The 72089-nt window shown below is 36.4% G+C and overlaps 2 protein-coding genes across 3 annotated transcripts; both read left to right on the top strand.

Moving 5' to 3' along the window:
• The first annotated feature begins 20333 nt into the window (after nt 1–20333).
• Nucleotides 20334–49743, top strand: LOC104896611 (sulfhydryl oxidase 2). Of its 2 annotated transcripts, none has more exons than XM_010683378.3 (12): nt 20334–20787; nt 25642–25666; nt 25753–25845; nt 26601–26779; nt 41871–41949; nt 42092–42160; nt 42250–42323; nt 42469–42625; nt 45983–46023; nt 48478–48624; nt 48708–49154; nt 49344–49743. In XM_010683378.3, exons 1-12 carry the CDS (start codon nt 20546–20548, stop codon nt 49363–49365), a joined length of 1575 nt encoding a protein of 524 aa, XP_010681680.2. In that variant the 5' UTR covers nt 20334–20545; the 3' UTR covers nt 49366–49743. The 2 variants fall into 2 exon arrangements, with proteins under 2 accessions (XP_010681680.2, XP_010681679.2); XM_010683377.4 differs by having other exon boundaries at nt 48708–49199.
• A 3871-nt stretch (nt 49744–53614) lies between these two features.
• LOC125498670 (uncharacterized) lies at nt 53615–54265 on the top strand. Its single transcript, XM_048646922.1, has one exon. It carries the CDS (start codon nt 53615–53617, stop codon nt 54263–54265), a length of 651 nt encoding a protein of 216 aa, XP_048502879.1.
• The last annotated feature ends 17824 nt before the right edge of the window (nt 54266–72089 follow it).

Genomic DNA, 72089 nt, shown 5'->3' with positions numbered 1-72089 from the left:
ATGCCAAACGAGGCTCAAAGTATGCAAATGAGTACACACATTAAGAAAAACTAACCTAAAATCAAATAAAATCTCTCAAAATATAGAAAATTAAAAGAAAGAAATAAAATTAAAGCAATAAATATGGTTATCTCCCGAGAATGCTCTTTTTAAGGTAGATAATCGACCATGTACATTAATATGGTTATCAAATGTGGACTAATTTTTGTGTGAGAAAAATTGTGAAGAGAGCACAAACTTTTCCTCTCCTTTTTTCTTTGTGATAGGCGTGTGAAATGATGACTAAGGCCAAGAAATTTCTGATTTTATTTTCAGAAAATGAAGGTGAAAAGTTGAGATTAAGAGGTGCATTAAGGGGGCATACGAAGGGGTAGTCTTTTGATTATCGCAACGTTACAAAGGTTCATCATGGCTGGCCAAACTCTTCGCCTACCATGGCATAATATCAAATATTTGGACCTCCACATACACATAATACAATGTACAAAAGCGCTAGTACAATGTACGTTTCAGACACCAAATAAAACGTTCAAAAATCAAATGTATAGGTATATATTTTCAAAATTTAAAATTTATAAATACTAACGTAATACAAATACGCACGCAATACTCTACCACATTTTACACTCGGCACACACAAGAGTACTACATTGTCTATTTCATATAAACAACGCAGATAACTACATTATACGACTAACAACAATGCCACGCAATAAAACACATTATAAACACATTGAACATTAACGATTAAAATAATGTAGCCGTAAAAATATTTATACTTTCTGAAAATATATTAGTAAAATAAATTTTGGCACTCAAATAATAATAATTAACACGCGAAAATTTCAGAGAAATTTCGGGGTGTTACAATCTCCCCTCCTTAAGAAAAAGTTCGTCCTCGAACTTAAAATAACAAGGAATTACCTGAGACAAAAAGCTCGGGATACTTGAGCCTCATCGACTCCTCCGTCTCCCAAGTGGCTTCCTCGTACTTTTGACTTCTCCAAAGTACCTTAACCAAGGGTATCACCTTTCTTCTCAGGGCACGATTCTAACGGTCCAAGATCTGGACAGGTCGCTCCTCAAAAGTCATATTCGGCTCAATAGAGACCGACTCTATAGGAATGACATGAGACGGATCGCTGCGATACCTCCGCAACTGCGACACATGGAACACATCGTGCACCCTCGACAACTCAGGGGCATAGCCAATCTGTAAGCCACCTCCCCAATTCTCTCGAGAATCTCATAAGGGCCAACATACTTCGGGCTTAACTTGCCTTTTTGCCCAAATCTCGCCACTCCCTTCATCGGAGATACTTTCAACAACACCCTATCTCCAACAGCGAAAGAAATAGGCTTCCGACGCAAGTCTGCATAAGACCTCTGTCTATCTTGAGCAGCCTTCATTCTAGCCTGGATCACCTTTACTTGCTCAACAGTATCTTGGATCAAGTCTGGTCCTATCACTAACGAGTCACTTATGTCGCTCCAACAAGTAGGATTGCGACACTTTCGCCCATACAAGGCCTCATAAGGAGCCATCTGAATGCTAGCATGGTAACTGTTGTTGTAAGAGAACTCCACCAAGTTCAATGACTTCAACCAAGACTCTTGAAATTCCAAAGCACAGGCACGGAGCATATCCTCCAGAGTCTGAATAGTCCTCTCAGTTTGCCCATCGGTAGCAGCATGGAAAGCGGTACTCAATTTCAACTTAGTACCAAAAGCTTCTTGCAAAGCAACCCAAAAATGAGACAAAAATCTAGGGTCTCGATCAGATACTATATCCTTCGGAACACCATGCAGCCGAATGATTTCATTAGCGTCAGCTTCCGCTAACTCCTCCATAGACCAAGTATTCTTCATCGGAATAAACCGAGCCACCTTAGTCAACCGGTCTTCAATCACCCACACGACATTTTTACCACCAGCTGCTCTCGGAAGACCCATTACAAAGTCCATTGAGATAGAATCAAACTTCCATGCGGGAATTGGTAATGGTTGTAGCAAACCACCTGTTCTTTGATGCTCGATCTTGACCTTTTGACACACCAGACACCTAGCCACAAATTCGGCCACTTCCCTCTTCATACAAGGCCACCAGAAATTAGCCTTAAGATCCTTGTAAAGCTTATCACCCCCAGGATAAACAGAATAGGGAGTACAATGAGCTTCTTCGAGAATCTTCTTCTTAAGCTCTAAGTCATCAGGCACACACCAACGACCCATGAATTTTAGACCTCCCTCGGAATCGACTTCGAAATTTTCGGCTCGACCCTGAACCTTAGCTTCACAGATCTTCTCCAACTTAGGATCATTTTTCTGCTTCTCTCGCAATTCTTGGAACAAGACAGGCTCCAACCATCTCCTTTGCCTCAAATTCAAATCTCTTTGAGTGAAGATGTACTTAAGTCTTTTGTGGTCGGTAAACACCCTACATGAAACTCCATACAGATAGTGCCGCCAGATTTTAAGAGCAAACACCACAGCAGCCAACTCCAGATCATGAGTAGGGTAATTCTTTTCATGCACCTTCAACTGCCTGGAGGCATACGCCACCACTTTTCCTTGTTGCATAAGGACACAACCTAACCCGAGCTTTGATGCGTCACTATATACTTCAAACCCAACCCCTTCGGTAGGCAAGGTCAGAACAGGAGCGGTAGTGAGGCACCTCTTCAATTCTTGGAATGCTTTTTCACACTCTTCGGACCACAGGAACTTGCTCTCCTTCTTCATCAATTTAGTTAACGGCTGAGCTATCTTAGAGAAATCCTTAACAAACCTCCGATAGTAGCCAGCAAGACCTAGGAAACTCCGGATATCGGAAACATTTTTAGGACTCTCCCAATCCACCACAGCTTTAACCTTAGAAGGATCCACCATAACTCTATCCTTGCTGATGACGTGGCCTAGGAACGACACCTCCTTCAGCCAGAACTCGCACTTGGAGAACTTCGCAAACCATTTATGTTGCCTCAGAATACCCAAGATGAACCTCAGATGTCTCTCATGCTCTTCTTCATTCTTAGAGTACACCAGGATATCGTCAATGAAAACAACCACACACGTATCCAGGAACTCGTGGAAAGAGCGGTTCATCTGGTCCATGAATACAGTAGGGGCATTTCTAAGACCAAAGGGCATGACCATAAACTCATAATCCCCAATATCTTGTTCGGAAGGCGGTCTTAGGAATATCCTCCTTCTTCACCGGAATCTGGTGATAACCTGACCTCAAATCTATCTTTGAGAATACTCCAGCACCCTTTAGTTGATCAAACAAATCCTCAATGCGAGACAAGGGATACCTATTCTTGATAGTCACCTTGTTCAATTCACGATAATCGATGCAAAGCCGCATACTCCCATCTTTCTTCTTGTCAAACAGAACAGGAGCACCCCAGGGCGAGACACACGGCCTAATAAATCCCTTATCAATCAGTTCTTGTAACTGAGTCTTCAACTCTTGCAACTCAGCAGGCGCCATCCTATATGGGGCCTTTGATAGAGGAGCAGTACCAGGAGTCAGGTCAATGCTGAACTCGACCTTTCTCTCAGGAGGGATACCTGGTAGCTCATCAGGAAAGACGTCCGGATACTCACGGACAATGGGAATGTCCTCCAACTTCACCTCTTGAGTCAAATCTTTAACCATGCAGAGGAGCACTTGCTCCCCTTTTTGACGCATCTTCTGCATTTTGAGAGCAGATACGATCTTTACCCCTTTCTTCAACACCACTCCACTATAGGAGGTGCGCTTGCCACACGGACTACGAAGAGTCACTTTTTGATCGCGGCAATGAATCTGAGCACGATACTTAAACAACCAATCCATACCCAAAATAACATCAAACTCAACCATGGAGAATGCCTTGATATCGGCCAGAAGATCAATACCCAACACAGAGATAGGCACTCCACGATACTCGGCATAACAAGGGTAGTTATCACCAGAGGGCAAAGATATAAGAATTCGAAGAGGGGAACTCGAAGATAGATTAGCTTTCTTGGCAAAAGAATTAGACACACATGACACAGAAGCACAAGAATCAAACAACACAGAGGCAGGGACAGAATTAACAAGAAAAGTACTAGAGATGACGTCGGGATGAACATCGGCGTCGGAATGAGTCATGTTGTAAACTCGATTCTTCGGCGGAGCAGAAAGACTAGGAGGAACAGGAGGCTTAGCTTTAGCCCTCAGATTCTTGGGACACTCATAACTCTTGTGACCCGCTTCCCTATAGTAGAAGCAAACAATAGCAGCTCCATCACAGTCCTTCCCCGGATGCACATGCTTCTCACACCTCCAACACTTGGACGGATTAACACTCTGTCTAGAACTGGAGCCTTGATACCCACCACGGAAACTTGGTTCAAACCTCGGCTTCTTAGCCGGACCCGGAACAACAGACGGAAAAGGCTTCCTCACAGGAGCAGCCTTAACAACTTCTTCCTCTTTGACTGATGCATGGACACTCAGGGCCATCTCATAAGCAGCTTGAAAAGTGGTCACCCCCGAACACAGCACCAGAGTCCTTACCCTCGGATTCATCTTCTTTATATATCTCTTAACCCTCTCAGCTTCGGTGGGAATGACAGTACCAGCAAACTTAGATAGCTCTGTGAAGCGGTTGGTGTACTTTTGGATGTCCATACTCCCCTGGGTCAGAGATAGAAACTCTTCCTGCTTTTACCAGCGCAACTCGTCAAGATAGAACCTCTCCTTCAGCTTGGCGAAGAACTGAGTCCACCCAAAACCAGCCGTAGCCATACACGCAGCCTTCACCGTACCCCACCAATTACCCGCCTCTCTCTTCAAATAGTACGTCCCAATAGGTACCATTTCGGCAGCAGAGCAGTTTGTTGCCGTGAAGAGCTTCTCCATCTCCCTTAACCAATTTTCCAGAGCCACAGGATCTGCAGCACCATCATAAGTAGGGGGCCTATGACGATCAAATCGATCGAAAGCAGACTGCCCACTACCAGAAGAAACAGCCCTATTAGCCAATGATATGAAAGCATTTTCCAGGCTTACGCGACGACGACGCGCGGCTTCCTTTCTAGCAGCTAACTGTTGTCGTGGAGGCATACTACAAAACAGAAGCTTTCACATTAGTTTATCAAATTCACACAAGGAAGCATTGAATCAATAAATACAGTCTACAAAATGTTTTTCCCCACGTCTACTTTCCTACCCAGGTAACTCTCATACACTCTAGACTTGAAGCCTAAGACACTAGTAATCCTAGCCACAAGTCTACTCATTCTCCGGGAAATAGTAGCAACTTAAATAGAGCTTCTGGAACGTTTTGCTCTGATACCAACTGTAACATCCCGTCCAAAACCAAGAAGAGCGAAGACTTAAAATAAGGAAAATGATATGAATAATGGCAGCGGAAAATACCAAAGAGACGGAGATGCTACTCTATGGAGTAGAATATGAAACTATAAATAGATAAAGCCTTCATAAGCATAAGTCAACTCCAAGATATATATATATATATATATATATATATATATATATATATATAAAGGGAAAATGAGGTCCCATACCCTCATCTCCAACCAGTCTCAAAAGTCATAAGACCACCATAAGAACCTCAAAATAGAGTAAATATAACTAAAACAACTGAAATTCGTAGTTCCAAAACATAAGTCAAAACTAGAGGTAGCTACTTATAACCAACTAAGTAACTAGTCCTAATTCCAACTTCAGTGTGCTCATCCACTATAACAAGTACCACTTCCTTGCTCACATGGTTATAACGCACAACCCCGGTCCAAACTGTGACAACTCTAAACAGCATCACCATCTGCACAATAATTCAACAACTTCCACAATCAGTGGGGAGTAACTAGTAGTTGTCCCAGCTCAAATAGAAACAGATAAGAACTTAAATAATTAGAAACAACATCAGAAAAATACAATGTCAAACACCATACTCACCACGAGGTACAACGATCATAACATCAATCTAGACACTCTACTAACACAACCGATCCCCGTCAACCATGCAACAAATGCGGTCAACGAGCTCAAACACAACAGACCATGCCGTATGTGAGTAGACTCATTGGACCATGCCGCCCAAGGCCTACGTTGCATATTCGAGGAACCATACCGCCCTTTTCGAATAGCCAGCATATTCGAGGAACCATACCTCCCTTTTCGAATAGCTAAATTTCTACGGATCATACCACCCGTAGGGAACCAATGGCCCATACCGCCCAAGGTCTAGTAACCAGATCCTAGGACCATACCGCCCTTAGGATAATCAAACACAAATTCCCTAGGACCATGCCGCCCTTAGGATCATCATACGAATTCCTAGAACCATACCGTTCTTAGATTTCCTAGTAGAGACCTCTACTAGGGTCACACCATTCAACAACGTGCAAGCATATATGTCAAGTATAGGCCAAAATCCACATCCAACTTTCAATATAAACAAGTTATAAGAGTAACTCAACCAATCTTACCCATCAAGGTTCTACCATGAGTTTGTATAGCCAAACACTAACAACCGGCACATTTCAAGACGCATAACCAAAAGCTACCCGTCGCATTTAGGCACATACCCTTAATGTAACACTTAAGTCGACCAAACAATACTCAAACACCCTTAGTATATATATCTAAGACCACTCAAGCAAAGGTACACAAGCTGTAGACCAAAAGGAAACAAAAACGCAAGAGCACGACTCGGGGGACAGACCCCTCGTCGCGAGGTGTGACGAGCGTCGCGGGTCGCGACAGCCAGCCGTCGCGAGTCGCGACGAGGCTCGCGAGTCGGGAGCAGCCCACTACCGTGGCCTGCGAGCTTCGCTCGTTTGCCCACGAAGATTCCCTCGAGGCTAGCACCAGCCACCCACGCCTACTCTAACCTCAATCCACATCGACTCACACACCAAGCACCTTCATGAATATCCATACTTTACCAATAACAACAACGACAACTAAGATTCCAAGACATAATCCAAGGAAATCAACCGAATGAACTCAACCACACCACCAAGAGAAAACAACAATTTGACAAGTACTATCAATGAGATCATAGAAGAAATTCTACACACGAAACCAACACAAACAACTATAAAATCCACATGAAACTTTAACCATACAATCCTCTAAGTTCCACCTAACATGATACTACGTTCTCTAACGCATTTCTAATAACCTAAGTTCAAAATCTATACTCTACTGAACTAGAATAATGCTAGTTACCTTTTTCTTGGGAAGATACGCAGTACAAAGCTTCAAAGTACTCTAAATGTCTTGTGGAATATCACCACCTTCTTCTCCTAAGATCCCAAAAACAACGATCTCAACGCGTGCTTGAAAACCGGTGCGAAAATAGCTTGAAACCAATAAATGTGGACTGATTTTTGTGTGAGAAAAATTGTGAAGAGAGCACAAACTTTTCCTCTCCTTTTTCCTTTATGATAGGCGTGTGAAATGATGACTAAGGCCAAGAAATTTCTGATTTTATTTTCAGAAAATGAAGGTGAAAAGTTGAGATTGAGAGGTGCATTAAGGGGGCATACGAAGGGATAGTCTTTTGATTATCGCAACGTTACAAAGGTTCATCATGGCTGGCCAAAACTCTTCGCCTACCATGGCATAATATCAGAAATTTGGACCTCCACACACACATAATACAATGTACAAAAGCGCTAGTACAATGTACGTTTCAGACACCAAATAAAACGTTCAAAAATCAAATGTATAGGTATATATTTTCAAAATTTAAAATTTATAAATACTAACGTAATACAAATACGCACGCAATACTCTACCACATCTTACACTCGGCACACACAAGAGTACTACATTGTCCGTTTCATATAAACAACGCAGATAACTACATTATACGACTAACAACAATGCCACGCAATAAAACACATTATAAACACATTGAACACTAACGATTAAAATTATGTAGCCGTAAAAATATTTATACTTTCTGAAAATATATTAGTAAAATAAATTTTGGCACTCAAATAATAATAATTAACACGCGAAAATTTCAAAAAAATTTCGGGGTGTTACAGGGACAATAACCTTATAGTGGTTGTGAAGAATAGCCATGCATATGTGTAACACCCCGATAATTCTCTCTTTTCATAAATACCTTTATAATATAAAAGTAGAGAATTACCCAAGTATTATCGCCTGTGTGATAACGTATCGACTTATTCAAAATTTCACAACGGAAAACATATAACTAAACTTTAACCTTTTACTATAAATAAATAAATCAACAAGTATTTAGAAATCAACAAATCTAAACGAGTCTTATTCAAACCAACTTAATAATGTATATTCCTACTAATGCAGAAAAAAAACATATACTAGCTAGTTACACATTCTCTCCATTCCAGATTCCCAATGATGCACATCTGCGAACCTGTAATGTCAATGCTTTACTAAATCTGCTCACCAAAGTGGGTCATCACAGGATCAATAAGGCAAAGCCATGATCACAATCACAAACAAAGCACGTAATCAGCAAAGCTGAGTAATACATACTAAAACATAAGCATTCCTAACATGATAATACTAGATAGTTAATACGCAGAGATAAATAATAATATAATCATATAATATTCTACAGACAACTTTTACTGAACTAAACTCTAAACATCTTTTTAATACTCAAATGGAATACTTATTGGACCCAAGTTATCCTACCACCAATGCCTTCATTAAGAAGACGAAATACGGGAGCTACCACGTATTCCAGAATGACCTACGATATCGAAGAACCTTTTAAAATAATAATAGGGATGGTGATCAATCCATCTGCCAGAAAAAACCATGGGCAACCTCCATGTACTCCAACTCCTAATGTCCAACTCTAGACGTGCACAAGTCTAAAGTCTACAACTATCCTCGTTACACTTTACATTAATTACAAATTATTACTTGTTATGACACACATACAAGCAACACAAAAATAAAATCCAACAGTCACAACTAAACTTCTTTTATCTTAGGATTTAATAAGTGATCACAACTTACAACCCAAGATTATTTTCCTTAAATCTCAATCCTTCTTATTTGTTGAACCTAACCAACAATCCAACTTACCTTTAAAAAGACATTATTTATTAACTTACCAAATAAGGCCCACAGTCCTCATAAAGTAATGAAAATAATATTGCAAGGCAACACATGAATAACATGAACCAATCTCAATAATATATATTAATTCCCTCATGTGAATTAATAATAAAGTTCCCATCTACATGCTTGCATCAAAATTCCATACAAACATGACAATCTTTACTCATAATAAATCTCTAAATCACATGCTTGCACATAGGCATAAAACATGTAGAAATCAATAATACCATAAATCACATATGAACTTATAAAGTTCCTATACATGATACTACACGTTTTCTTCCTTAAATCATGATACTAGTCACATAGAACACAAGTATGTACGAACCTTGTGTAAACTAGTTGGCAGGCCACTTTTAATTCTTTAAAAGTCTCCTACATAGTATTCTCCGCCTAGAAATCAATATAAACTAAAATCAATACTCTTAAATAAAAAAAAATAACTCTAAAATATTTAAAATCCCCTTTAAACATATTCAAAAGCTGATTTTACTAGCCAAATTTTCAAATACTTTTAATTCTTAGCATGGTACTACCATACTAGAAATTAAAACTCTTAAACTCCATTAATAAAATCTTTTATGAAATTCTAGCAACTTATAAAATCATAAAACCTTCTTTAAACATATGTAAACATGTTTAAATACATAATCTAAACCAATCTCATAGTATACAACATGCTACTATGGTTTTCTAGTAATTAAAACCCGAAAAATCCATGCTTTAGTGATTAAAACTTCAACCTAACAATAATAACAAATGTGAATTTTTATTCTTATAATATATAATATATATGAATCAAGATTATTTATTAAAACAGTAAATTAAACCAATAATCATGATTAACATTAAAAGAAAGCATAAAAACATAGTCTTTAATGAAATCTTAAGGAAGAAGAAAAGAAATTAACCAACACCAAGAAGAACCATGAACACGCCGTAAACATGGACTCACAGCAGCAGCACAGTACATGAAACTTGGTGGTTATGGAAAGTTTTGTGACGTTTCTTGTTGAGGAAGAAACGTTACTTGAAGAAGAAGAAAGAAAGAACTTGAAAGAGAAAAAAAAAGAGAAAGCCGTGGGAGAGGAGAGAGGGTGCCGTGAGATTTGAGTGTGAGGAGAGAGAAAATAATTCTTGTGTATGTGGGGTAAAATAATTGGGTATTAGGATATTTATAAGGATGCTTCCTTTTTGGACTTAGAAAAAGATATTGGGGTCAATTAAAATTAATGATGAATAGGATAAATAAATTAGAACTTCTATCATCAATATGACTCCTCTTTCCTAATATACTTAGAATTTAAGTCCACTTAGAGTTCTTTTCCAAATCAAATTAGTATTTAAAATATTTTTCAAAGCATGCTTAATTAAACTATTTTTACTTTCTTAAATCCTTGAAATAATTTCATTTGACTTTTAAAATAGTCAACCCTTTTTAAATAATCAAATCATTTAAAACTAAATTATGTTTAAATATAAATATATAAATACTAAAATATATTTGTAAAATCCTTTAAAATTATGGGGATTACAGTCTACCCCCTTTAAAAGAAGTTTCGTCCCGAAACTTGACACGAAAACTCACATACTTTCAAGAGTTTGAACTCATCTTTTCAAAAGTTTAAAGAGAATTGTGCCACTTGTGCACTCTTTTTCTAATCTTAAAACACTTGTGTTACTTATGAACACATTTTCATATGCGGAGAATCTAGTTCTTTTGCACTAACATGTGCAAATTCCACAACATATGCATACAAATGCATAAAAATCTCATAAAAATAGACAAAAAGCGCGAAAGAACGCATTCTATATCCCCCTTAAAGAAAACGAGTTACGCCCTTGTAACTCACCTCAAGGAATAAGTCTGGATACTTCTTTCTCATATCATCTTCGGCTTCCCACATTGCCTCTTCAGACTCGTGGTGAGACCAAAGGACTTTCACGATGTGGACATCCTTATTGCGTGTACTACGCACTTTCCTGTCGATCGAGAATCTTGACAGGTCTTTCCTCATATGTGAGGCTACTATGCTCTAGGACATAACGCTCATCACGGATATAGCGCTTAAGTTGGGAAATATAGAATACATCATGCATCTTCTCAAACTCCATTGGCAATGCCAATCCATAGGCTACCTTTTCAATGCGCTCTAAAATTTCATATGGGCCTACATACTTAGCACTTAACTTGCCCTTTTTCCCAAATCTCATGTCGCACTTAGTGGGTGAGACTCTCAAAATACCTTATCACCTATAACAAACTCATCTTTTCGTCGTTTCAAGTCAACATAACTTTTTGCCTATCTTGCGCAGCTTGAATTCGAGCCTGAATTAATCTGACATTTTTTATGGTTTCCTCAATGAATTATGTCCCCAAGACTATATTTTCACTAAAGTCATTCCAGCAAATGAGACTTCTACATTTCCGTCCATATAACGCCTCAAAAGGTGCCATCTTTATGCTCGCATGATAACTATTATTATAGGAAAACTCAATCAAATGTAATTGGTCCTCCCAACTACTTTGAAAGTCAATCTCACATGCTCTCAACATGTCCTCCAGAGTCTGGTTAGTCCTCTCAGTCTGACCATCAGTTGCAGGGTGAAAGGTTCTACTCATCTTCAATGTTGTCCCAAGATTTAATTGGACCTTTTTCCAAAATTTCGAAAGAAACCTAGAGTCACGATCAGAAATAATATCCTTTGGAACTCCATGTAGTCTCACCACATGCCTAATGTAAGTCTTAGCGAGTTACTTCTTTTTCCATGTCTCCTTAATGGGTATAAATACAGCAGACTTGGTCAATCTATCCACAATAACCCAAATAGTGTCATTTTCACTTCTCGTTTTAGGTAAGGCAGTCACAAAGTCCATAGAAATCGAATCCCACTTCCATCCAGGAACCTCTAAGGGTTGAACCTTCCCCATGGGCCTCTTATGATCTATCTTCACCTTCTGACAGGTTAGGCACTTAGACACATACTCAACTACCTCTCGCTTCATATTTGGCCACTAATAGATAACCTTAAGGTATTTATACAATTTATCACCCCCAGGGTGCACAAAATATGGAGTGTTATGCCCCTCATCCATAAGGCGTCTCTTACGGTCATTATACGTATGTGGTACACACCACTTCCCTTTAAACCTTAGACTCCCATCATTATGAATCTTAAAATTAGCTTAATTACCTTGCTTCATTTTCTCCTTGATTTTATCTAGGTACTCATCCCAACTTGCCCCTCTATGATCTCATCGAAAACTGACAAACCCAAAGAAAGAGTACTAAGTCTTGGCTCACTTTCCCCAGGATTTGAGATTTCTAAGCTCAGCCTTTGCATATATCGACACAACTCCTCAGGGACTATCAAGACACTCAAGCTATGACTCGATTTCCTACTTAGGGCATCAGCAACCACATTGCTTTCCCCTCATGATACTGGATATCTAGGTCATAATCTTTAATTAACTCTAGCCATCTTCTTTGCCTCATATTCATGTCTTTTTGGGTGAAAATGTACTTCAAGCTCTTATGGTCTGTGAATATCTTACAAGTCGCTCCATAGAGGTAAAGTCTCCAAATTTTTAATGCAAACACTATGGCAGCTAACTCTAGGTCATGGGTAGGGTAATTAGCCTCATAAGGTTTCAATTGACGCGATGCATACGCAATTACCTTCCCTTTCTACTGTAACACACATCCTAGACCATTTTTCAAAGCATCACTATATACCTCAAATCCCTCATTCCCATTAGACAGGGTCAAAACAGGTGCAGAGATTAAACGATCTTTCAGAATTTGAAAGGCTTCTTCACACTTTTCACTCCACTCAAACTTCGACTCCTTTTTCATCAAGTTGGTCATAGGTCTTGCTATCTTCGAGCAATCTCTCACAAATCTCCTATAATAGCCAGCTAGACCTAGGAAACTTCTGATATCTGACACGCTCTTTGGAGCTGGCCACTCACTCACAACTTGAATCTTAGCAGGATCTACAGAGACTCCTTCCTTAGACACATAGTGACCTAAAAATGCTACTTTCTCCAAACGAAACTCAAACTTAGAGAACTTGGTATATAATTAGTTTTTCCTCAATGTCTCCAAAATGATCCTCAAGTGCTCATCATTTTCAGCCTCATTCCTCGAATATATTAGTATGTCATCAACGAAAACATTACAAACTTGTCTAGAAACTCATCATGAAAGCTCCTATTCATTAAATCCATAAATATAACAAGAGCATTGGTTAACCCAATGGCATTACAGTGAACTCATAGTGACCATAACGCGTTCTAAAGGCAGTCTTATCAGCTACCCTCAATTGATGATATCTTGAACGTAGGTCAATTTTTGAGAACATACTCGCTCCATTCAATTGGTCGAATAGGTCATCTATGCTAGGCAAGGGATATTTGTTTTTGATGGTTACATTATTCAACTCCCTATAATCAATACATAGCCTCATGCTACCATCCTTTTTCTTCACAAATAACATAAGAGCTCCCCAAGGTGATGCATTAGGCCTAATATAACCTTTATCCAATAGCTCTTGCAATTGCATTTTCAACTCAATCATCTCAGGAGGTGCCATTCTATAGGGTGCCTTAGATATAGGTGCAGTTCCAGGAACTAAGTCTATGGTGAACTCAACGGCTCTAGCAAGTGGCATACCTGAAACTCACTCGGAAACACATCCATAAACTCGTTCACAATTGGGACATCCTCAACTTTTACTTCAACTTCCTTACTCACATCCTGCACACTACAAAAAAATAATTCACACCTTTTTCTCATCAATTTCCTCACTTGCATACCAGAGATAACTCCAAACTTCTTAGGTTTCCCAAAATGCCTATAGGAGGTCAATTTTCCCAAAGGGTTTCTCAGCTCTACCTTTTGAATCTCACAAGTCGATATTGGTCTTGTAACGACTTAACCAATTCATTCCTAGAATCACATCCATGTCTCCCAAATTAAATTCTATTAAGTTAGACAGAAAGACACAATCTCCTATCTTCAAATGCAAATTTCTAAACAACTTGGTACACCTTATGATTTCTCCAGTAGGAATACTAATAGACAAGTCAATTGCTTCATAATCTACTATCACCAAGTGAATTTCCTCAGTCAAACCTTGCTCAAATCACTGAGCCTTTAACTCCTCAGCGGTTATTACCTCAAGTGTAAACCTACACAATACTATGAACTTGCTATAATACTCAGAGATGGTCATGCTCCCCATCCTAAGGTTGATAAACTCTTGGGCCTTTAGTTTCCTCATCAAAGCCAGGTAAAATTTTCCTCTAAAGCAGCAATAAAGGATTCCCAATTAAGTTTCCAAAACACTAAGTCTATTTCCATTTTCTTTCCATCATAAGTCAGCCTCATCTTTCAGATATGGTACAACTTGACCTACTTTCATACTCTCAGGACAGTTTACAGCCCCAAAAATCTTTTCAAACTCCCTAATCCAACTCTCTAAGAGGGTAGATTAGCTTACCCCTTAAGGTACAGCGGTTTAACCTTAACTTTCAACATGTCCCTAGCAGGATCGGGACGCTCAACTCTTTCGTGAGTCAATTTCTCTGCCAATAGGCGAATAGCAGAAGCTAATGCATCATTGTTGTTTGACACTCTACTTCGCAAATGAAATTTAACGTAACTCTACTTTGGTTTCGATTCACACTTGCCATTTCCTACGAAGACAACATTTGATTTGACCATAAAGATCGCATCAACAAATAATTTATCAACTAATTCCAAGTATAAAATGTTCTCTAGTAACCACATAATCATTCATGGAGAAAATATTCACATCAACATGTAAGTAGAAACAAGCAGGAATTTATTCACATAATGAAAATTTAAGTAAAAAAAATAAAACATTCTCATCACTTGCCCAGAATAAATTCTTACTCCCACAAATAAATGAATAACTAACTTTAATTCCTCAAACGATTATAAGAATATTTTTCCAATCCAAAATAATCAACTTATTCCTCAACAATATAAAGATGCTAAAGAAGGAATTTTGAACATTGTAGCTTGACTACTTTCCAACAACTAATCTTAAAGCATCAATAAACACTCTTATGGAGTTACATTATCATTCCTATCCTTATTTCCTTTATACTTTTATGGTGTAAATATTTCATCTTCAAAGTCTCTAAAGTCTTCACTAGAATAATAATAATCTGAATTCCTAGATCTTCGAATCCTTTTGGGTTGATGTCCATTTACATCAACCTCTACACATTGCTCAGATAAGGTCTCCAAGTAATATTGTAGATGTCCTTTCAGGTTTGCGCTCTAGTACGATCAAACCCTTGAATTACTTCATATGTCGCTAACAGAACTGCTTACTTTTAACACACAACGCATAATACTCTCTAAGCTAGTGTAACTATCCTTTCCAGGCTCATGACATCGAACATTCTCATCATCACTCAATACAATAGGATTGTGATGGCTTCCTACTCTATTAACTTGTCTGGCAGACATGGTTAGAGATCTACAACAAATAAACCTATTCAATAAATATACTTAGTACTCTCCCTGAACGCAATTCCCAACAATAATAAAAAAAGGTTGTCATCAACATCATATGCATGAGAACATAACACTTAGCAGACAAGAAAATTATAAACAGTTAGCAGCGAAGAAAAAAAAATCATGCATCGTTAGCAGGGAAGAAAAAAATAATCATCATGCTGAACTAACTATTTAATGTAAGCATATAACATTTCTATTCTATATGCCCTTCCTATACTACCCATTCTCACAATGCAACAAGTAAAACTTTAAAGGCAATTAAATAATGCAAACATTCTTTACAAAATAATAATAATTAAGTGTCCTACTAAAAAAAATATCCGAACTTATAATTTCGAAAACAAATTCGACGCTAAATAAAAAATTCGGAAATCTAAAATTTTTGAATTATCACAAAATTCGAAATAAAAAAGAATACGGACGAATAAAATTTTTCAGATAATAACCAAAATTTTCGGACCCTTTAAAAAATTCCGGTCCTCTGAAAATTATATAATATTATATTCCTATAACGTTTTTCAAAACGAATAAGTGGGAGCAATTGTAAGAGTTTATTCAAATAACTAGTAAGTTAGTTAGGCGCCTAAATTTTTTAAAAATAACCTAAAGCTCTGATACCACTTTGTAACACCCCGATAATTCTCTCTTTTCAGAAATACCTTTATAATATAAAAGTAGAGAATTACCCAAGTATTATTGCCCGTGTGATAACTTATCGACTTATTCAGAATTTTGCAGCGGAAAACATATAACTAAACTTTAACCTTTTACTATAAATAAATAAATCAACAAATCTAAATGAGTCTTATTCAAACCAGCTTAATAATGTATATTCCTACTAATGCAGAAAAAACACATATACTAGCTAGTTACACATTCTCTCCATTCTAGATTCCCAATGATGCACATCTGCAAACCTGTAATGTTAATGTTTTACTTAATCTGCTCACCAAAGTGGGTCATCACAGGATCAATAAGGCAAAGCCATAATCACAATCACAAATAAAGCATGTAATCAGCAAAGTTGAGTACTACATACTAAAACATAAGCGTTCCTAACATGATATAGGATAAATAACATGCAGGGATAAATAATAATATAATCATATAATATTCTGCAGACAACTTTTACTGAACTAAACTCTAAACATCCTTTTAATACTCAAATGGAATAGTTATTGGACCTAAGTGTTGTCCTACCACCAATGCCTTCATTAAGAAGACGAAATATGGGAGCTACCACATATTCCAGAATGACCTACGATATCGAGGAACCTTTTTAAATAATAATAGGGATGGTAAACAATCCATCTTCCAGAAAAATCCATGGGCTACCTTCATGTACTCCAACTCCTAATGTCCAACTCTAGATGTGCGCAAGTCTAAAGTCTACAACTATCCTCGTTACACTTTACGTTAATTACAATTATTACTTGTTACAACACACATACAAGCAACACAGAAATAAAATCAAACAGTCACAACTGAACTTCTTTTATTTTAGGATTTAATAAGTGATCACAACTTACAACCAAGATTATTTTCCCTAAATCTCAATTCTTCTTTTTTGTTGAACCTAGCCAACAATCCAACTTACTTTTAAAAAGACATAATTTATCAACTTACCAAATAAAGCCCACAGTCCTTATAAAGTAGTGAAAATAATATTGCAAGGGAACACATGAATAACATGAACCAATCTCAATAATGTATATTAATTCCCCCATATGAATTAATAATAAAGTTCCCATCCACATGGTTGCACACAGACATAAAACATGTAGAAATACATATGAACTTGTAAAGTTCCTATACATGATACTACATGTTTTCTTCCTTAAATCATGATACTAGTCACATAGCACACAAGTATGTACGTACCTTGTGTAAACTAGTCGACATGTCACTTTTAATTCTTTAAAAGTCTTCTACAGAGTATTCTCCGCCTATAATTCAATATAAACTAAAATCAATACTCTTAAATAAAAATACAGCAACTCTAAAATATTTAAAATCCCATTTAAACATATTCAAAAGTTGATTTTACTATCCAAAATTTCAATTACTTTTAATTCCTAGCATAATACTACCAAACTAATAATTAAAACTCTTAAACTCCATTAATAAAATCTTTTATGAAATTCTAGCAACTTATAAAATCATAAAACCTTCTTTAAACATATATAAACATGTTTAAATACATAATCTAAACCAATCTCATAGTATACAACATGCTACTATGGTTTTCTAGTAATTAAAACCCTAAAAATCCATGCGTTAATGATTAAAACTTCAACCTAACAATAATAACAAATCTGAATTTTTATTCTTATAATATATAATATATATGAATCAAGATTATTTATTAAAACAGTAAATTAAAACCAATAATCATGATTAACAATAAAAGAAAGCATAAAAACATAGTCTTTAATGAAATCTTAAGGAAGAAGAAAAGAAATTAACCAACACCAAGAAGAACCATGAACACGCCGTAAACATGGACTCACGGCAGCAACACAGTACACGAAACTTGGTGGTTATGGAAAGTTTTGTGACGTTTCTTGTTGAGGAAGAAACGTTACTTGAAGAAGAAGAAAGAAAGAACTTGCAAGAGAGAAAAGAAAGAGAAAGCCGTGGGAGAGGAGAGAGGGTGCCGTGAGATTTGAGTGTGAGGAGAGAGAAAATAATTCTTGTGTATGTGGGGTAAAATAATTGGGTATTAGGATATCTATAAGGATGCTTCCTTTTTGGACTTAGGAAAAGATATTGGGGTCAATTAAAATTTATGATGAATAGGATAAATAAATTAGAACTTCTATCATCAATATGACTCCTCTTTCCTAATATACTTAGAATTTAAGTTCCTCAAGTCCACTTAGACTTCTTTTCCAAATCAAATTAGTATTTAAAACATTTTTCAAAGCATGCTTAATTAAACTATTTTTACTTTCTTGAATCCTTGAAATAATTTCATTTGACTTTTAAAATAGTCAACCCTTTTTAAATAATCAAATCATTTAAAACTAAATTATGTTTAAATATAAATATATAAAAACTAACTTATTTATAAATCCTTTAAAATTATGGGAGATTACAATATGCAAAAACTATAATGTCATTTAAAGGCATAAAAGACGTATGAATTCCATTAATAAAGTTTCACCCACTCATCAAAAATTAAATTTGAATCCTTTCTAGTGTAATTGCAAAATTGTAGGCATATTTTTATTGCTTATGTCGGGTAAACGCAAATTTGACTACCACATTGTAAAGTTTTTTGTTTTTTGTTTTGAAAAAGAAGTCGCCAACAAGTCCTTAAATAAAGACTCATAAACCTAATTGAATTTTTGGGAAATTTTAAGGACATCTTAGGGACTTATCCAATGTAGATTTTCCTGTTGTGATTTCATAATTGGTCAATGAACCAAAGATGGAGTTTGGGGGTAAGGGTACAATTATACGAACATGATCAGGGATCAAATTCTTCCATTATTGGCATCTACTTAATACCATTCGTGGCTAGTTTTATGCAAATAACCAACAACACAATATGTTTTAAGCATATAAAAATTAATCTACTTTGATTTGTCAAATAAGCCAAAAAATATTTTTTTCTGAATGTTATTTTGGCAATCAAATTATTGGGATTCTAAATCAATTACCCGTATTATCTTATTACTTTGTTTTGTTTAATAATTATTGACTATTGTGAAAGATTATAAATATAATATTCTCTCCCCATTTTAATAATATAATTTTATTATGAAAGTACTCTAAACAATTGAGAATTCAATTAGTAGATCATATATTTCATAATTATAAGAAATTATATCTACGCATCATAATTGAAAAAGTTGAAAGTATTGGGTTAGACCGTCTGACCCAATACTTTCCGTCGGATGGGCTGAGGAGCTTGGTCTTCGCTCGTCGGTGCTGCAGTTGTTCGAGTTATCTCCCTCCTTCCCTCGAAACTCTCCCTCTCTCCTCCTCACTCTCTGGTTGTTCACGGTCGACGTTGGCGCGGTTGTTGTTGTTGCTCGCCGGTGAAAGGCAATTGTCGTGGAGCTGTTGCTGCTGTCGTGGTTCCCTCCCATGTTCTTGTTCGCTGGTGTTGCTGTTGCCTTAGCTTGTCGTCGTCACCGCTGACGTGTGTTGGTGGTTTGTAGAGTACCAAAAGATCTTTCAGTTGGTGTAAAAATTCTTTCAGCTTGTGTTGTTTTTCTTTCATTTGGTCTTCTGTGTTCTTTCAGTTGGTGTGTAAATTCTTTCAGCTTGTGTCGTTTTTCTTTCATTTGGTCTTCTGTGTTCTTTCAGTTAGTGTGAAATTCTTTCAGCTTGTGTTGTTTTTCTTTCATTTGGTCTTCTGTGTTCTTTCAGTTGGTGTGAAATTCTTTCAGCTTGTGTTGTTTTTCTTTCATTTAGTCTTCTGAACAAAAATTGAAACCAATTGAAATTTTTTTGAAACCAACTAAAAAAAATTTGAAACCAACTAAAAGTCGTCCGACCAAATATTATGGTCGGACGCGTCTGACCCAATACCTTCTATTGAAAAAGAGTGAAAAAAAAGTCCATTATCCAATCAAATAGGCCAACCTCCTTTTTTCCATATAACAGCCCAACTTGACTCCCACTCTCATTCATACAACCTGCGCGCTCGTCTCCTAAGCATTATTTTATAGCGTTTACTCTCTCTTTAACCCCCCTCATTTCTCATTTCTTCTTTTCTTAAAACACCATTGCTAAACCTTTAAGCATCTACCCCAACGTTTTACTCGCTACATCAAACACACATTTTCCATCTTCCTCTTCTCAATCCTTCAACACATCTGTTTTTCCTCATTTTATCTCGATGATCCTCTCACGAATTTCAATGTATCCACTTCTTGTGATTCTTCTTCTCATCATCTCTTGCATGAGCTCGGAATCTTCGCAATTTTCGATCGGATCTCGCTCAATTCTGAGAACGATTAACGATGATACTGGAAGTACTGAACTACATGATGTAGTTGTTGAATTGAATGATTCCAATTTTAAGGATATTCTCCGCAAAATTCCTGCTTCTATTGCTGTCGTTGAATTCTTCGCTCACTGGTTAGTTCTTTCTTACTGTTTCTTTTTTTTTTATTTTTTTAATTTTCTGTTGTAATGTACTGATATTCGAGTCTGTTGACCAATTTTTTATGGGAATTTGAACTGACGATCTCAGTTTGACCCTAATTTTCATGTAGTACTAGTAGGAATGTTTCTTGAAATTGAATGAACTTAGTTTAGGAATCAGGTGATTGAAAAGAAGACGTTTACTCAGGCGCGGTGCCCAACATTAGCATTAATTTTGCTGGTAAATCTTGCATTTGGGCTTGTCTTTCTATACCCTTTGGTTTATTGTAAGAATATTTCTGATTAGGTGATGACTAAAGTATTAGTTTTTCACTCTTGAAAGATTGACTTTCGTTGCTGATCATGTTGAGGATGAGGGATTTGAAATTTGATGTTTCTTACTGTGTAAGTTTCGGAAAGGAATATATAACAGCAGGGGCGGATCCAGGATCCAAAGTCAGGGGTAGCGTAATGTTGCGATAAAGTAAAATTAATGAACCTAAAACATGCAATAATTAACATACATAATGCAAAATTTTCAATCATTCGACTTTCAACATTGCTATCTACTATGCATCACCTATAAGACGTAAACTGAAGTTGCAATATTGAAACTGCAAAAAACAGGTATTTTATGGAAGCCACTTATGGGAGCCACGACCTTGCTAAATTTACATCCAATATTTAAAACAGAATTTGTATCGGATCCAACAATCATCTGATATCACACCTTGATGGTAAGAAAAACTACCATCAAAACATCAAAGAAGTCCAAACAACAAAAGGAGTCCACTAATAGAGCAGGGACTAAACACTGAACATTAGCCATTAAAGCTTGAAGTCTATATCTTTTAATTTAAGCAAAACATCATTTTTCACTCTGAACAAAATTCAACAACTTTACATCATAACATATCATTAATCATGAATCCAACCCAATTCCTAACACCTAACCCAATTCATAACATATCATTGATCATGAATCCAACCCAATTCCTAACACCTAACCCAATTCATAACATATCATTAATCATGAATCCAACCCAATTCATAACATATCATTAATCATGAATCCCACGGCTGCAAAGTCAAGGCTATATATATTATTCATGAATCCAACCCAATTCCTAACACCTTAAACCCCAAGAACACGTATCAGAAATTTGCAGTCTTTTTTACCATACTCTGAACTCAGATAAAATCTCCGAGATAATGCGAAACAAGGGAACACGCAAAAGCAAAAAGTTTATGTAGCTTTTCAACTTAAATTAACCCCCCAAAATGAAATATTCACTATAAATGTTTTCCACAATTACAATAAACTAACAATAATAATCTAATAAATCCTTAACTAACAACTAAAAATTAAAATTCACTAACAATTGAAATTCACCAAACGGCAGAAATGAAATACTAAACCAACAAAGAAGATTCACTAACAATAAAAAAGCAAATCCAGAGTATTGAAATTTGAACCATCAAAGAAAATGAAAAAAAAAAAACTCAGTCGAAGAAGCAAGAGTTGAGTGCAGTCGACGGTAAGTACTTGAACGGCGAAGAAGCAAGAACGTTGAAGAACGAAAACGGCAATTGAAATCAAAGACGTGTTAATCGTGCCGGTAATCGAAGTCGAAGAGGGCAAGAGTTTGAGTGCAGTCCTGGTAAGTACTTAAGTTGAGGCTTTGAGCGCATTCGCCGGTAAGTGAGTTTGAGAGAATGAAAGGAAGCCAACGTACGACGACGAGAGCGACAGAGAGTGAGAGCTGAGAGCAGCGTTTGAGTTTGAGAGAGAGAAAGGAAACGGCGCAGCGTTAGGTTTAGCATTTCTTTTTTGTTTTTTCGAAATTTTCTTTTTTTTTTTTTTTAGAAAAACAGGGGTAGCACGTGTTACCCCTTGTTACTATGTGGCTCCGCCACTGTATAATAGTAAATGCTCGTGTTTCATATTGTGGATTATTAATTTGCTTACCTCATTTACGAAAATTGAGATATTAACAAGTCGAAGCTTCTTTGTGAGGTGGTTTGATTTTGCACAAATCTCATTATACTTTATGCATATACGATAACCCATGTTTATGTAGCCTCTTTGGGTGCGAAAAATGGGAGAGTATAAACTGTCAACCAAAGCAAAAGGGGTTCTTCCAGATAGAGTGTAGAAGAAGAGGTTATCCAACTTGAAAAATATAAAGATTTCTTAATGCTTAAGAGGAAGCAAAGTACTACAGTCATTTGGATTTTGAATATTATTAGTATTTTAGTGAATTTGTCTCAATTGGTTGAAGAGAGTTCAAGGCAGTCTAATTATAGGGCTTCAGTCTATACCACTGAGTATTCCTAGATTTGATTTCGATTTTTCTGGATGACAGACTGAGACATTATGCTTTAAGATGGTGTCTATGTTTACATAAAGCTATGAAGATACCATTGCCACCTTGCTTTGAAGGTAAGACGCTTTAGACAACGCCACAAGAACATCAAATCTCTTCTATCTGTACCTGTGGGATGTCATAATAGATGTCTGATTCAATTGCTGAAGAACTGCATATTTGTTTCTTATCCTAGAGTTCAAAAATTGGGTATTATTTATATCTGTATTTTTCTACCATGGTTTCTCTTCTCTGAAGTTTTAAAGTCCTCTGTGATCTAAAAGTGCAGATTTAATGTAGGAAGAATTGTCTGTTTTGATTTGCCTCAAAGTCTTGGACATCAAGTTCTTGTCTCTCTAATCTTTATGTTCGGGCTCACAACAATCCACCTTTTTTCCCTTGTCCTTTTCACTTTCCTTAATCTCTATACCAAAGTCCACTTGTATTTTTTAAGGGACACAGGAGTATCTGAAAGGCAGTTGTTGCTTGGGATAGGGTAGTCTGACCAAAATCTGGTGGAAGCTCAACATACTTGATAGCACACACGCCTTGGTTTTAGATGCATAAAGGTGCTAGCCTTTTCACCTTCTTTAAGCTTCTGCACCACAGAGTGCCTTGTACTTTTTGAAACCAAGTGGATATCGTATAAAAAAAAATGAATGTGATTTATGGAATTTTCTGAGCTGGTCACTTGGCTGGGTGAAGGGGGGGGGGGGTTTCCCACCTATCCCTAGGAAGACTTTTTATAATTAGATGGAATCAGGGAACAAAAACTCGGCCGTTCCGTTCTGGAACGGCCGCTTTGTAACGGATTTCAGAGAGGCCGTTCCGTTAAATACCGTTCTAGAACGGTGATTTGGAATTCACACCAAACTCGGCGCGATGGCGTTACGTAACGGTGTAACGGCGTTCCAGAACCGTTACAATCACGTAACGTCCGTTATTTGAAGAAGACCAGTTCTTTTGGTCGAGGAAGAAGAAGAGCCAACGCAAGATCTATAGATCTGAGTTAAAATTTGAAAGTAAAACATGTCTTTTTATTAAAATTAAAGCTTACCGAGGATGTAGAACTCAAATTCGAGTAAAACCCTCCTCTAATTTCATTAGGTTACTGCTAATCGAACACTAAATTGCAAACCCTAATTTCGAAAAAACCCTAATATGCATTGGGATGCAACGCTGCTTCTTCGGTCATGGCAGAGAAGGTCGACGAGTCATCTTCGGCGGCTTCTAGACTGTAGCTTCCGGTGGTTGGCTTGTTTGCAGGTTAGTGCTTGCTGGTTTTCTTTCTTTTATACCGATCATCTTCTTCTTTTCTCTCTCTTCTTTTCTCTCTTCTCTTTTTCTTTTTTATTTTGTGACTGCCAGTCACGTGAAAATTGCAATTCATATAGGAACTCTTTCTCTCTCTTCTTTTCATCCCTTTTTATTTTTTCTTTCCCTTTTAGTTTTTATTCCCTCACGTGGAATCACCCAATTTTCATCCTTTTTTAATTTTTTTTTAATGACAATCTTACACATAAGTATGTTCAAATATCATCATAGTACCTCAAATATTGTATTTATAAGAGTTCTGGACATAATATGATATAGAAAGTAAAATAGAAGAAAAAAAAGTTTAAATGTCACTTGTGTGATTTTTTTTTAAAATTCACGCCGCGACGGCCGCGAAACGTTCTATTTCCCCGTTACAAGCCGTTCCCGCGATAACGCGACCGTTCCCGCGAACGCGACCGCGACCGCGTTTTTTTTCTATGGATGGAATCCTAAGCATTGCTTATTTTGTGGCTGGCTTTTCACTAAAAAAAGCATGGTTGTAGGTGCAAATCGTGTCAGAATTCTGTTAAGGTCCTGACCAATTGTGAGGAAGTGACGAGTTTCAAGTAGGGACTCCTAGAACACAGCTTAATCCCAACCAATTGATTCTTAGGAAAATTTGACCACGAGAAAGCAATACAATTCCTGTTATGGTAATATATATGCTTTAACCCTTTCACCCTCCTGTGATAAAAGGAGAAATCAGGGTTGTAAGGGTATCTTGGTGAAAGTTTCCTACATTTCTTTGTTTCTCTGAAGCATTGGGGACAAAACACTTTTAAGAATTTGATGCCTATATGACTGTATCTGATGTCACTGTAGCTATATGGATGCTTCTTCTGTTTCTAAACACATGCAATATTTTCAACCTACAAGCTATCCAATGCACTACTTTGTTCCTTAATATCTTTAATTGTGTATAAGTAAAAATTATAAAAAGTTGATATTATGAAAGTATGCATTGAGACGAATCAAATAAGACCACACCTGGCTATTTTTTTAAATACATTTGTGAGAGATATAGGATAAGGTTGGTAGATGAATTATAGTTACTATGCAAATGTTGCATGTCTGTAGAAATGGAGGAATTACTTTCTAGTCCTTAGGCTACGCTGATCAATGTTATCATATGCTAACTCTCTAAATGCACGATGTGATTTGACAGGTGCCCTGCATGCAGAAACTATAAGGTAGTGTTAAGTGTATTAGTTTATTGCAAATGATGCTTCCTCAAGCATAGCCAACTCTGTGATGCTGTGAAATTGTTTTCATGCAGCCCCAGTATGAAAAGGTTGCAAGAATTTTTAATGGGCCTAATGCAGCACATCCAGGAATAATATTGATGGCAAGGGTAGATTGTGCCTTAAAGGTATTGCTGCTTTGCTCCCTTGTTACCTATATGCTCCCAGTGACTGTAACACATATCTTGTGCACTTCGTGAGAATGTGGGTCTTTATTTCCTCATGACTATCTCAGTCTTATAAAATTGACTGATGAGGGGGATTGGGGAATGAAAAGAACCTAACAGAAGATGTTTTCTGGTAATTAGATACATAGATATCAGTAATCAGGCTGAGTTCTATTCTTTCAAGCTGAGAAATACTTATGCATCATACGACATGTTGGTAAAATGATGATGTGGCACTCATATAATCTAACTCGATAATATTGTCTCTATACTGCTTCAGTGTTGTACTCAAAGAGTGTTATGCTAAGGATTAAATCATCTATTGGTGTCATCTGAACTATGTCAAACAGTTGTTGCAATATTGTAATTCCAACTTCCAATACCTGATCATACGTAGCATGCTCTGGCTCCTTATTTTTTTTGCTTTTCATTTTTGCTCTCTTCTTTCCTTTATATTTTTTCTTGTTTTCTCTTTTTTTTTATCTGGGGTGAGCTGTCTAGTTTGGTTATCTGATTGCTGTATTCAGCATATTGCAGTGGTGAGAGTGATCAATGGAACTTTGTTCAGAAATCTCCAACTACTTGCGACCATAGTCTTTCATTCTCTTGTTAGCATCAACATTTTTAAAATTTGTAATCACTTAAAATGATTGGTGTGTATCCTTTGAAATTTTTTATTGATTATTCCTATATCTTCACTTTTTTTGGCAGCACAGATAAATGCTAAACTCTGTGATAGGTTTTCAGTGGATCGGTATCCTCTGCTTCTTTGGGGTAAGCCTGGTAAGTTTGCATCTGCTGCTGGTTGGGATGGAAAAGATGGTGAAATAATGTCAATCAAGGATGGGCGCACAGCTGAACGCTTGCTTGATTGGTTTAATAAGAAAATGAACAGGTACAGACTGTTTTATCTTATGGCACCTGATAACTTAGAAGCAAGATGTTTTCATATACTTTCTGAATTTGTATGAAAGAAAGTATCACGGAACCTGGACAATGATGTATTATACCCTCTTATAGGGTTCTGTGCGATAGACTTGTTTCCTTTATATGCTTTGCTTTTTAGCGTTGGAATTGGGTTAGCAATTTTTTTCTATAGTGCTGGTGCAAAGATCTTTGGTATATTAGTTGATGTACGCAAAAGGACATTCACCCTTTTTCTGTCTGATCATACCTCTTTCTCTCGTTGGGATTTTGTTGATAGACTTGCTTATTGCGCACGTGCGTGTGTAAATATATGCTAGATAGTGGACAAGGAAAGAATCAAGAAAGAACAGGGAGATTAAGCTTTCAGGGATATATAAAGTAGAAAGAAATAAGATTTATTTGGAAAATTTCAAAGAAAATGGTCAAGGAGGAAATTGTCGGGGAAGTCTCATTAAATTGTCGGTTATCAATTGCAATAACAGGTCAAACTGTAAAACTATAGGATAGGTAATCTACTTGTAAACTGTATTAGAATGGGATTTAAAGATTCTATGTATAAGAATGAAATCTGATCTTGCTAAATCGTAAATGTCTTTGTCCTTTAATCATCTTATAAGCATATTGCTGTAAACCAAGTAATTAAGCAAGAAATGCACAACAGATTATTACCAAAGCAGATAAGTTGTAGTTGTAATGCTAAACTAAGTCTATGAATAATAATTCCAACCCTTACATTCGAGAGATAAGGGAGGAGGTTTTATTTTGCTGACATGTGTAGATATATTTGGTGATATCTCTCCTTATGCCTTTAGAAAACCAGTAACTAGCAAGTCTCTGGTAGGTCTTCTGTTCTCCAGAGTTTCCTTCAATGGAGGGTGTTGTTATACTCATGGAGGAGGGTAGCCACAAAGGGGGGAGACTCGGGAAGGACAATTCTGCCTTTGTATAATAGGTGACCTTGCTGCAAACTGTAACCCTTGGGATGGGGTTTGCTTTTGATATGAAATGGTAGTCGTTATATAGAATTCTAGTTCTGTTAGGATTCTATGTAAATTAGGGTTTTAATTTCAGCATTATTTTAATTAAGTGTTTAAGTGATAAAGGAATCCTATTATACTTAGGAGTCTAATTCCTTATCAAAGTCTAATTAGGAGTCTTAATAGGCGTGTGATATATAGATGATTATTTATCTTGATCCTTAAGATAAAGATAGATAAGATTAGGTTTATCTTTTAAGCTTTACTAGTCATAATAGGTTTAGGAAAACTTGTACTATATAATGAGTTTTTCGACCATCAATAAGAGTTAGAGTAATTTTGAGTTAATTCTTGTTTTAGGAGAGAATCCACCAAGTTTCAGGAGTGAATCCAAAAACCCTAGTTGAACTTTGAGTCGAAATACGCCTAAGTTCTTCATATCCGGTTACTAATTGAGTTATTGCGACGAAATACGCTAGTATACTCAAGGTTACATTAAAGAAACAAATAAAAATCCAACCTTTCATAAAGAAAAGCCACTAAACTACATAAAAGAGCCCAACTCTAGTGAATCTTACATAAAGAATCACATCAAGTGGTGTGGCTGCTGCTACTTCACCCCACTATCCGTCGCTGCTACCTCGCACATCACAGCGCTCACTACTGCCCGCACATCCCGCCTCGCCTTCGTCTGCTGCTCGCAAGTCTCGCATAAATCCATCGCCAAGCCTCGCCAACCCAGCACACGCCCAACCCGACGAACAAAATTCCCACACTATGCCTGACGACATTGCCTCCTTGCACGCTGCCATTCAGGCTACCAATGACCAAGTGCAACAACTTGTTGCCCAGATGGCTGCTATGTCCACGCGATTCACCACCTTTGAGCGTGACATAAAATTTTCCCGCCCACCTCCCCATCAACCTCGACGTGAGGATGATTTACGGTTGGCTGACCTACCAACCTTTGATGGCGACCTCGATCCCGAAGCATATTTGGAGTGGGAAAGCAGATTGGATAGGTTCTTTGACCACAAGAATTTGAGTGATGGCTCTCGGTTTTCATATGCCATCCTCAAGCTAGCTAAATATGCGTCCCTATGGTATGAATCTACTCGCACAAGACGTGCTCGTGAAGAAAAACCTCCTATTGATTGTTGGTCCTCTCTAAAAGTGAAGATGCGAAAACGATTTGTTCCAAGGACCTACCGCCAAGAACTCTTTGTGCGCATCAATGCCTTGCGCCAATCCACCATGACTGTCGAACAATATATCAAGGAGTATGAACGCCTCCATATGGCGTGTGATGTTAAAGAGGAGGATGAACAGAAAATTGCGCGCTTCCTTGTTGGTTTGCATCGTTCCATCGCCTATTTGGTGGAATTACACTCCTATGCGACGTTTGATGATGTTTGTGTTCTAGCGTCCAAAGTTGAACGCCAACAATCCAAGCGCACCCCTTGGTTTAACCCTCCTGCCACCTCGACGGATACTACGCCCAGCCCACCTTCGAGTGAAAAGGCCTCACTTGACTCGTCGAGTGCGCCACCCAAGCCTGCCGCACCATCCTCGAATGCATCTCCTACGATCTCTGCTGCTAATGCCACGCTTAGGTCCAAGAAAACGCAATGTTTTCGTTGCCAAGGACTCAGACATATAGCTAAGCATTGCCCTAACACCATTCTCACCACCCGTGAAGAATTGGTCCTCTATTTGGCCGAAGAAGTGCACAATCCTCCTGCTTCTATGGATGAGGATGATTTTTGGTCGAACCAACCTATATGTGAACCAGAACAAGAGCATCCTTCATTACTCATTCGTCGCTCTTTGTTATCTTCTAGCCATGATGATTCTGTGGATGAGCAACGTACAAACTTATTCCATTCCAACTATATCATCAAGGGTAAAGTTTGTCCTTTTATTATAGATAGTGGTTCATGTACTAACGTTTGTGATGTGTCTATGGCTGAAGCATCAAATCTGCAAACGCGCAAGCATCCACATCCCTATAAACTCAGCTGGTTAAATGATGATGGCATTTGGGTATGTAAACAAGCTTTAGTTGGTTTTCGTGTAGGTGAATACATGGATCAACTATGGTGTGATGCTTTACCCATGACTGCATGCTCATTATTATTAGGAAGACCATAGCAAAGTGATCGACATGTGATGCATAATGGGAAAACTAATGCATACTCAGTTTTAATGGGGATAAACGCATGATCTTGCAATCTTTACCACCTAAATCTAGGCGCCCCAAGGAGAAGGAGACGGATATCCAAGAAAAAGCTCATGTATGCATAAGTTCATGTCATCATGAAGTTCTAAAAACTGCACAAAACAAGAAGGAAGGGAGACAACAAGTTCTACAATTACGCCAAGGTTCTAAGATGGACTTAGGAGACAAATTATGGTTGTCACTTGCTGCTCAAAAACTTCATGTGAATCATAAGGATGGAGAGCCTATGGATGAAGGACCATTTGAAATTGTGGAAAAGATAGGCTATGAAACATTCAAAGTGCTGCTAGGAAATGGCATATGTGCAACATTTCCTTCCTGTGATTTGGTACCATGCTTTCCAGACTAAAACTTGTGGTCAAGTTTTTTTCTAGAGGGGGAGTTTGATATGAAATGGTAGTCGTTATATAGAATTCTAGTTCTGTTAGGATTCTATGTAAATTAGGGTTTTAATTTCAGCATTATTTTAATTAAGTGTTTAAGTGATAAAGGAATCCTATTATACTTAGGAGTCTAATTCCTTATCAAAGTCGAATTAGGAGTCTTAATAGGCGTGTGATATATAGATGATTATTTATCTTGATCCTTAAGATAAAGATAGATAAGATTAGGTTTATCTTTTAAGCTTTACTAGTCATAATAGGTTTAGGAAAACTTGTACTATATAATGAGTTTTTCGGCCATCAATAAGAGTTGGAGTAATTTTGAGTTAATTCTTGTTTTAGGAGAGAATCCACCAAGTTTCAGGAGTGAATCCAAAAACCCTAGTTGAACTTTGAGTCGAAATACGCCTAAGTTCTTCATATCCGGTTACTAATTGAGTTATTGCGACGAAATACGCCAGTATACTCAAGGTTACATTAAAGAAACAAATAAAAATCCAACCTTTCATAAAGAAAAGCCACTAAACTACATAAAAGAGCCCAACTCTAGTGAATCTTACATAAAGAATCACATCAGCTTTGGTCTGTGGTTTAAGTGAGCTGGGAGATGAAGGGGTCAATGGTTTAGGTGAGCATGGATATGTGACAGGTAGTGATGATAATAGCACTTAACTCAGAGGTGGCAGTGTCTTGTCTAGATAAAGCATCTGCTGCCACTATATTGCTACTGCCAGCCGATGTCAAAAGTAACCCCGATAATCTTATTTACCTGCCTTAGTTTTACAAAGCGCACCCAAGGCGCCAGGCGAGTAGAGGCGCGAGCCAAAACGCATCCGCCAAGTCAGGCGAAGCGCACGACGAGAGGCGAAGCCAGACGCGTGCTTTTTGATGCCTTTGGGTGAGGCGCAGGCGCAGCGAGGCACACACTTTTAGGTGAGAGGCGCAGAAATGTAGATACTGGTTGTATTCAAAGAAGAAGAGGAAGAAAATCTTACTTAAATGCTACCTTAGCTTTCATACACAGATTTCTAGCAAAAGCCCTCACCTAATTGCATGAAATATCTCAAATTTCAACTAAAAATCAGAAGCCCTAATTTGAGGAAAAAACCCTAATTTGCGAAATTGAAATTTGTGTTGAATTGAGTGGTCGTCGCTGGTGAACAGATATGAGGTAAGTTCTCTTTGATGTTCTCTCTCTCTTCTCTTTCTTCTGTTCTTTTCTTCTTCTCTAAAAGCTTCTCTCCTTCTTGATGGTGGTGGTCTGGTGGAACTGTCGAGGCTTTCACCCTTTTTTTTGTCTCTCCTCTTTACCAGATTTTATCTTTTGTTTTTTGCCCTTTATGACTGAAGTTGTTCAGTCACGTGACTATTTTTTTTTTCTTTTAGCTTTTTTCTTTTCCCCTATCTTCTCCTTTTCTAGTCCTTCTGTTCTGCCTTCTTTTTTTTTCCTTGAAATGTCAAATCACTGATTTTTGTTCTTCTTATCCTAAGGTTGTTTTTTTAAAAACAAGCAACTTAATTTCATTGATATACTGTAATTAAGCAATCATAAATCTACAATAGCGACTAAAGAATATGGACAATAGCTTATATATATTTTTTATTATAACAGCTTATATATTTTAATTTTTTATATTCTTTTGATTATGTAATGTGTTCTATTATGGATTATTAAGGATTTTGGTACCAAAGGTGCGCCTCGTCTACGAGATGTGCGCGTCTTCCCTTGCGCCTCCCATCTCATTGCGCTTTGCGCCTCGGTGCACCTTGCGCCTTTTAAAACTAAGTTACCCACATCTGATATTCAAGACCAATCTCTATTTACTCCATGACAAATTTAAACCTTTGTTGATCTGTTTTTATCAAGAACCTCAGGTAATGTTTCCACTTAAGAACAACAAGCACTATAGCCATGAGTTCTTTTTCGTAGATTGACTTCAATCTAGCTCTTGGACCGAGTGTTTGACTGAAGTATGCAAGAGGGTGGTTGTCTTGAGTGAGTACAACACCATGCCCAAAGCTAGAAGCATTTGTTTCTACTTTAAACAACTCGGTAAAATTAGGGAGTACCAACATGGGCACTGTTGTCATGGCCAATATTAAAGCTTCAAAGGCCTTAGTTCCTTCTTCAGAAGAAGTTATCTCTCTTGAGCGGCCACAAATTTTTGTAATACCATGTTAAGCGTAGAATAATCTTCAGGTTGTGTGGTAAGGGCCAATTGAGTTTTGTCTCTTGCAGAAATAATATGGCTAAAATATGCAATTTTGAGTTTCCCAAATTCACATTTGTGGGGGTCAGCAAAGAGTTGGTGTTTTTGGAGTTGGGCTAGGACAAGGGAAATATGTTTTATGGGGAGTTCGGAGAGGGGGTTATATATGAGGTATGGAAGAAGGCGAGCACAAACTTGCAGAGAAAGGGTTAATGACCTTATTCATGAGGCATGGAAGGTTGCTGGAGCATTGGTGAGGCCAAATGGTATTACAAGGAACTCATAATGGCCATGATGTGTACTTAAGGCTTTTTGGGTTCATCTCCCTTTTTCATGTGGTGATGACTAGGTTTAAGTTCAAGCTTAGTGAAAATGGTGGCACCCTCGAGTTCATCCAACAACCCGTCTATCACTGGGATAGGTATTCATTAGGAAAGGTAGCCTTGTTAATGGTACTATAATAAATGCAAAACCGCCATGAGCGGTCTTTCTTTTTGACCAATAAAACCGGCTTGAAAAAGGACTAAAAGAGGGTCTAATAATGCCTGCTTGTATCATGTCCTCAATGAGACACTCAATCTCATAGTGTTGTATGTGGGGGAATGTATACGGCCTCAGGCTAATGGGGTCTGTGCCTTCTTTCAGTAGGATGAGGTGCTCCCTAAGAAGGGAAAGGCCATTAGGAGGGGAGAAAATAGAGTGATGGGACTGTATGGTGGGGTGTAAGAGGGGTGGGGGGGGGAGAAGACACTGGTTCAGTGTTTGGGTTGGTGGGGTTAAGTGTCACTTGTTTGTTCAATTCAACTAAAAATCCACCTCCCTCTTTGATCAATGTCCTCATCATAGCTTTGAGGGAGATTAAAGACCTGCCTAAAGCAGGATTCCCTCTCCATATTTCGGACTCATTCCTAACCTGAAGTTTTGACGACAGACGAACTGAGTCTTCCAACTAGCGGACATTGTCCCCCAATTTTTCAACCATTGAATCCCCATTTTTCCAACCATTGAATCCTCAATATAATGTTAGAGTTACCTAGATTAAGTTGAATGTAATTTTCAACTACATCAATACCTTGTAAATGGAGGAGGATCGATTTTGCATTCCCCTTGCCTGTGTATGGTGCCCAAGGTGACTCCGAAATCTTGGTTGGACTAAGTGTTACTCCGACACTTTCATTTACCTTAAAAAGGGGGTTGTGTCGTGTCCGACACGACACTTTACTTCGATACTTCGATACTTCATTTTAAACTAAAAACTTGACTTTTTCTAGAAAATAGCCGAGTCGGACACTTGGACACCCGTATTCGAGTAGTCACTCAATCCGTATATGAGTAACATAGGTTGGACTGATTGGGACCGACAACTTCTTCACGGTGGCGAGCGAGAAAGTTATAGGTGGCACGTGGGTTAACCATGACCACCACATCATAACTGTTGGCCTGCCCCCGCATCTTGACTGTCTTGGGGGTGTCTCTTACAAGTACGGAATTAAGAGAAATCTTGTCCGAGCTGTGTCTACAATCTCCTCCTATGAGTGAGAGTTCTTGTGCCTCCTCATCCTTATTGTAGTGGTGAGTAGAACATTCAGTTCCCTTTGCTTACCTTGATGTCTAACATTCGACTTTTCCGCATTAGAAGCATAAGCTGTTGGCCCGCTTCTTTCGGAGCTCTTGCTCGTTTAATTGTCGAATCTCTCCGATGGGTTTAACAATCGGTATTGGTGAGTTTCTAGGTGTGTTCGAAGAAGAAGCTTCGCATGTGGTGGAAAAGGGGGGTGGGTGTGGGCTGTGGAGTACGTGTTTGGGGTTTGTGGGGCTTTTTGGGAAACAAGAGGTTGGGTTAATTAAGCTAAATTATGTTACATCTAATAACCTCTAATACATGTAAAAATAATTGTTCAAAAAGTTCCTCTAAACAAAAATTTGACATAATCTATATTTAGCCAATCTTCTAAATAGTGCAACAATGTAATTTCAAAGTAACTAAATAAAGAGTGTTGGCTGTGTTTTTTACTTTTTTTTTTAGAAAAAATTGATAAAGTTGAGTTTGTATGATTGTTCATGATAATAGAAGGAGAAGGGAGTTAGAGATAGCTACCGTGAAATTAGGGTGTTGGTGTTTTTTCCTTTTTTATTTTTTAGAAAGTTAATAAATATGAATTTTTTATGGAGGGCATTTTTGCAACTTTACATGGACACCAAGTCCTCGAGAGTTCCTTTATAGCATAGAGCTCTGTATACTGTAGCAGTTGGCCACTCAAAAGAGCAGATTGATTAAAATGGTGAATTGGAGGTATTCTGATATGTATGTCAACTGTCAATTACAAAATGTATGTCCGTGTTACAAAAGCCTAGAATACAATTTTAACTTCTATTTGAGGTCAAATGTGCTAATTATTCTATGTTGTCTTTGAAGAATATTGTAGAAGTTAAAGATGGGTGTTATGCTAGTTTTTGAACAGTGATGTTGCATTGGAGGTTATGTTTTATGTTTTGATCCCAATTCCCATTTTTTCTTAATAAGAAAATTTAATAGCTTCAAATATCTCAGTATGTTAGAAGCTGCTCCTATACCCTGAACCAGGGAAGAAAAACTCGGCCGTTCCATTCTAGAACGGGCGCTTTGTAACGGGTTTGAGAGTTGCCGTTCCGAGAAAACCCGTTCTAGAACGGTGGAAGGAAATTCACACCAAACTCGGCCGTTTTGCTGTTATGTAACGGATTTGCGGCGTTCTAGAACGGTTTTTTGGCTGCTTTGTGTTAAAACGCGAGGCAAAGAAGGAAAAAGGAGAACAAAAGCATAAATCGGACTAAAAAATTTCTCGAATTAAATCTTACCATGCTTCTTCATGCTCTAATTCGACACAAAACCCTCAAGTAATTACATTTAATTACTTCAAATTGCAGTCTAAAATGGAAACCCTAATTTTAAAGAAACCCTAATTTTTAAAGAAACCCTAATATGCGTATGGGAGGAATGATGGCCCCTGCTTCACCGGTCACGACAGATTATGCCGGCGATATACCTTTAGATGCTTCTGGCATCGTAGCCGCCGGTGGACGCCGGCCGTTGTTGAAGCAGGTTACTTCTCTTTTATGGATCTGATGATTCTTCTTCTTTTCTCTCTCTTCTTTCTTCTCTTTTTCATTTTATTTTGTGACTGCTAGTCACGTGAGAACTGAGATAAAATATCTCGCTCGTTCTCCACTTCTCTGTCTTCTTTTCTTCCTTTTTTTATTTTTTTTATTCCCTTTTTCTTTTTTTGTCCCCTATTTTTATTCTCTTTTTCTTTTTATTCCCACACTCAGTCACACCTTTACTATTGCACCAAAAAAAACATGAGTAATTTCCATCAAAAGTACCCCAAATGTTGTATTGATATTTTAAACGCTGCTTATGTGAATTTTTTCACAAAATTCACACCGCGACGACCGCAGAACGTTCTATTTGGCCGTTAGGGGCCGTTCCCGTGAAAACGCGACCGTTACCGAGTGTGCGACCGCGACCGTGTTTTTTTTTCCCTGCCCGGAACACTAGGACCAGACACATAAGGCCACAACGTGGTGAACAACTAGCCTAAGTCCATTTGTTGCATGAGAAGACATCCCCCTTTGAAAGAAAAAATTCTTCACATAGAATTCAGGATTCTGCATTTGGTACTCTTTTATATTGGAAAGTTTGTCGGAGTCAACCTTATCAAATACTCTTTTGTCTTAAACTACCTTGTAAGAAAAGGTTGCCACTTGCCAGGGCCCAGAAACTACCTTTTATGACACTTTGGTGGAAATAGGTACCACCACTGGAATGTTGACCAGGTATACTGGTACTGGCTAATTTTTTCCATCTTCCTCTTCTTTTTCACTCCTTTTCCTTTCTTTTTTCATTTCCTTTGTAGGGTTGTGAAGCACCCATAAACTACCCTCCCTACTACCACACCCTCCACTATTCATGCTGGAGTTGGGAAACGCCTGTCATCTCCCTCTATTTGCTGTTTTTATTCCACTGAATAATAATCGGCCCCTTCCTGAAAGTAGGGAATAATACATAAATGTGGATTGTAGGAAGTACAATTTCTTCGCCATTTGATATGCATGAGGTTGAGAATATTTTTAATAAACTTTTTTAGAGCTCCTTGATTACATTACTTGATTGATCATCTCATCCAATGTTTTTCAGGATTGCGATTCTACTTTGGATCGTGAGGGGGGTTTAATGAATAACATAAGTCAGAGCTTCCTCCAACTATATAAGAGGATTTCGATCCTCACCTATAGCAAAAGAGATTCTCACTCCCCCCTAATCCTAGGAATCTAGGATAGTAAGGATCCTACACATTTTGAAAAATTAAGTCAGTTTTAGCTAACCTGCTTGTACCTTTCTCATACTTGGAAGTAAAATGATTCTAAAGCCTTATCATTTATTTAAAATAGTTGATATTGCATAATCTAAAGACCCAAACATACAATAACAATCGTCCAGGATAGTAAGGATCCTACATATTTTGAAAAATTGTCAGTTTTAGCTAAACTGCTTGTACCTTTCTCATACTTGAAGTAAAATGATGCTAAAAACTTATCATTTATTTAAAATAGTTGATATTGCATAATCTAAAGACCCAAACATACAATAACAATTGTCCAGAAAAAACAAATAATGAACATGTTAATGATACAAAGAAATCCTAATTAAAGTTCTTACAAATTATAATACAAATATGATAGTAAATCATCATAACTAAATTTTGATCATCCACACCATCATTTCCGGTATTAGCGCCTGAGTTTCCCGTTCTCATTTGGTATAGGGTAATATCTTCTTCCCCATCACCAATATCATCATTACCAAATATTATCTCCAAATCCTCATCCTCAAAATCATTTGAACCTTGAGATATTGCCGTAACCTCACCATCAAATTTTCATCACTGAACTCATGAATTTCAATGTTCTCTGCCGATCACGTTAAAAAAAAGGTTACAAACTTATAATGGCAAACTGACAATGTAAGGATAAGGAGGGAGGAAAAACAAAGAACAAACATACCTTGATCACCCCTTTCGTTCTCTCTTTGTGCTTCCTCTCGAGCATCTCTCCTAGCTGCTCTGTCAAGGACGTTCAGCCCTGTCTCATCACACGGAAGGAGAGGTTTATCTCTCTCTGCTATCTACTCATCATCAGATGGTAGATCATCTAAAACTATTGTTTCTTGAATCACAGGTCATTTTTGTTGTTTCTTCTTCAATCTCAGGTCATACATAACATAAACCAAGTCATTCATCTTTTGTTGAGGCAAACAATTTCGTTTCTTAGTATGAACCTGTTGCAATAGATGAAAGTCATGACCAGATACACTCGTACACCTATATATGAGAACTTGATAAGTAAAAGCTAGTACTTTTACCATCTCAAATGCACTTTAATTACGTTAACTACCAGAGTAGCTGCAAGTTGGACTTAGAATTCTCATGGCAAACTTTTCTTTAGTTTGGGGAATTCGTCCCCATAGGAATCCCACCAATCAGCTTCAAACATAAATGTAAAGTCATGTAAGATTAATGACTGAGTGTACTAATTGAGTATTCACTGAGTGTAATAAACAAAACCTGGACTCTTTTTAGGTATAGTCATTGCTGCAGTAGGCAACCCAAAATGCCCCTTGCATTGTTGAAAGCATCTATTTGGAGATCAATAAGCATTGTGTCAGTGGGGTCAATGACCATTCTTTGCAAACAAGTCTACAACTCAATTTTAATGTCTGCATTAGCATTGAAATGTGGACTATACTGGAATCGAGGATTGAGAAGATACACAGCAGCATCTAGTGGTCTGTGCATCTGAGCTTCCCAACGTTGTCAACAATATCACATATAGGTTTATAGCTAAATTTAAGGAGTTTGCACACAAACAACCCAACTTAGTATATAAATGACAGTACATAAGTATGAAGAATAGAGAGAACTAGTGGAAAACTTGCTTAATTTCATCGGTCGTATTGGGCTTTGGTGGTATTTATCATGCACTTCTGGCCCTGAGACTCTTGAAGAATCTTTTCTAGTTCATCGGTTATGTGTGGAAAGATAGAAATAAAATTACCATAATTTTGGTTTCTTTCAACATTGTTGAAATATTAGATGATTCAATCTTTTGCTTGTGTCAGAGCTTGGTAAATGAACCCCACAGGTTTCTTGTCTGAATCGAATGGATAAAGCTGCTTTCAAACATGTGGTCAGACCTTTCCAGAACTCATGAGTATCTAAAATAATCCTCTAAACCTTTTTTCCTTCAACTGAATTCACAAACTTGTTCTTCCACTTGTTGGGTGCAAACAATGCCAACAATGGACCCTTTTGCTCATTTAGACTCCGTAATGTAAGGTACGAAGTAACGAATCGGGTGACAACAGGTCTAGTTAGTTCTCTCCCTTGTATAAATTCTTTCATCCATGTTTGTAGTAATACTATAGAGTATATGTAAATTGTTACCTTTCTTGCCTTCAAAATTGTCTCACCATGAATTTTAACTTTCTTATCTAGATCCTCTATCATCAAATTGGTGTCCACAATATTCTGCCTCTATTCTCCATCAGTTTCTCTCCAGCGGCAGTTTAGTTTGCAGCATTGTTGGTGACAAATTGAACTTACCAACCTTCTCTACGACTACATCCAACATCTTAAGAACCTTATCACTAGTCTTTGAGACCACTGATATGTCAATGGATGACAAGAAAACAGTGCTGTAGAGCTATTCACCAAGAAGTTACAAATAGAACGCTATGTGCCTCTCACTCCAAGTCCAACCATCCGACATAATAGTACAACCTGTTTTTTCCCATTCTTCCTAATACTCCTCGAGCATATCCATTACATTACTCACTTATTTATTTGAAAATTCACTCTAATTTCATGGTAATTTAAGTCCTATGCCAAACTTAGCAACCTTTTTCAACCATATTCACAAATTCAGGATTATTGCCCGCAAAACGAGCAATTTGTTTGATCGTTTCTAATTAAGAGTGGTCTCATAGATGTTTCCCTAGTTACAAAACAATCCATACTCCCCTTCCCCCTTTGACTACAACCATATGGTCTAGAGACCTCATACGCATATTCTTCCTCACCAATGTCATTAAACTTCTTTTTCTTTTTAACTGACTCCTCTTCATTAGCCCTCATTAGCCCTGAATGAGGTTAGAGATTAACGTCATCCGGAGTTTGCAAGCAAGGTGCCACATTATTCCTAAAGATGTTTTAGCCTAAAGATGCCACCATACATTATTTACACTTCACTTTCCTAGAGTCACTATTTAGCTCAGTTCCGTGCTCCCAACCCAGATAGTCCTACTTCTAGAAACATTTTTTCTCTTTTTTTTTTCCAAGATGAAGTTTACATTTTCTAAGCACACAAACAAACTAAAATAATCAAAATACATAATTTAATAAACTATATAGTTTAATAAACTATATAGTTTAATAAACTATATAGTTTAATAAACTATATAGTTTAATAAATTGAAACAAGCTAATAAAAAAAGTTGAAATAAATACATCTTTTTATTTTATTTCGATAAGAGTCAACTCAGCGGTTCTAAAGAACAAACAAACCAAATAAATAATTTAATAAACTAGATAGTTTAATAAATTATTAATATTCAATCTTCATTCAATAGTATATAAATTTAGTAGGGCTGTACGGACTTCAATCGTAGACCTTCTCGGTAAAACAAATCAAACTTATTATTCTCAAAATGATATGAAAAAAAAGGAAAAAGAAATCGGCAGAAGAGAAAATATATAGCAACAAAATTCAGCTCAGTAGCTCACAAAAATCACCACACAACCAAATCGACAAGTAGAAAGGAAAAGTAATTGAAAAAGGAAAAAGATGCTGGAGAGAAAATTCATAATTGAACTTACCAATCACCACATATTAAAGAAAGCAACAAGTGTGGTTAGTACGATTATAAGGAGCAAGCGTGGTGGAGGTGAGTGCACAGATGATAGAATTTGGAGAAGACGATGTAGGGGTTTATTGTTTGGGCTTTATTTCACGCTATTTGGGTGAATTACTTTGGTGGGCTGGTCTTATCTTAGATGTTTGGGCCACATAATACTTCTAAAATGAAAGCAATCTATTCATTGCAATAAACATTAGGATCTTTAGAATCGCATGAGGATCGCAATTCCACCGATCTTGATGTGATCCTAATACGATCCTATGGATTGCAATTCTTTAGGCTATACGAATCGATGTGGCTAGTTTCCTACGATCCAGATCACGATTTTAATAACATTGATCTCATGTATTAGTGTAACACCCCAAAACTTTGGTTTCAAAACATTATAAAACTTTCGGTTTTCATTTAAATATCCGACCAAACCTTTAGGGAGTTACCGTATTGTTAATAATAAATGCAAGGCTAATTATTAAAACAAAATTTAACTTACAATCCAAATTATCAAAAAAACCAATCTTAAGTTGTCTAATTTAAGCGAAGCTAAAACCAAACAATCCCAAATAATAGTACTGTAATATTTATTAAACTAGGTGAACTTAAAACTATAAGTGCGTTCATTCCTGCAACGTAGTCCCTTTCACCAACGTGCACAATATAAATAGGAAGAGAACAAAGAAAAACATTCAGTTTGGATATGATGTTGTATTGGTAAATGATACTAGAGTTGGGGTTAATGGTAAGTCATGGAGACGAAAGTTGACTCTCGAGCCAAGGGTTTAGGCAACTAGGAGGGAAATAGAGTACATGGGTGCTACACTAGATGGTTTTTATCCCCAAGGGAGTGTTTCAAGTACCTGTGGCCAATTTTTTATAGATTTTGCTACTCTAGTTGTGATTGCCAGCTGCTAGCTTTGATGTGAGTTTCAGATGGGTAAAAGTGCTCCCATATTTTCTAACTGCAGCAAAGTGTTTCTGCTTACTTCAGAACTTGGTGATACATTTTGCTCTTTAGTCTTGTGTTCAGATGGGTTAATTGCTCCCATATTTCTTACTGCAGTAAAGTGTTTCTGCTTACTTCAAAACTTGGTGACACATTTCGCTCTTTAGTCTTTTGTCTTTTTTCCACTGTTAAATAGCACTACCCACCAACCCGCATGAAATAGTGAATTGCTGAGATTTTTCATTAGTCTAAAATTTCGCTTAACAATAATTTATATCATGTAGCACTATACTGAGTTTTACCTTCTCGTTCTTTTTATGAGCTACAAGAATTAATTCTTGATGTTCTTTTTGTAGCTCATATGGCTTTGATGACAAGAAGTATGAACATGAGCATCTTCAATCAAACCTATCAAACCCTTTACTTCCTGAGCAGGTATTTTTGTAACTTCTTTGAGAATCTATTGTTCAATTCTTTGTTTCTCTTTCTTTATTTTTTTAAGAAAATCTTACCTGTTGAATGAAATTCTTGCTTGATTTGACATGTTATGTTTCTTGTTCTGCAATCTGCATGTAAGATTGCGCAAGCGGTTTTTGATGTTGAGGAAGCGACATCTTCTGCTTTTGATCTTATTTTGCAACATAAGGTACTGTCAGTCACCTGTTGAGATAAAGTATGTACTTTTCTCGTAAGAGGCTTCTGTTATTTTATTTTTATCCATGTGGGTAATGACAGATGATTAAACCGGGGACCAAAGCTGCACTCGTCAGATTCCTTCAACTTTTAGTGGCTCATCATCCGTCGAGGAGGTATGACATTGAGTTCTCCAAACATCTCATCGTCCAGATGTGAAATTTGATTTTCATTTTTTTCCCTTATGTATGTTTTGTATCAGTGTCCTAATGGAATTGTTTTAATTACTTGTTTTTTGCTTCTATCTATATTTGGTGTTAGATGCCGTAAAGGAAGTGCTGAGATACTTGTGAATCTTGATGACTTGTATCCACCAGTGATTGGGACAAATAATAAAGAAAGTGGCATCACTGAAAATGCTACGACAACTCTCGGCAGTTTCCAGATTTGTGGAAAAGATGTTCCTCGTGGATACTGGGTGGGTGTATTTCTTTACAGATTTCTATAGTATAATTTTTGATTTTTTTTTTTTTTGATTAGGAAATTAAGTCAGCCCAAGGGCTAACCCCTACAAAGCTACTAGCCTGTAGGAAATACCAACACATTGACTGGTAAGGCATGCATAGCATGCTAAGGAAATACCCCAGGGGGTAAGGATCGAACCCCTGACCTCAGGGGCCAAGGGGGAGCGCTCTACCCACTTGAGCTAACCCCAGTATAATTTTTGATATGTTTCTATCTTATAGTTTTTCTACCAAAGGAAGAAGAGTAGACACTTCTCTAGTGATTTACTTGTTTAGAGAACTCAGTTTGAAATTTGTCATTTTAGGCCTATGGAAACCCACTCTCACAAGTACTTCTTACATTGGGTTAGGTTGTTCTCTTAGTAATACTGTCGTAAGGAAAGGGTTGGTGAATGTCTTGATGGTTTAGGGAGTTAGGGAATATGATCATTGGACTTGCCATTTGCTTTGCTGGTATTACTATCTGTCTATTGGCTGTGGGAGAGTTTCCAAACTGTTTTCTTAAGAACCTTCTTTTTTACATTTTTTTTTTGTTTAGGCTCTTAGATAGAAATTCAGTGCTTCTACCTGCCTCTGATATGTTCCTAAACAAAAAGGAACAGTTTTTTTAATCTTTTACATTTATGGTCTTGGAATCAAACAGCCTAAACGTCAAACGAGTATGCTAGCATGGTACTAAAAAACATTGCAGTTTTGATGGCATACAAGTCGTGGTTGTTTGTTTGGTTTGATTCCTAAACCTTAGCCAATCTCCAACTTGATTCTTATTCAGTAATAATGTACCAATATATAGGGTTACAAGTCTAATCAAGAAAACAGTAAATATATAAAACCAACTAAACTACGCATTTTTAACTATCAAAACTTGTGATTAACTATTTAACTGTTCTTACACCATAAAATATCCCGGACAACTGTAATCAATCCTATTGGGTACAACTAACTCTTTTTGAACCAATCAAAATAAAATTAATGTTCATTTTTCCTCCTAAACATGGCTAAACAAAGATAAAATCAGCAATTAAAATTCCTAATTGAAATAAACAACTAACACACACCTAATTAGAACTCTAATCCTATGGAGAATCACAAAATAAAATCTGAAATTAAAAGATTAAAATAAAAGAGTCGTAAAGTGCTTGAACATGTGGAACCTACCCCAAGTGTCTCTAAGTATATAGGATATGAAGAATCCTAACAACGTAGAATTGCATTAGATTTTCCGTCTAGTTCTTGCTTGGTGTCCAAGGAAGTTCTTGTATGCACCTTTGCTTGTTCTCCAAGTAAAAATGTATGTGAGGGGTTCCATGCGATTCCGTGCATGAGAACATATCAGCCTCCTATGCTCATAGTAGTTTTTCCGTCCTGCTGAGCGTGGTATTTGATATGGTCTTTCATTTGGGTTCAGTTGGTGGAAACTGTAGCTTAAAATCTCTTCTATGCTTGAGAAGGCGCATGTGATTCAAGTTGAAACAGTGAAATTCACATGAGGGTCGGACAGGGAATGGAATCTGGAGTTATTGGATTGGAGACCCACTCATATCATGAAGCTGTTTGGTAGGCTTACGTTTCAACTCCCCTGCCCTTTATCTATATGACATGTCTTACCTTATCACCATTCTCCCCTGTCCTGTTTGCCCTCTCTCTGGCTTCCTCTTTTTCTATTCTACAATTGATTTATTTAATACATTCTTTCATCCCATATTGCAAATTGTTTCAAGGCAAACAAGAAAGTTCCATAAAGATATGAAGACCATTTCGGTTGAATTCTGGACAGTAGAACTTTGAGTGGGGAGGAGAAAGAAAATTCCATCCTGCAACCTCCTTGCTTTCCGTTCCTCCCCTTTGGCGGTCTACCAGCATCTTTGCCAGCCATATCTACCCCTTGATTTTATTCGATCCTAACTCCTTGCTCCATTTTATCCATCCCTTCGCATCCTCACCCTTGCCTAAAGTGTGCCAAACATCCCTTCCACACATGGAATAGGCAAATTGCATTTTTCAGGTTTTCAAGATTATTAATCACTGTCTTAATCTACATTAATTATACATCATTAACAATACGAGACTCCAAAGTTTCATTGATTGCTGGATTTGGAGGTTAGGATGTAAGCATAATCATGTTTTCGAGTGTAGAGCAAGATTCACCTAATCTCTTTACAGCCTGCTTGGTAATGGTAATAAATGATGTGTGGTGGTAGTAGTAATAGACTAATGGTAATGAAAACATATGTACTTTTGTATGTAAAGTTTCTTCTCAATGTGTATGGTAATGCTTGTTCATTTCCAACCTAGGTAACTTCTTTCATAAAATTTCTATTAGTATCCATTGAAGGTGGTATTAAGTGGGAATGGAAAAATGCGAAGAGAATCACATGTTTTGGGATGAGATTCTGTTACGAGGTTCATGGTAATGAACAGGGGATTCTATTACCACGATGCATTAGGGTTGGTTATGTAGTATAGATGACTTTAGGCTGTGGTAGAAGAGATGATTTGGATAATGTCAAGGAGGAGGGAAGGGGATGGGGGTGTAATAGATTAGTGATGTAATTAGATCCTAATTACATCACTATCACAATCAACTATCAATGTCCCCCAATTTCTCTTCTTATGTTAATCTTCATCTTCTTCCCTTATCTCTTACTGCCCAGATTCTCAGTTCATTACAGGGGAACCCTTATGATGGGTGTAATACATGGTAACTATTACCTCCAAAATGTGGGTAATAATTCACCTCTCTTTACAGAATCACTACCTCTTCCCATCTAACCATCATCTCCATATACGTTATTCTCTTTCTTTTTCTTCTAGTATCCCCTTAATATATTATCCCTAGTCCAAGCACGCCTTTGATTAAAATGTTTTTGTTACTATTTCATGGGTGTCGTAAGCTAGGAAGTAAATAACTTAATGAGATATTTGACTAACTATAGTAATTAGAAGGTGAATTATATCCTATTAGCCATTAGTTATTACTTACTCTTTTCAAAATACTTGCTACACTTCCTTGAATTCCTAAAATGGAAATGTCACATTACTTACTAGTTAGTAGTTACTACATACCATAAATGGACTTTGTTTTACCCTTAAACTTTCTAAAATCCTTAAAAGTTAGTGGTCCCCCCACTTTCTCCTTTAAAACACCCGTACTTTTTCCTCAACAAATGTTCTTTTATTCAGAATGCGGCGGTCCCCCCACTTTCTCTATTTAACTTTCTTAAAAACTCCCTACTTTCTCTATGTAGCTATTATTGAAGTTTTCTTGTTATTTACAAATTGGAATTTGACTTTTTTGTTGGTTGTTGCAGATGTTCTGTCGAGGAAGTAAGAATGACACAAGAGGCTTTAGGTAAGTGTAGGTATTTTTTTGTTTTCTAAATTCTGCTTCACCACAACTTAGTTGTGGTTGTGGTTTGTGTATTTTATACCGAGGAGATAAAAGTATTGGGCTGAAATATGTGGGAGTTATCTGCTGGTTCTTTCTGTGGCTTTTCTAGGTTGCTCTATTTCTGTAGGGAGCTCTGCTGGCCTAACTACTAGGTGTTTGATAGGCATTTGTCTGTAGAGATCTTTTTAATGTAATTCGTGGAGCTCTTGGTCATCTGTTCTGTGCTTCTCTTGTTAAGAAGTCCCTATAATAATTATTACCTCCCTTTGGATTTATTTGTCACATTAGTTTATCTTTCTAGTTCAAACTATAGTGCCAGTGTGACAATTATTTCTGGACATTTGGCCATTTCAGTCAGCATTTATCATTTAGATAAATGTTTGGTAGAATAACCTATCAGTATACAAGTATACAAGAAATTTTTTGGGCAAATATACTTCCAGTTTTCCAATAAGCTATTGTGTATTATCATAATGACCAACTCATGTTTTGGCTAGAAAAGATTTTGTTTCTCACTCTTCTGAGGAAAGACTACAATGTGACTTGACATGAGAAAATCAACTAAGATTGTTTGGTTTGAAGGATTGACACTTTCCAGGAAAAATTCCTTCGTGTGGTATATTAAGGGTCGAAGATAGGTTTTCCGAGGTTGAAATAGCTATCCCAAGGTTGGAAAACATCATCATTTTTAAATGAAGCAATGCCACATTTCCCCCCTTTTTTCGTACCTTTCTCCTCTTCTCCCATCTATCATTTCCCTTCACTTTCATTTTTCCTTTTTCTCTTTAACATTTATTGTAAGGAACCAAACAAAGTACAATGATTTTCGACTTTATTTTATATTGGAAATTCATTTTCCATCCAACCAATAAACCCGAAATTGGGATTTTATCTTTTTTTCTTCGATATAATAGTTCTTTTTCTTTTCTTGGGTATATGGGGGGAGGAATTGGTGGTGTGTTAGGAGAAGATGCTTCTTTATGCAAAAACATCTGCCTGCTTTGTAGAACCTTCCTTTATTGTTGAAGTCCTCTCTCTATATGTGTAGAGTTTTATCATTAATTTTCTTTGAAAAAAAGTAATCCATGCATTGAGCTCCTAGGAGCACAATGAGAACTATGCCACCACAATACAAAATAGAACGTTTATGAAAACGAACATTTAACTATTGAAGTGAAACATCACAATAATTCACTTACAAAAACGAACATCAAAAGAATTCACTAACAAAAACGAACATTTTACTATTGAAGTGGAACATTACAAGAATTCAATTAGGAAAATGAATATTATACTGTTGAAGTGGAACATTTTTACAAGGGAATAAACATGTGATATGTACTATATTAGGACTAAAAACAAGTATAATTCGTATATTTTTGTATCACTATATTCAATTAAATGTTCAAACTTAAAAATGTAATATGTACTATATTAGGACTAAAAAGTTCTAAATATAAGACTTAAATAGAACATTTGCTCATTGAAAACATAACATATTTTTATTAAAAAATAGCCTTAAAAGGAACATTCACTTAAATACAGAACATATTTTCACAGAAATAGAATATACTTTTCGCTGAAAAATAAGCCTTCAATGAACATTTTTCAAATAAAACATTTGCTTATTGAAACTAAAACAATTTTCAAGGAACAGAGATTATAATTTTCTGTTTAATAATAAGCTTAAAACGAACATTTGTTAAAATAGAACATTTACTCATTGAAAATAGAACAATTTTCACGGAAAATAGAACATATTTTTTGGTGAACATTTTGCTTATAAATAAATGGAACAAAATTGTTGAGTGCATTGTATGGACTGAGTGCACCGTGCTCCTCGGAGTACATTAGAATTTTCAGAACCCCCCCCCCCCCCTCCACTCATATTGGCTACTTCCCACCACCTCCTTTTACCAACTATATAACCTTTTTAAGCTTGCATCAATTATAAAAATTGAAAATAGCAAGACTCTTAACAATCACAAACCTTAGAATATTTATTTCTTGATAAAATTGACACCTTTTCTCTAAAGCTTGTGAATGATTGTCTTTCACTAAAGCACGTTGGCCACCGGTGGAATTCGAAACATTTCTACTATCTCTAGATTTTGGCGATTCCCTCATATAATCTTATAAACAGATAACTTTCCAAATCTTCGCCCACACTGGACATGTAATCTCTGGGCTTATGGATAATGGAATAATGGATATAGTATCATCCTGATGAGCTTTGGGATTTTGAGGATAATGGATCCTGTGTATTACTTACTTTTCTCTTTGCTTGTGTTTTCTTCTATTAAAAATATTAGCTGCTATACAGTGATACTCTATCGATTTAGTACAAATGTACAATGAGCTTTGCGATCTTGAAATTTCAATATTTATCTAATAAATGGCCTTTTTCTTCTGCAGTTGTGGATTATGGGTCTTATTTCACTCTCTTTCTGTGAAGATTGAAGATGGAGAGAGCCACATGACATTTACAACCATATGTGATTTCATTGACAATTTTTTCCTTTGTGAGGAATGTCGACATCATTTTCTTGACACTTGTTCTAGGTGAGGATTGCTAGACCCTACATCCTTGACTGACTTCATTCTAAAAGCTTCAGGATCTGATGTAAGCTTATTTTACATTTCAGAGTGTATAGTCCTTTCAACAGTACTCGTGACTTTGCCCTTTGGTTATGGGAGACTCATAATAAGGTCAATGAAAGGCTACGTAAAGAAGAAGATGCTCTTGGGACTGGAGATCCCAACTATCCGAAGATGATTTGGCCTCCAAAGCAGCTTTGTCCTTCTTGTCATCTCTCTTTGAGCCAGTTAAGTGACACAAACAGTCAAGATAACTGGGACAAGGATGAGGTGTTTAAGTTCTTGGCTAGTTACTATGGGAAAACACTGTTGTCTCTATACAAGGACAAGGGCCTTCTTTGGGATGATGAGGCTCAACATTCGCATGCTGAAGAACAGACAACCGCGACAAATCCTGTAGTTGTGCCTATTGGAGCAGCTCTCGCTATCGCTGTTGCTAGCTGTGCATTCGGGGCACTGGCTTGCTTTTGGCGTTCACAGCAGAAGAGTCGAAAGTATAGACATCTACACTCTTTAAAGAACATTTGACTATTAGGAGGGTAATGAGCTTTTTTTAAGATGATACCTGGACTTGGTTCAACTGGAAAAATCAAATAAAACTTAGAATTAGGCTAATTTAGGTATATGTTATTCTCGAAGTCATATTGTTTAACAAATCATTTACTTCTTTCCCTTGTTTTCAGGCCAAGAAGAAGCTGGAGTTGAGATGATTGAAGGGATTAATATCGAGCAGATCTTGCCCGAATGCATGGCCCTGGTAGATATGGAGGGAGAGAACTGGGTTGAAAATGCACTTTGCAGGCTTCTGAACTGTACCATATAATATAGCTCTTTGCTATAACAGTTTATGCAATGTACAGAGCATCAGGATTTATACTTTGCAGCGTCACAGATGTTGTCACTTGTTAGCCATATAACTACACAGTTCCACATTCATGTTCAATTTTTGTGTATGGCATACACATTTAGTAAGAATTCGGAAATTACGGAAAATGTGTTATTGAATGTTAATGTATGCCTGTATGGGTCTCAAAAGCAATGAAAGATTATACTGCATCGGAAAGTTTAAGAACTTTGAATCAATTTTTGCTTCAATATCTTAATTTTGTTTGAAATGAATATAAACATTACATAAAGAAAACCAATTTCTGGACTCTTAAACGTTCATTTGTTATTCCATATATATTCCTTTGTTTCTCTTTTACTCCTGCCATTTGTTGGAACATTTATAGTGTAATGGGTTTTTAAGGTCATATGGTTTTATACTAGAAGATGAGGAGGTGTAGTATGCAAAGATCAGAGGAAGCAGATTACATGCGAACCAAGCAAGTAGAACAAGAAAGGCTTCGTGGGTTGCGAAGGATGTTACGGGTCGTGACCTGGACCATCACTGGTCGCGACCAGGCTGCCGTCGTGGTTCGCGATTTGTATCGCGGCTTGTGACGTGCTTAATGTTTCGAAGCGTGAATTTTTGCGTGAATGGTTTATATCCGTTGTATTCTGTACGTTATCCTTTTAATGACGTTTGGGAATTAAATCACAGGATTAAAAGGATATTTAGGCAATAACTACTCTAATCTAAGAAGGTAATATAAATACTACCTTTGCCATTCATATGAGGTGTGGGAAAAATCAGTTTTGATATATCACAAAACTTGCTTTGCTTTAGAGAAACTTTTGTATTTTCTCTCTAGTATTCTTCACAAACAACAAACACAAAAGTTCTTGTTGATTCACATAAAAGATCATCTTGGGAATTGTTTTCTCCATATTATCTCATTAGTTATTTCGCGTTAACCTGTTGATCCTAGAGGAGAGAAATTAAACTAATAGGAAAACGTAATTTTCGTATCTTGGAGTGGTATATCTGGTTCTATTATTGATCATACATATAACACCGTTTTGATTCTTGTATGAGTAAAAAAGAGAGGAAAGCCACACAAGTGAAACTAGAGTAACGACACACTATTGATCTATTCATCGCAACACTTAAGCATAAATAACCTACACCAGCGTAAAAGTTGAGATTTGAGGTTTCATTGGCTGAATTTGGGGATAATGGTTAAGTTGATAATAGACCTGTAATTCTTTTCCATCTAGAATTTTTTTTTTGGATGTACAATAACACAAGACATGACAATGTTACCCTTTCATTAAGATATGGTAGTTTTCATTCATTTATAAAAAAGTGGAAAATAAAATCTATTATTATATAAAACCTTTACATCATTCCGTTAAGCTATTTTTTTTTTTTCTTTTTTCGTATAGTGGTTGTTTTCAACCCACATTTTTGCACTATATAATTATTGGAGAGTAGTTCTAATGTAAATAATAGTTAGTTAGGTGGTTAACTGTAATATCCCAAATTTTTATAATAATTTCATGAAATTCATTTTGTTATAATAAAATTTTATAAATATAAAATTCTGAAAAATAAATTATAATTATAGTAAGTCAGATTTCTAGAAACTCGTTTTTATAATATCTGATTTTTTAAAAAAAATAAATAAATAAAATAAAAATAAAATTTTGAAAAGTGTTAGAAGAAAATCAGATTTTATTTTATCATCTTTTTTTCGTTCAAAAAGAAAGATAGAGAGAAAATAAAATTCTGAAATTATAACTTGAGTTGGTTTTGGGAAAGGAAATGATTAAATTTTTTTAAATACTTATCTTTTAGTGAAACCCTAAATATATATATATATATATATATATATATATATAAATATATAATATATATATATATATATATATATATAATATATATAATATAATATATAGAGGAGGGCTCTTGTGAGAACACCTCCTCTATGTGAGAACACTTTTTTATGTGAGAACAAATCTGGACCTTTAGATCTAATCTATCTAACCATCCTAAATACACTTATGAGTAATGGCATTTTCGTAACTTAGCTTAACCCTTACCCCCTTCTTCCCCCACCCCTTTCACGCTACTTTTTTTTCTCTCCCTATCTTCTCTTTCTCTCTCATCTGTATCGTCGTTCATGGAATTTTAGTTCTATGTGAGAACACTTTTTTATGTGAGAATGAATCTTATCCGTAGGTTACCAATTCTCTCCCTATCTTCTCTTTCTCTCTCATCTGTATCGTCGTTCATGGAATTTTAGTTCTATGTGAGAACACTTTTTTATGTGAGAATGAATCTTATCCGTAGGTTACCAAGAGAATCAAGAAAACGACATTGAGCAAATAAGCCTCCAAAACTATGAGAAAATATCATAGTGACCATGTGTTATATCATAATAACCCATCTATCACATGTTTAAAGAAATTAGTCAAGAAAAAAAATAATATTTATTATTTTCATATCATGGTGACCCTCTGCTATATCATAGTGACCCTCTGCTGTATCAAGCAACTTTTTCCCTCTCTCACGCGTTGAACTTGTTCTTTGAAAATCACAACATTATAGGATTACATGAAAAACTATATTTGAAGGGTGACTATATATGTATAACGGTCACTATATGTCATATGTGTTTGAGCTGTTTTTTTTTTGTCCATTAAAGCTAAAATTGAGAAAATTAACAAGAGAATCAAGAAAAGGACATTGATTAACTAAGCTTGCAAAACTATGAGAAAATATCATAGTGACCATGTGTTATATCATTATAACCCATCTATCACATGTTTAAAGAAATTATTCAAGAAAAATAATATTTACTATTTTTATATCATGGTGACCCTCTGCTATATCATAGTGACCCTATGCTGTATCATAGATGGTAACCAACACAACCCTCTGCTATATCATAGTGACCCTCTGTTGTATAATAGTAACCAACACAACCCTCTGCTATATATCATAGTGACCTTCTGTTGTATCATAGTAACCAACACAACCATATGCTATATATCATAGTGACCCTCTGTTGTATCATAGTAACCAACACAATTTATAGAAAAAATAGTGTGGAATCCGCAAATAATCGAACTAAAACTCCATGAACGACGATACAGAGGAGAGAGAAAGAGAAGATAGAGAGAGAAAAAAAGTAGCGTGAAAGGGGTGGGGGAAGAAGGGGGTAAGGGTTAAACTAAATTACGAAAATGCCATTACTCATAAGTGTATTTAGGATGGTTAGATTAGATTAGATCCAAAGGTCCAGATTTGTTCTCACATAAAAAAGTGTTCTCACATAGAGGAGGTGTTCTCACAAGAGCCCTCATATATATATATATATATATATATATATATAGAGAGAGAGAGAGAGAGAGAGAGAGAGAGAGAGAGAGAGAGAGGGAGGCAAGATCATGTGAGAAAGGAAATTAGGTGAGAAATGAGAAAGAATCACTGCCCTTAGATTAGATCCTGTCAACGGTCAAGATTTAGAAACTAATGTTAACTTTAAACTACTTTTTTTCATCCCTTCCATGCAAAACTTAATTTTCTCTCTCCTCTCTTCTCCTCCTTCCAAAAACGTAGTATATTCCTTCCCATCTCCAACTGCACATCTCTCGTGTCATATTCTTTTTTGCCAAGAAATTTCATGGAATCCATTACCGCATCGCATGAAGGTTAGTCTATATATCATGAACATGTATGCTTCTTTTTTTCCTAAATTTGTTTATAATTATAAGGAAATTCGCTGCATATAAGTTATTGAAATTTTTTGCAACAAATATTTAATATGTTTATAATATGAAATTTTCGCAACAAAGTTAATGAAATTTTCGCAACAAATCTACTGCTTCGGTTCCTTAATTCCAGGCGTTGGATTCTACCTTTATGATGGAAAATTCTCTCAACCTTCCCACTAGTTCCGAGGAAGGCGATCTTCTATCTCGATCAACAAAAAAATCAAAGCGTAAAATCAATCATCTCATTTTCAACCAAGATCCTGACATATCTACTCAGATTCGAACTGAACCTCATCTAAATTCCAGCCCCCCCATACAGCCGGTGATCCCTGCCCCCTTTTCCTTTCGTGACATGGTCACTTCGGGTCAGATGCAAGGATTTATTGCCAATCCTAGCCAGATGGTGACGGAGGAGGAAGATCTCTCAGATGATGATGAATTTCCTGAGGATCTGGAAGATGACCCCCAATGCCCGATTATTCTTCTCTCTAAAGAAGAGAAGCGTAAACTTCGGCAACCATGGCGGAATGCTCTCATAATCAAAATGTTTGATAGCAAAATTGGTTACATGTCACTAATCAAACGTCTTAAGAGGAAATGGGAATTAAAAGGTGGACTAACTCTCACTGATATTGGTCATGATTTTTTCATTGCCAGATTCTTTTGCTTGGATGACTATAACTTTGTCCCGACTCAAGGTCCTTGGATGCTTGATGACAATTACTTGACCATCCGCAAATGGGTACCCAACTTTGTACCTGATGACGCCCCCATGCGGTTCCTAACGGCCTGGGTTCGCATTCCTCACTTGGCGGTGGAATACTTTGATAAAGAGTTTCCGTGCAAGATAGGTAGCAAGATTGGAAAAGTAATGCGAATTGACCAAACCACGGCCTTGGCTCAGCGAGGCCAATTTACTCGCTTGAGTATTGAATTAGACCTTTCCAAAACTTTGCTATCCAAACTTTGCTATCCAAAACTGTTGGTATCCTTGGTCTATTAAAAAGTTTGCATACTTCAGAACGGCACGCACATAATCAGTCATAGTTTGAGCATCTCTTTTTACTAGAATACGTACGAAAAATGGACTATGACTTGCCATAATAAATCTGTGGTAAAAACAAATACCAATAGTAAGTACTATACGTATATTGTCATAAAGACAACTAAATCTCCTTCCTTATGAAAATTAATAATATTTTCATATTTTGCTAGACATAATGTCATACAATTATTCAAGAATAATAATCTGATTGTAAATAAGGAAACAAAGAAAAATTTCAAACTATTTGTATTTTCGAAAAATTTAAGTATATAATAAGTTTTTATTTCGAATACTAGGTTTTTCGTTTATGGAAAAATTAATCGAGGGAGTTCCCAGGAAAGAGGTGCGGCACAAGCGGCCAACTTAAGTACCAAGTCTTTCCTTAGCCAGAACTTTCCTCAGAATAATAATCCACACACTTATTCCTTTCTTCAAAATAAATAAATTGGAAAATATATATGTTTGGAAATATAACTTTATTTGTGCAAATAAAATGCATATAACTTATTTATGCAAATGTAAAAAATTTATGCACTAAAATGCGAAACTCTAACTTATATGCCCTTCCTAAATCTACCCAAACTCTCATTAATAAACCTAAAGGCTCTGATACCACTTTGTAACACCCCCAAATTTCTCTCTTTTTGAATAATATATTTTAATATAAACACTTGAGAAATTTGAGAGTATTACCGCCACGTGATAACGTTAAAGGCTAAAACTACTAACTACTAAATTAACAATGCAGCGGAATTAATAAAAATAACTTCTCTTTGTTGATAAATAAAAATTTATTGTTTCAACTAAGACAAAGGGAAATGTAAAACATAATGACTACTAAACTAAGCTATGTAGTACTCCTCACTAGCTCCCCATATGTAGTATGCATCAGTCAACCTGAAAAATCTGCTCACCAAAAGGATCATCACAGGGACAAAGCCATAAAACAAACAAACAAAATGCGTGTCAGTAAAAATACTGAGTACATGTATATGCGGAAATTTAAATAATTTACTAAACACTCAAAATACTACTCATATAAACCTTCCTTGGATACTTGAAATAACTTGTATAAATTCCTTGGATACTTGAAATAACTTGTATAAATTCCTTGGATACTTGAAATAACTTGTATAATATAAAGTATATCTTTAATAAAACTCCTTTTCCTTGCCTAGGTACCTTTCCTAAAGTGTGCACACCCCCCAAGTTTAGTATTCCTTACTGAGTCTATTACGAGGGGAACTACCTTGTCCACATGACTTATACAAAAAGTACATGGGTAAAAATATAATAGCTACCGTTCTTGCTAATAATAACAAGCCGTGGCCTCTTTATAATTGTGATCATAAAAGATCATATAACTAATAAAATCTTTCGGAAATAATCCTCCTTAAAATAATAATACTTCTTGTATAAAACCTTAACCATATAAAGGCATAATAAATACTTGAGCTTTGAAGTAATTTAAAACAAACACTAATGATACTAATGGTAATCCCAACAACTATACTGATTTCAGCTTAGTAATGTGACGCAAGTCAAGTAACTCACCTATGTGTATATTATAAGTTAATGATCACCTAGTATTCATGATGCAGCTCAAGTAATTAACTCACAAATATATGTATAATAAAAGTCAACGCTTACCTAGTATTTGATAGATCAGAAGGATACACCCAAGTTCTAATGGTAGCTACAATTTAATCAAGCTGGTTATTCTGCCTACAATTACTATAAGCATATGATCGTCACCTACTATCACTTACTATCTCCTTTTATCTTTTAGTTGGTATAACAATGACACATATTAATAGAGATCAAAAGAAATCTTAGTTTTGAACTTTAATAACAACCGACACGTATTATCATCAATTTTATGTTGCTCATAGTTAAACTCAAATACAACACGTATTTCAATCCAAAGAATAAACCTAAGAACATGATACTATACATGCCAAATATTTATTAAAAATCTACATATACACGCACCTTGAATAATTATAACTACTAGGGAGAAAAATAGAGAAGGTAGGCTAAGAGGGAGAGAGAGTTTAAACTTGAGAAAAGAGATTTATTCCTCAAATTTGGTGAAGAATATGGTGGGTGGAGACCCCTATTTATACTAGTTGGGTAAATAGGATAAGAATAGGAATAGGAACTAAAAGATAGATTTTTGAGAAAGATAATTAATTTTAGCTAGGATAAACTATCTTTTATGATAATATATCTAGAATAGAGGAATATTCCACAAGATAAATAGTTTAGATGCTAATTAACCAAAAGATAAAACAACCAAATAACCAAATTAACCAAAAATAAGCAACCAAACCAAGTTATCACAATACTCCACGCTGTGCGTGAGTTTGTGATAAAGTGATTTAATTTTTTTTTTCTCTTTTTTCTTTTATAAACCTTTTGTAAATCCTTTTTGAAATTTCTTTTTAAAATATCTTCTAACTACTTGGATTACAAGTTGTAAACTTAGGCCCAGTATATAATTTGGGCTAGAGTTTATTTGAAAACCCCATAATTTAATACAAAGGCCTATTTGAAACCTTTAAATTAATAAAAGCCTTTTTAGTATATAAAACCTTTTAAAAAAGACATAACTAATAACTTACTAAAAAACGGAGTATTATAGAGTCCCCCCTTAAATGAAGTTTCGTCCTCGAAACTTAAAGCAAGCAATGCAAGACAAAGCAAGTAAGACACTATACCACCAACTTCCTATAAAAGTAAGTTGATTCACATAATAATCATAAAAATGCCAAACAATTGGTTCTAAGTCAAACGCGCGAAACTCTATCGTATTCTACCCCCCTTAAAAGAAGTTACGCCCTCGGAACTCTACTACTAACCTTTTGCAAACAACTCTGGATAGTTCTTTCGCATCTCAGCCTCTGCTTCCCATGTTGCTTCTTCAGACTTCTGATTAGACCAGAGCACCTTAACAATTTTAACATCTTTGTTTCGGGTACTTCTAACCTTACTGTCTAAAATCTTAATAGGCCTTTCTTCATAAGACAGTTCTCATCAATTTGAACTGTTTCAGGTTGCAACACATGCGATTTATCTGGGATATACCGTCTCAACTGAGATATATGGAACACATTATGAACACGGCTTAATTCAGTAGGTAGGGCTAGTCTATAGGCCACTTTTCCAACTCTATCCAATATTTCATATGGGCCTATAAACTTAGGGCTGAGCTTCCCTTTCTTTCCAAACCTCATCACACCCTTCATTGGTGATACTTTCAAAACACTTTTCGCCCACTTCATATTCTTCTTCCCTACCGCTAGATCAGCTAACTTTTCTGACGATCTTGGGCTGCCTTAATCTTTCCTTGGATCATCTTAACCTGTTGCACGGTCTCTTCAATCAATTCAGGCCCAAGTACAACTGTTTCACTTATATCGTTCCAACATAATGGGCTTCTACATTTCCTACCAATACAAAGCCTCGAATGGTGCCATGCCTATACTTGAATGATAACTGTTATTGTAGGAGAACTCTATCAAATCGAGATGATCTTCCCATGAACCCTGATATTCCATGACACAAGCTCTTAACATATCTTCTAAGGTTTGTATGGTCCTTTCAGTCTGACCATCAGTGGCTGGGTGAAAAGCAGTACTCATTAATAGCTTCGAACCAAAGGCTTGCTGTAGCTTCGCCAGAAGTTAGACAAAAATCTAGAATCTCGATCAGACACAATATCTTTCGGTACTCCATGTATTCTCAATACATGCTTGATGTAGGCCTTAGCTAGTTGGTCCATCGACCATGTTGCCTTCATAGGTATGAACACTGCAGACTTGGTCAACCTATCGACAATTACCCATATCGTATCATTCCCGGATTTACCCTTAGGTAACGCAACAACGAAATCCATCGAAATGAATCCCACTTCCATCCTGGCACATCTAAAGGTTGGACTTTTCCTTGGGGTCTTTTATGTTCACTCTTCACCTTTTGACATGTTAAGCATTTGGAAACAAATTCAGCTATGTCCAACTTCATACGAGCCCACCAGAAATTCTTCTTTAAATCCTTATACAACTTATCACCCCCTGGGTGCATAGAATATGGAGAATTATGACCTTCCTCCATGATTTTCAATTTCAAATCTTCACAAGCTTCGGGTATACACCACCTTCCTTCCATTCTTAAACTTCCATCTTCATGAATTTCGAAGTCTCCAGCATGACCCTCCCTCACCTTTTCTTTATCTTTTCCATCTTTTCATCTTTTAATTGAGCTTCCCTAATTTGATCAAACATCGAGGGTTGGATGGTCAATGCACTAAACATTTTCTCTACTTCTCCATATTGCATAACTTCAAGATTCATCTTCTGAAAGTCTAAACACAGTTGATCTGCCACCACCATAGTGCTTAAGGTATGACTTGTCTTCCTACTCAAGGCATCTGCCACTACATTGGCTTTCCCTTCATGGTATTGGATATCCAAATCGTAGTCTTTTATGAATTCTAACCATCTCCTTTGCCTCATATTCAAATCCTTTTGGGTGAAAATGTATTTCAAACTCTTGTGATCTGTGTATATCTTACATGTCACCCCATACAAATAATGACGCCAAATCTTTAAAGCAAAGACTATTGCGGCTAACTCTAAGTCATGAGTAGGGTAGTTGACTTCATATGGCTTCAGTTGCCTTGATGCATAAGCAATGACTCTTCTATTTTGCATTAAAACACACCCTAGACCATGTTTAGATGCATCACTATATACTTCATAAGTATCACTCCCATCAGGCAAGGATAACACAGGGGCTGTGGTTAGTCTTTCTTTAGGATGGTGAAGGCTTTCTCACATTCTGGGCTCCAAATAAACTTGGACTCTTCTTCATAAGGTTGGTCATTGGTCGGGCTATTTTTGAGAAATCCTTAACAAAACGTCTGTAATAACCTGCCAGACCTAGAAAACTTCTTATATCAGTCACATTCTTTGGAGTAGGCCATTCACTAACGGCTTCAATCTTTGCTGGATCAACGGCAACACCCTCCTTAGAAATGACGTGGTCCAGAAATGCCACTTTTTCCAACCAAAACTCACACTTCGAAAACTTTGCATACAATTGCTTCTGTTGGAGGGTTGACAAAATTATTCGGAGGTGTTTCTCATGCTCTTCTTTATTCTTAGAGTAAACCAATATATCATCTATAAATACTACCACAAATTGGTCTAAGTATGGCTTAAAAATTCTATGCATGAGATCCATAAATACTGCTGGCGCATTAGTTCAATCCAAAGGCATTACGTAAACTCATAATGGCCATAACGTGTCCTAAAAGCGGTCTTAGCAATGTCCTTATCAGCAATTCTTAACTGATGATACCCTGACCTTAAGTCAATCTTAGAGAAAATTCCAGCTCCTTTCAGTTGGTCAAACAAATCATCGATCCTTGGGAGAGGATACTTATTCTTAATGGTCACTTGGTTCAACTCACGATAGTCGATGCACAACCTTAGACTACCATCCTTCTTCTTTACAAACAAGACAGGCGCACCCATGGGGATACACTAGGCCTTACGTAGCCCTTCTCTAATAACTCTTCTAATTGGGTTTTAAGCTCATTCATTTCAGCTGGAGCCATACGATATGGTGCTTTAGATATTGGGCCAGTTCCAGGCATTAGATCTATGGTGAACTCCACTTCCCTTATTGGAGGCATTCCAGGGATTTCTTCTGGAAAGACATCCTGAAATTCATTAACTACAGGAATATTCTCCATCCTCCCTTCTCTACTCCAACTTTTGTATACTACACAAGTACATGGATACCCCTTTCTTATACAGTTCTTGAGTTGCATAGCAGAAATCATTCTTGGACTGGGCTTCTGACTGATTTTTCTATAGGTTACTTTGACTCCTTTTGGGCCTTTCAAGTCACTTTTTGGGCTCTGCAGTCTATTTGGGCTTTGAATTTTCCCAACCAATCCATTCCCATAACAACATCTAGGTCATCTAATTCGAATTCAATTAAGTCTGAAGGAAATTCTACCCCTGCTATAGTCACTAAAACATCTCTATATGGCTTAGAAACGTTAATGATTTTTCCAGAAGGTATGACTATATCTATGCTTATCAATTCGGGTTTTCCCAACTTAAGTTTCTCCACTAAGGTTTTGGAAATAAAAGAGTGAGAAGCTCCTGAATCAAATAAAATCTTAATCGGAATAGAAGAGATGAAGAAAGTACCAGTCACTACGCCTGCAGTCGTTTCAGCCTCACGATTGCTCATGACAAACACTCGACCTTGATTATTTGTCTTAGCCTGATTGTCTCCTCCGTTCCCATTCTTAGGAGGAACACGATTATGGTCACTGATTGCTGTTGGAGTCCTTTGTTCCCATTACCTCCCTGATTCTGGGTCGGTTTAGGATTTGCTGATGTTGAGTCTTTCTGGAAGCACTCATATTCTCTATGGCCTAACTTGCTACAAATCCTACAAGTTACCAGATTTCCTTCACAGTCCCTTCCTGGGTGGTTTCTTGGACATCTTTTGCAGTAGTAGACTCTCTTGGACTTTCCATTTTCAGATTGACTACGATTGTTGTTATTCCCATTACTCTTATCATCCTTTCCTTGCTTGAATCCCCATTAATCTTTTGACGCTTATCTCCACCTTGAAACCCATTACTAGACCCTTTCCTTTTATCTCCAGGATTCACTTCCAGCTCTCTTCCTTTGATCCCGAATAGATGGGCAGCTCTCCCATACACTTCTCAAGGCTATTAAAGTTAGCCCCTCCCAATTTCCCTTGAATGGACAAGGTCAACCCTTGCTCAAATCTTTGAGCCTTCAAAACTTCAGTTGGAACCATTTCAGGTGCAAACCTCATTAACTCTATAAACTTAGAGTAGTACTCATTGACAGTCATGGTCCCCATCCTTAGGTTGGTAAACTCTAGGCACTTCTTTTTCCTTAAGTGAGGTGGGTAAAACTTGGTTCTCAAGGCTTCCTTAAATTGCTCCCACCCAAAATCCTCTTGAGTCGCAAAGACTCCTTCCTTTGGGACCACCATAAATCAGCTTCCTCTCTTAGTAGTATGTAGCATTGTTGATTTTCAACTCATCATCACACCTAACAGCAGTAAACAGTTTATCAAACTCTCTAATCCAGTTCTCAAGACTGGCTGGGTCCTCTTTTCCATCATAGACAGGTGGATTCCTAGAGGCTACTTTCTTAAACACCTCGCCAGCTAGGTCAGGTTCTTGTTGACGGTTCAGTTGAGAAGTCATAGCCTTAGCCAAATTCTTGGTCAGAGAGGTCAACTCCTTAAGAGTTGCTCGAGTTTTGGATCTACTTCCGGGTCTACTGGCCATTTCTTCCTGAGTAAGAACAAACTACTTATTAAGTTATCCTACTAAATTTGTAATTCATAGAACAATCATGATTCATAATATGATTGACAAATTGCACATAGCATAAAAAGAATAAACGAGAATTTTATTTATTGATCCTTGAAAAGGAATGCTAACATATATAAAGAGTAGTAGTCTAATTACAGAACTACTAATTATTAAAGCTACTGAAAACTGCTAATCTAACATTTTCCTAAAAAGTTCTCTTATTAGTAAATAAAATCAGATGGATCTTGATCTCTCGCTTCATCATTGGCTTGGTGTCTAAACCATTCATCATCAGACATAGGGTGATATTCCGGAGGTGATGAACGGCTACCCTCTGTACTTGGTAGGTTGCTTTGAATATTAGAGGGTTCAGGACTAGTAGTAGGTTCATGGTCAGGATGGCTTGGAGTTTGATATGCATTCATCATAACTCGTGCTTCTTGTTGCTCTTTCCATAATTTCGCATATCGGAGGTCAAATGTGAAATAAGGTACGGTAGCTAGCCAGATTCCTTCTTGGTAATGATCCCTCATGTTGGGCATCCCATCTAATAAAGTCATCACATTGTAATACTTATTATATAGCCAATGGTAGGGTTCAATGTAGGGCAAGTGTTCTAGAAGCAAAGCAACCATTGGTCCATGATAACGGAACTGTTGGTATCCTTGGTCTATTAAAAAGTTTGCATACTTCAGAACGGCACGCACATAACAGTCACAGTTTGAGCATCTCTTTTTACTAGAATACGTACGAAAAATGGACTATGACTTGCCATAATAAATCTGTGGTAAAAACAAATACAATAGTAAGTACTATACGTATATTGTCATAAAGACAACTAAATCTCCTTCCTTATGAAAATTAATAATATTTTCATATTTTGCGAGACATAATGTCATACAATTATTCAAGAATAATAATCTGATTGTAAATAAGGAAACAAAGAAAAATTTCAAACTATTTGTATTTTCGAAAAATTTAAGTATATAATAAGTTTTTATTTCGAATACTAGGTTTTTCGTGTATGGAAAAATTAATCGAGGGAGTTCCCAGGAAAGAGAGGTGCGGCACAAGCGGCCAACTTAAGTACCAAGTCTTTCCTTAGCCAGAACTTTCCTCAGAATAATAATCCACACACTTATTCCTTTCTTCAAAATAAATAAATTGGAAAATATATATGTTGGAAATAACTTTATTTGTGCAAATAAAATGCATATAACTTTATTTATGCAAATGTAAAAAATTTATGCACTAAAATGCGAAACTCTAACGTATATGCCCTTCCTAAATCTACCCAAACTCTCATTAATAAACCTAAAGGCTCTGATACCACTTTGTAACACCCCCAAATTTCTCTCTTTTTGAATAATATATTTTAATATAAACACTTGAGAAATTTGAGAGTATTACCGCCACGTGATAACGTTAAAGGCTAAAACTACTAACTACTAAATTAACAATGCAACGGAATTAATAAAAATAACTTCTCTTTATTGATAAATAAAAATTTATTGTTTCAACTAAGACAAAGGGAAATGTAAAACATAATGACTACTAAACTAAGCTATGTAGTACTCCTCACTAGCTCCCCATATGTAGTATGCATCAGTCAACCTGAAAAATCTGCTCACCAAAAAAATCATCACAGGGACAAAGCCATAAAACAAACAAACAAAATGCGTGTCAGTAAAAATACTGAGTACATGTATATGCGGAAATTTAAATAATTTACTAAACACTCAAAATACTACTCATATAAACCTTCCTTGGATACTTGAAATAACTTGTATAAATTCCTTGGATACTTGAAATAACTTGTATAAATTCCTTGGATACTTGAAATAACTTGTATAATATAAAGTCTATAACTTCAATAAAACTCCTTTTCCTTGCCTAGGTACCTTTCCTAAAGTGTGCACACCCCTCCTTACTGAGTCTATTACGAGGGGAACTACCTTGTCCACATGACTTATACAAAAAGTACATGGGTAAAAATATAATAGCTACCATTCTTGCTAATAATAACAAGCCGTGTCCTCTTTATAATTGTGATCATAAAAGATCATATAACTAATAAAATCTTTCGGAAATAATCCTCCTTAAAAAAATAATACTTCTTGTATAAAACCTTAACCATATAAAGGCATAATAAATACTTGAGCTTTGAAGTAATTTAAAACAAACACTAATGATACTAATGGTAATCCCAACAACTATACTGATTTCAGCTTAGTAATGTGACGCAAGTCAAGTAACTCACCTATGTGTATATTATAAGTTAATGATCACCTAGTATTATGATGCAGTTCAAGTAATTAACTCACAAATATATGTATAAATAAGTCAATGCTTACCTAGTATTGATAGATCAGAAGGATACACCCAAGTTCTAATGGTAGCTACAATTTAATCAAGCTGGTTATTCTGCCTACAATTACTATAAGCATATGATCGTCACCTACTATCACTTACTACCTCCTTTTATCTTTTAGTTGGTATAACAATAACACATAATAATAGAGATCAAAAGAAATCTTAGTTTTGAACTTTAATAACAACCGACACGTATTATCATCAATTTTATGTTGCTCATAGTCAAACTCAAATACAACACGTATTTCAATCCAAAGAATAAACCTAAGAACATGATACTATACATGCCAAATATTTATTAAAAATCTACATATACACGCACCTTGAATAATTATAACTACTAGGGAGAAAAATAGAGAAGGTAGGCTAAGAGGGAGAGAGAATTCAAACTTGAGAAAAAGATTTATTCCTCAAATTTGGTGTGAAGAATATGGTGGGTGGAGACCCTATTTATACTAGTTGGGTAAATAGGATAAGAATAGGAATAGGAACTAAAAGATAGATTTTTGAGAAAGATAATTAATTTTAGCTAGGATAAACTATCTTTTATGATAATATATAGAATAGAGGAATATTCCACAAGATAAATAGTCTAGATGCTAATTAACCAAAAGATAAAACAACCAAATAACCAAATTAACCAAAAATAAGCAACCAAACCAAGTTATCACAATACTCCACGCTGTGCGTGAGTTTGTGATAAAGTGATTTAATTTTTTTTTTCTCTTTTTCTTTTATAACCTTTTGTAAAATCCTTTTTGAAATTTCTTTTTAAAATATCTTCTAACTACTTGGATTACAAGTTGTAAACTTAGGCCCAGTATATAATTTGGGCTAGAGTTTATTTGAAAACCCCATAATTTAATACAAAGGCCTATTTGAAACCTTTATAATTAATAAAAGCCTTTTTAGTATATAAAACCTTTTGAAAAGACATAACTAATAACTTACTAAAAATACGGAGTATTACAAGATTGAACTCTTTGCAATACTGAATGGAGTTTACTTTATGAAACTGCTAGGGTGAAACATTTACCTGCCTTGCAATCTGATCATTGCCCTCTTCTTATCTCTTCTAATGGGTTTTCCCCTCTGAATGAAGTTAACCGCCCATTCCGTTTTCAAGCTGCTTGGCTTACTCATGAAAATTTTAAGGACTTCATTCATACTGATTGGAGCCATGAGACCCCATTGATCCCCCTATTACATTCATTGTCGGAGAATTTGAAAACCTGGAACAAGGAAATCTTTCATAATATTTTCGCAAAAAACGTAAACTCATAGCCCGTATCAATGGTATCCAAAGTGCACAGTCCCGGGGTCGAAATTCTAGCCTTATAAAACTTGAAGCTAGACTGCGCAGAGACTTGGATGTTATATAGGAACAGGAAGAATTACTTTGGTATCAAAAGGCTCGTGTTAACTGGATTAAGGATGGAGATCGCAATACGTCGTTTTTTCATCTTAGTACTGTGATTAAAAGATGGAAAAACAAAATTTCTGCTATCATGGACTCGAATAATCATTGGGTTCATGACAAAGATGCGGTTCAAAAAATTGTGGTGGACTATTTTACTCACCTCTTTACGGATGATGGAATTTCTGCTGATTATAACATTCCTTCTGGAATTTGCGCAGAATTCTCAAATGACGATTGGGCATATCTCACTTGACCCTTCTCCAAATGTGACATTGATTACGTTGTTAAGAATATGGGGGCTCTCAAAGCTCCTGGCCCTGACGGTTTTCAAGTCTTATTTTACCAAAAACATTGGGATTTGGTGGCGCCTAATGTCTATCATTTGGTCCTCTCAGCACTTGAGGGAAAAGGTTTGCCTAATAATTTGAACGACACCTTCCTTGTTCTAATCCCCAAGATTGATCACCCTGAAGTTCCAGCTCATTTCAGGCCTATCGGGTTGTGTAATGTGATGTATAAAATCATCACTAAAACTATTGTGAATCGAATCAAACCCCTCTTGCCTCAAATCACTTCCAGTACTCAGACAAGTTTTGTTCCTGGGCGCCAGATAACCGACAACATAGTCATTGTTCAAGAGGTTTTGCATACCATGAAGCGTAAACAAGGGGCTAAGAGCTTCATGGCTTTAAAAATTGATTTTAAAAAGGCGTATGATCGGCTTAAATGGCCTTTTGTACGCAATACCCTTCTGGAAATGAATTTTCCCATCCTGTTGGTGGAAGTGATCATGGAATGTATCTCGTCCCCTTCAATGAGAGTTCTCTGGAATGGTGAACCTACTGAGGCGTTTCGGCCTTCTAGAGGGATCCATCAAGGAGATCCTTTATCTCCCTACCTGTTTATTTTATGTATGGAACGGTTAAATCAGGTTATTGAAGAAGCAATAATCAATGGTTTGTGGCATCCGATTTATCCAAGCAGAGGAGGGCCGAAACTTTCGAATTTATGTTTTGCCGACGATATCATCTTGTTTGCGGAAGCCTCATTAGACCAAGCTGCTATGATCAATGATTGTCTGCAAAGATTCTGCGCCGCGTCTGGTCAAAAAGTTAGCTTACAAAAATCTCGTGTTTATTTTTCAAAAAACGTTTCTCAAGAGCACGGTAGTGCTATTGGCGCTGCATTAGGAATGGATATTACGGAATATTTAGGCTTCTATTTGGGTATGCCAACGTTAACTAGCCGTGTCACTTGAGCCACGTATGCTCATTTGTGTGAGAAAGTGGACAGACGCTTAGCAGGGTGGAAGTCCAAATATTTGTCTTTAGCAGGGCGTATCACTTTAGCAAAATCAACTGTGAGTACTCTTGCTACCTATTCTATGCAGACGGCTAAGATACCTCGATCCATTTGTGACGAATTGGACATCCGTTCTAGGAGATTTATTTGGGGAGGGACTGAAGAAAAGAAACGCATCCATCTCATCTCATGGGACACTCTTCACTTACCCCGTGAAAAGGGTGGTCTTGGTTTTCGTTCCGCGCGACAAATTAACGCGACCTTCTTGACTAAACTAGGGTGGCGAGTTCTCACTGAGCCCAATGTTCTTTGGTCGAGAGTCCTTCGGCACAAGTATTGTAAAGGGAGATGCGATGTAGACATGTTGAATGCCACCTCTACCATGTCCAATGTTTGGAAAGGGATTGTAGATAATGCTAAATGGATTGCGAAAGGTTCAGCTGTGGCTGTAGGTAATGGACGCACCACTTTGTTTTGGGACCACTGCTGGGTAGCTGATAATTACTTGCGGGACTTAGCCACTGCTCCTATTCCGGCTGATTTAGATGGCGCCGCAGTGGAGGAAATGCGGGTGCCAGGTATGAGTTGGCGATGGGATTGCTTTTCGCACCTTCTCCCTAATCTAGTTCTAAATAACATAGTTAACTTGAAGCTAGTTGAGGATCCCTCATGTGGAGACATTCGGTACTGGAAGGGCACCACGAATGACAGTTTTTCCATCAAATATGCCCTCCAAATCATGCGTGAAGACCAGAACATCCCTTCCCATCCACAATGGGATGTGGTTTGGCATCTCCAAGTTCTAAAGAACATCCCTCCAAATCATGCGTTCGGGTTTTTATTTGGTTGGTCCTCCATAATAGAGTATTGGGTAATGCGAATAGGGTGTTCCGCCATCTCTCTAATGACCCTAATTGTCCACGTTGCAATCTCCAAAGAGATGAAACCCTTCTACACCTCCTTCGAGATTGCCCAGCTGCAAGAAGTATTTGGGCGCAAGTCGGTGGCCCTGCAAGTGTTCCCAGTTTCTTTAGTGGAGACCTACCCACTTGGCTTATGCGAAATTTGCACCCAGCTAACCCGAATTTGTCTGAAAAATGGCACATTTGCTTTGCTTTGGTTCTATGGTGGAATTGGCGTTGGCGTAATTGTGTAGTGTTTGGAAAAACTTAGGAAATACCTATTGACATAGGGACTTTTATTCAATCTCGAGTTGAAGAAACATGGAAAGTAGCCATGAACCCTACCAATCTAGATCAGAGCATCTAAGCTCCCCACCGGCGAGAGGTTTTTATTCGTTGGATTTCCCCGACTTGGCCATGGTTGGTATTAAATACCGATGGAGCTTCTAAGGGACCTTTAAAAATAGATGGTGGAGGGGCCTCCTTCGCAATGCCCAAGGCACTGTCTTGCGTGGTTTTGCTGCAAGTTTTGGTTCCTGTACAGCCTACAAAGCTGAGGTTCAGGCGGCGGTTTTGGGTCTAGAAATGGTGAGGGATATAAGGGTTAACAAACTTGTCCTCCAAACGGATAACCAAGCCTGTATTGAAGCGTTTTCAAAGGTCGGTCACCAAGGGGGTGAATGTGCTCATATAATCACGAGATGCAAAATGATGCTAGCTGCTATTGATTGGGAGGTTCGGATTGTTCACTGTTTTCGCGAAGGAAATCGAGTGGCAGATAATTTGGCGAACATCGGAGTGACTCAATCTGAAGCGTTGGTTTACTTCGATGCTCCTCCGCAGGCTATCACCCAGTTACTTCGTGAAGATATCATGGGAGTAGCCCTTCCTCGTTTTATTATTAAGTTTCTTTTATTTGTTAGGCTTGGCCCTCTGTTGCATCAAAAAAAAAAAAAAAATTCCAGGCGTTGGTTTTCTGTTTTTTTTTTCCAGATAATTCAGTGAGGTTCAGGTGAGAATGTGAAATTGAACAAAATGATTTGTGAAGATAACCTAATTATTACAGTTTTATGAAGATATATAACTCTAATATAAGAGGTTTAGATTTTCGACAGTCTTCATGAAGATATTTGTTGCGAAGGGTAATATAAATATGAAAGTAAATTAGAGTTACAGTGTGTTATACGATGTTACACCAAATATGCAGTGATTTGAAAAGAAATTGAACAAAATGTATGAGCAAATACAATTCATATGCGGAAATAAATATATTTGGTGTTGAATGGTGGCTACAAAAACTATAACAACTTCACAGAAAAATCTTCATAAAACATATATAAGACAAAAGAAGGTTACACAACAATACTCAAACATAAATCAAAGAAAATATTTTTGCAAACTAATGTTCACCTTCTAATTAGAGTTGTAGTAGTATTTGATAAGAGTTATACGAATTACTAATTAGAGTTATAGGGGTATTTTGAGTAGTCATAAGTGTTATAATTATAATTATAGCATTATTTGGATTGTACGTCTTAATTAGAGTTATAGGTTTATTTGATAAGAGTTATAGGAATTACTAATTAGAGTTATACGAGTATTTGACATGTCATAAGAGATGTAATTATAGTTATGGCATTTCTTGTTATGTACGTTCTAACTAGAGTTATAGGAATATTTGATTAGAGTTATATGAATTACTAATTAGAGTTACATGAGTATTTGACTAGTCATAAGAGTTCTAATTATAGTTATGGCATTACTTGTTATGTACGTTCTAATTAGGGTTATTAGAGTATTTGATTCGAGTTATATGAATTACTTATTAGAGTTACAAGAGTATTTGACTAGTCATAAGAGTTTCAATTATAGTTATGGCATTACTAATTACAATTATGGCAACACTTCTTTAGAGTTAGTGAGTAGTTAGAGTTATATGAAATAATTATTACAGTTTTGCTGGCACATGTTTAAGAATTGTACATTCACTTCTTCAGAGTTATAAGAAATAGTCATTAGAGTTATGCCAACACTTGTTCAGAGTTATAGGAAAAACTAATTAGAGTTTATCATAATACAAAAGATTTAAAGGAGGATAAAAATGTAGGAGTATATAGCAACGTGATAATTAGAGTTATAGGAGTATTTGATTAGAGTTATATGAATTACTAATTAGAGTTACAGGAGTATTTGACTAGTCATAAGAGTTCTAATTATAGTTATGACATTACTTGTTATGTACTTCTAATTAGAGTTAGCGTAATACTAACTTAATTTTCTTTGATGCTAATTACAATTATATATGGCAATACTTCTTTAGAGTTATACGAATGAGTAGTTAGAGTTATATGAAAAAATAATTATAGTTATGGTGACACATGTTTAAGAATTGTATAATCACTTCTTCAGAGTTACAAGAAGTAGTCATTAGAGTTATGCCAACAATTGTTCAGAGTTATAGGAAAAACTAATTAGAGTTATCATAATACTTTTGATTCTAATCAATTGATTACTTTTGATTCTAATTAATAAGTAAATCAATTATATTTATTTCAGTTATGCTGATACATGTTTAAGAATTGTACAATCACTTCTTTAGAGTTATAACAACTTTTGTTTAAAATCACAAGTGGCGTTAATTAGAGTTACAACATCTCTTCTTCGAAATTATAGGAAATGGTAATTATAGTTAAGATAATACTTATTTAGAGTTATAGAAAATAATCATTAGAGTTACAACAACACTTCTTTATAGTTATAAAAATTAGTAACTAGAGTTACAAACTGAGAACAAGATCTGTATAGAGTCATAATAGGAAATAATAATTAAAATTATGATAACAATTCTTTAGAGTTATAGCAAATAAACTTACTGTTAAGGCAATGCCATAGTAATTAGAGTTAATACAACACTTGTTTACCATCATAGCAAGTAGTAATTAGAGTTACAACAAAATTTGTCTAGAGTTATAGAAAATAGTAATTAGAATTATAAAAACACTTCTTTAGAGTTGTAGAAAATAAATTTAGAGTTAAGGCAACAATTGCCTAGAGTTATAGTTATAAATCACTTGTATAAAGTTATATAAAGTATTAGTTAGAGTTATAACAAGTAGTAATTAGAATTGCAGCCACACTTGCTTAGAGTTATACTTCAATCTAACACTACTATTGTTTTGGTTATTATCTTTGGTTGATCAATCATCCGATTTTCCTGCTAGCTAGTAATAGCAATATAGAAGGGAGACTAAGAGCCTTAAGAAGACACCAGATGGATGTTCAAAGAGATGCTATGATCACATAGTTTTAGAGATGGAAATCAGAGGTGTAGCTAGGCCCGAAGTTGCGGAGTGTGCTGGCTGATGTGGCATAATAACTATTATTTTCTATAACTATAATCAAGTGTTGCTACAACTCTAACCAATACTTGATATAACTCTTATCAAAATGTTGCAACTTGATAGCTTGTTAGCTCAATTGGTGAGTGTTTTGTGTGCAAATACACAAAAATGTGGGTTCAACTCCCACACAAGCTCTTATTATTTTCATGGTCTTGTTTAGTTTTTAGGATGTTTTTAATTTTTCTCATAAGCCTTACTTGATGCGACGGTAAAAGAAGGAACAAATGACGACATTAGTTTGAGTCAAAGTATGATTTTCAACTCTATTCTTAATGTACATGAGTGCTATTGTAGAGCATGTTCTAAGATAATTTATAAATGCAGTCTTTCTAACATGCCTACAACTTTGTTGTAGCCATTGAAGAAAGAAGACAAAAATTTGCCCCCAAATTGTGCTCTTGAACTAAAGCAAGTTATGTACAATATCTAGAACATCAAGAATCGCTGAGAAGCTAAAACTCGACTCTAGTGTAATAGCATCACGTGAGGAGGCTACATCCTCAATTTTTTTTTTCTCTTTTCAGTCACACCCCCAAATTGCAAATGGAACCAACAGATATAAGATAGAGACCAGGTTGACAAGAGCGGTGAGATAACAGGGAAATAAAATATGCAAACAAGATTGCGAAATAAGATATGCAAACAAGATTGCAAAAATTTCTGCATAATTAATGTGCGAATTGAAGTCCCCAATCATAATCAAAATTCGTTTAACAACAACAACACCGAATGTTCTGCATATATCAACAATTTCAAAATTTTGTAAACTAGATAAAAAAAAAATGAACTAATCTTTCTCTCCCATATTGTCTGCTACTATCTAAGTAATCTTGATATTGAGTGACAAATTCTAGAAGAAATTCGCTGACCTAGAGTTGCAAAGAAAAAAATAGCCTGTGAAACTAACTAGAACCGCCGAAAAATAGCAGAGAGCCAGAGAGGAGAGAGGGCAGTAGGTTAAGATTTTAAATTTTGGGATTTTAATTTAGTTAAGTTTGTAATC

Source organism: Beta vulgaris, chromosome 6 (assembly GCF_026745355.1).
Source record: "Beta vulgaris subsp. vulgaris cultivar EL10 chromosome 6, EL10.2, whole genome shotgun sequence".
NCBI classification, from domain to species: domain Eukaryota; kingdom Viridiplantae; phylum Streptophyta; class Magnoliopsida; order Caryophyllales; family Amaranthaceae; genus Beta; species Beta vulgaris.
This window is presented reverse-complemented; position numbering and strand designations above follow the sequence as displayed.

Bases quoted from the DNA above. Each gene is read 5' to 3' on its own strand.
- LOC104896611 (XM_010683377.4), top strand. From the start codon at position 20,546: ATGATCCTCTCACGAATTTCAATGTATCCACTTCTTGTGATTCTTCTT. The intron at 25,846-26,600 runs GTATTGCTGCTT...TTGGCAGCACAG, and splicing joins GGGTAGATTGTGCCTTAAAG to ATAAATGCTAAACTCTGTGA. The intron at 48,625-48,707 runs GTGAGGATTGCT...TTTACATTTCAG, and splicing joins TTTCTTGACACTTGTTCTAG to AGTGTATAGTCCTTTCAACA.
- LOC125498670 (XM_048646922.1), top strand. From the start codon at position 53,615: ATGGTCACTTCGGGTCAGATGCAAGGATTTATTGCCAATCCTAGCCAG.